The sequence below is a fragment of the Myotis myotis genome, unplaced genomic scaffold, assembly GCF_014108235.1.
Source record: "Myotis myotis isolate mMyoMyo1 unplaced genomic scaffold, mMyoMyo1.p scaffold_m19_p_2, whole genome shotgun sequence".
NCBI classification, from domain to species: domain Eukaryota; kingdom Metazoa; phylum Chordata; class Mammalia; order Chiroptera; family Vespertilionidae; genus Myotis; species Myotis myotis.
This window is the reverse complement of record NW_023416324.1, coordinates 191,556,381-191,628,469: the sequence shown is the minus strand read 5'-3', so window position 1 is coordinate 191,628,469 and position 72,089 is coordinate 191,556,381. Positions and strand designations below refer to the sequence as shown.

Below are 72,089 nucleotides of genomic sequence, written 5' to 3'. Positions count from 1 at the left end.
AACCAAACTGGTCAGAGCAAGAATGCATGTATTTTAAAGGAAAGGGAGTACAGTGAGAAAAGTGAAGTGTAGAGATTTAGAATTCATGAAAATAAGATTTCCAGGTTAAAAAAAGAGCAGGATTTATTATATGGTTTCAACATTATGAAGAAAAACACATTTCATGTACTTTATATTTTTTAACAATGGCATTATCTGGCTATGACAGTGGTCTGCAAACTGCAGCTTGGCAAACTGCTGCTCACGAGCCACATGTGGCTCTTTGGCCCCTTGTGTGTGGCTCTTCCACAAAATACCGACTTCTGAGCATGGGCCACGAAGTTTCAATCGCACTGTATGTGCGCTTCTGCACGTGATATTTTGTGAAAGAGCCACACTCGAGGGGCCAAAGAGCCTCATGTGGCTCGCAAGCCGCAGTTTGCCAACCACTGCGCTACGATATGAGGTAAAACACTGAATTAGTTTAAATATGTATATTCGCCAACTTTCACCTCTAATAAATGAAGATATGAACATTATTTCTGCCCTATCTTAGGAATTTTGAAAGCCTCAGAATCAAGGAATATTGATGAGTCATTGATATAACTGTTTTTTTACTACAAAATAATCTATGTATCATGCAAATATTATTCAGTATTGATTTGTTATAAAATTGATTTAATAGATATTAAAAACTTCCTGTGTGCCAGGCCTTGTAAAATTAAGTAGAAATTGGAAATTGACAGTGACTATAATTTAGTCACGTTAATTGTTGTTTTTCCTTCCTTTATCTTTCTATCTCTCTTTTTATTTTTGGAATAGAATTAGCCTTTAAAAAGTCTTTGACCTTCTTCAAAGAATTTCCTGTCCATTAGAGAGACCTGGACTCCGTGGCTGATACCTGGGACTGTGAAATATGCACTTGCCGAAGGTGGAAGAAATCCTGTTATGTAGTGTCTCTTGGCATTTAAAAATAAACACTGTCACGTCTGAACAAGTGGAAAAAATAGCTCCCCCTGCTGCACTTGCGGCTCTCCTCTCTGTTTGTTGTCCGGAAGCTCTGCCTGGGGTTGAAACGCTGAATGGTTCTCAGATACGTCTAAATGCATTCCTTGCTGTGAAGCAAGATGGAAACTCATGGTCTGAATTTCCTTGCAACATTATTAACTTTTTCAACTTTTTCTCCCAAAGGCCATGACAGAAAGGAAGACAAGAAATAAAGCAGCTCTTTTGGCATGCAGTATATTGTAGACTTTCATTTCCACCTCTTGCACTGTAACTCCTTATGAGTCTATGACAATACAATCTTTCAAGTTTTCCTTGATGTTTTATCCAAGTCTTACTTCACTCGGATTCTATTATAGTATTCTACTTCATGCTCCGTGTACCACTCTGTACAGCATTTTTATCTCCTCTCTGTTCCAAATTCTTGGAGGCTACTGAGTTATTATTTCATATAAAGTTTTGGAAGTTGGCTATCTGGAAAGCAAAAATGCAGAGATGGCATTTTCCAAGATCCTTACTGTGCATTTGAAAACAAATATAGTTTTTAAAACTAAAAATATTGATACTCTCAAAAGACAATTAGAAACCCTTTCACCACAAGAATTATCTATATATATAAAATGCTAATATGCTAAGTGTCCGCCCATTCGATTGGTCGCTATGATGCGCACTGAACACCAGGGGGAAGACGCTGAATGCATGAGCTGTCATGACACGCACTGGCCATTTACAGAGAAATGGCACTGCAGACCTGGCACCCACAGAGCAACGCTTGGCTTCCCCCAGGTGGGGCACAAGTTTCCCCCACCCCAGAGCAATAGCCCACCAAATCACAGCCAATGCTGCCAAGGCCGCATGGCACAAAATACAGCCCACAGCCCAGTGCAGCCTGGAAACAGTGCCTGCAGGTGACAGGTAATGATGTCACATAGCAACACCTGTTTCCTTTCCCTAGTGATCAGCCTCCTTGCAATTTCTTCATTCCAGGAACACAACTTGCTTTATAGTGAGGTGGAAACATTTTACACTTAAACCAAAAGTCTGTGAAGTATTTTCCTATGCCTCATCTCATTTGATCCTCAAAGAAGTCCTGGAGTAGGTAGATAGGAGACTCGGTAGAATCCTATTTTCTTTTCATTAGCTGGAAAATGGAGATTTAGAAAGTTTAGAAACTTGACCTGACTGAAAAGAAGTAAGAAACAGCGGACCTTGAAAATGACTTAAGCTTTTCTCACTGCACAGAATATAGTCAAACACTGTTACAGTTAAATATTTTACCTTTGTTCTCCTTGCATGATCTATAATAATAATCTGCTTTGTGTTGATATTTACTGCTGTGTTGCTGACAATTACCTGAAAGAGAAGTTGGAGTGCTTCACTGGCTGGAAAAAGTTTAGTTACATCAGAAAGCAGGTCTAATTAAGCATGTTTATCTATCTATATAAAGCTCTCACTGGTGTCAATCACACGCGTGTGTTTCAATCTGTTATTGTCGATCATGAATTTGGTTGACACTTCTATTATAGAGAAAAAGTGAATAGCTATCCTATATAATAAAGAGCTAATATGTTAATGGTTGTGACGCCCTCACGCCATAATGACCGATCAGCAGGAGGCTGCGTGCACTGCGAGGCAGAGCTGCTGCATTGCTATGGAGATGGGCTGGAAGCAGGGAGGCACCTGGACAAGGCAGGACCACCTTGTGGCAGGAAGGGCGGGGGTGAGAGCCCGTAGCACCGCCTCACCAGTCCTTCGCCACCCACCACTCGCACTCAGAGCACCCCGTCACCCACCTTCCAGGGGAAGGAGTGCAACGCGCATGCCGACAGAAAGCGGCGCTTGAAACTCTGTAGCAGGCGCGAGGCTTCTAAGCTCTTCTCCGATGCCATGATGGGGTGGAGCCGCTGCGTTGCTCTGGAGACGGGGTGGAAGTGGGGAGGTGCCCGGAGCAGGCGGGACCAGCTGAGGCGAGTCGCAGGACCGACGGCAGGGCTTGAAGCTACCAGAAAAGGCTGGAGGTGTGGGGGCTGGAGCCAGGCATTCTCAAGCTCTGGGTGGAGAGGTTAGGGTGTCAGGGCAGGGCAGTGGGGTGGCAGACTGGTGGGCGGGTGCGCAGGGTCACACAATTTCGTGTGCTGAGCCTCTAGTATTAAAATATGTCTTCTAATTAATTTCCTTTCAATGTGCATGAATTTGTAAACCGGGCCACTAGTATATATACTAAGATAAGTTAAAAATAACGGGCCAAGTGTTCAAATTGTTAAAAATCTCCAAGTAATCAGTTTTATATAATGATGAATAATTGATGTTATGAAAGATAAGGCTGAGGTTATTAAATATTTAAAGGCTATATAGAATGTCTACTCTAGTCTCATTTTCATGATCCCTAGTCCAAAGAACAGCAGGATATTTGGAATTAATTGTAAATCTTTAGAGTGTAAATATAAATTTTAATTGCTATATACTACTTTAGATTAAATGTTGGGTTTATGGGGATGTAAGAAATAGGAAAGAAGAAAGTTCTAGCAGGAAAAGTCTGAGGATAGAAGCAACACAGCTTCTTCACTGAGTCTACTTCTCCCTGTTCTCCTGAGAGACCCACATCTGCAAAAGCCAACTTCCATAGAGTGCTGCAGAGCTCCAGTTCAATTTCAGGCATGTGTCAATATAAGAAATATCTAAAGAATCAGTCAGTGACCTTATAATATCTGTAAAGTATCTAGGCTCTTAGTAAATGCAGATAATGTTGCTTACTGAGGAAGCTATTTGATATAAAATAAGAGGGACTGAAAACCAGATACAGGCCCCCAGGAGATGGAAATGGGTAATGTACCATTATCCATATGAATGCCAAAAATACAGAGTTGAAAACCCATAAATATCCTAAAAACACAAGGATAAGGATGCCCACCCAATATCCATCCATCAATTTTAAAAATTGTAATATATATTTTTAAAAATTGTAATATATATTTTTAAAAATTGTAATATATATTTCTATCTATATCCATATCTATATCTATCTATCTATCTATCTATCTATCTATCTATCTATCTATCTATCTATCATCATCATCTACCTATCTACCTATTCATCGACAGGCACTGTGCTAACTATGCACTAGGGATAAAGTAATAAGATGAAAATAGTCCCTCACCTTTGACTCTTATATTCTCATGGGAGACACTGACAATGTAGAGAGGTAAACTATGACTTTGTTATAAAACAAAAACATAGTACCTTACCTGACACCATAAGGAGATAATATTATTTTCACTTAATTGTTGAAGGTGAACCAGGGAACAGTTGCTAATGTTGCAAAATATCATGGACCAATTGCTGTTAGACATAGCGTCCCGCACATCACATCTGTCTCTAAGCCCCTTCTGCAGAGCTCTTCTGTCATCAAGCCAGGCTTCTTGGATGCTGGTGAGGTGATTGGCTGCACTGACTTACAACTGAAGAGAGAATTACTTCAGTGGTTAAATCCACAAAGAATCAACTTTGCTCATGGAGAAAGTTGTTGTTTTTTTCCCCTAGACTTAACATATGATTGTAGTCTTTTGAAGACTGATTTTCTTTCCTTATCCTACTTCCTATATCCTCTTCATTTCTTTTTATTATATCAGCAATACTCATTCCTATTATCACCAAGAATAAGTCGCCTACTAATAATCTTGTGCATTTAGAAAATATTCCAATCTTGCTGTTAAAATACCACAGAGACACTGTAGCCTTCTATGAAAAGTTAATTTCTAGGAATATTAAGGTCAACACAGCTGTTAAATTATTTACATAACCATCATCGCCCTGATAAATTCATCTAAGGTGCAAGTTGAAATAATATACTGCCTCTATTAATGACCTTTACCTCTATTTAAATTGGTAAGGTAATAGGTTTGAGGGATTCTGTATTGTAATGAGTATATAGGTTAACAATTTTAATATAATTATGTCAAATATCTATATTCCTCCATTAATATTTAGATGTTTAATGTTTCCATCATCACACACACTGTTTTTATCCTTCCCTTTAGTATGTGTAATTATCATTTTCTACAGAAGTGGAAAAAGGAAATTGTGATGGTTAAATTGGTTGTTTTTAAGTCACCTTCCATTACAGAGTGTGTATAGTAAAATCTCATGTGCTTAATCATCTCCAGGAGCAAGAACACTTTATGTTTTTCATTCATTAGCTTTCAGAATTTTGCTTTGATTAACCTTAAGGTACTTGAACACTGGCTTCATAGCTATCTCAAGTATCTTATAATTCCCCAGGACATAGAAATAGCATACATACTTTCAGATTATTTTAAACTGCAGCATACAAATTTTAAAAATCTCAATACTTTGGTGGCATAGTTGCTATTAAATCAGATTAAGATATTTCTAAAACCCACAAATAAATAGCTAGATTCTTAAGGTAAGGAAACCATTTGCAATATATGTTTTTAGGCTCTCAAGCCTGAAATATATTTGTTGTTTTAAAACTTTATTACTAAAATATGCATCTTGAAAAATGCTATCCTACTAATATGTTATCAGAATGATTCTGCTTTAATTAAATAATAACATTTCCTATTTGATCCCTTACCAACATATTCCTAGAACTGTGTGCCATGTGCTTCAGTTTGCATAGCGTTATTAGCCCTGGCTCTGCTTCTCTCTTTCACCTCATTAGCTAGGTGACTTGAGGCAAGTTCATTACCCTCCCTGGGTCTCAATTACTTCATCTGTATGAGGAAGGATTCAGGTTAGAAGTCCCCATGTGCTAACCCAATAAATACCTACTGATGTTCTATGATGAATAGCAACGTCTTGGTTAACAGTGGAACTCTCTCAGCACTCTGATTCTAAACAATTACTTTACTAAGGTTAATTTGAATAAAATGAACACTTTCTGACTATGTTATCCTCAGCTGTACTATTTTCAGTTTCATAATACCTCAGTAAGCTATAAATTCAGAAACTTAGCAAACTAGCATAGTTTTCTCCTTAAGTAAGGTAATATTTCAATATTCTAAATATTAAAACCTGTATATATTTCCTATTTTTTCCAATCTAAATCATTGCTGTGCTCATATAAAACTAATTTCCTCACAGAGTGATGGAAGTTCTGGAAGAGCCCATTCATTCATCCTCCTCTAATCTAGAGACTGAACAATTTAACAATACATTAAGGACCTAGGTTGGAATTCAAATACTCTGAGTACCTCATTGCTCATAAAGATGTATTTAAGACCTTCACTTGGTTCTATATATTCTAAGAAACCCTAAACACCAATCAGAAAGAATGTATGCACCCCTATGTTCATAGCAGCACAATTTACAATAGCTAAGATCTGGACATAACTCAAGTCCCCATCAGTAGATGAGTGGATAAAAAAGCTGTGGTACATTTGCACCATGAAATACCATGCAGCAGAAAAAAAGGATTTCTTACTCTTTGAGACAGCATGGAGGGACCTGGAGAATATTATGCAAAGTGAAATAAACCAGTCTGAGAAAGACCAGTATCATATGATCTCACTCATATGTAGAATCTACTAGTATATACAGATATTATATGTTATATGTTATATATTATATGTTATACTAGAGGCCCAGTGCATTAATTCATGCACAGATGAGGTTCCTCAGCCTGGCCGGTGATTGGGGAGATCAGGGCCATCTCTCCCAGTCCCGATCAGGGCCGGCCAGCCAGAGTTGTGGGAGGGACCGCGGGAGGTTGACTGTGGGAGCACACTGACCACAAGGGGCAGCTCCTGCTTTGAGCATCTGCCCCCTGGTGGTCATTGCATGTCATAGTGACTGGTCAAACAGTCACTTAGGCTTTCATATATATATGATATATCATGATATATCATATATGATATTATATTTTTTATATTTTATATTATATATATATCTTAACATTTTTCTTTTTAATAGAAACAAGGAAAACTCACAGAATACAACTATGTATTTGAATACCATTTTAGAAAAAATACCACTGATGAATGGAAAGCACAGATAGTCCCTCCCTAGCTTTAATGTATATAAGGTGTCCCCCCAAAATGTATACACACACTTTGAATAATTATAAAAGCAGTATTTATTAAAATACAATTCATTTTCAAAATTGAGAGATAACTGTTAAAGTGTGTATACATTTGGGGGGACACCCTGAATGTTACAGACAGTATTTCTATCACCATTGCCTAAGTGCTTTTGGTTGTTGTTTTAGTTAATTTTGTGTTTCTTTCATTTTGTTTTTTGTTTGTTTTTGTGGAATTATTGATTTATGTACTTAACAGATTAACTTTTCAGCAGCCACATACTATAATTCAATATATTGAGTCTCTTACTTTCTTTCTAATTACTTCTATCTCCCATTATTTCAAAAGGTGCCTATGCTTTTTCTTAATAGTTCCACAAATAATGTTTTTGTCTCTTGAACTAGACTTTCAACCCTTTTCATGAAAGACTCAATTATATTCCTTCATAACTTGATCTATATTGTTTGACTTTCTAAGGCTCACTCCCACCCTAGCTTCCTCTCACTCTGAAAATATACAGTAGTTCTATGGTCTATATCACACTAGGAAAAGAGTAAATAGACAGGGTCTTCTGCTCCATGTTAATATGACAAAATTATAAATACAGAAAAGAAAGGTCACTTTATCTCTCCTGTCTGAGATGGAAGGCATCCCTCCCCAGGTATCCTTTGGGGGAAAGAATTGTCTCATTTGATCTAAACTCTCTTCTACTTGTAAAATATTTATTGGAAAAATGAAAATCCTATATAATAAAAAGCTAATATGCTAATTAGACCTAACAACAGAACGACCATCCAGACGAAGCTGGAGCTATGAGGGCCAAGGCCCTTGCATGAATTTTGTGCATCAAGCCTCTAGTAGTATATAACAGAAAAAAGTGTCAATAGTGTTAAGTCTGCTCATCTCAAAATTAATTACTTTTATTAGCAAAAATCAACACGTATTTTGCCTTTAGAATATATTATTTCTACATCTTATATAGAATTCTACAATGACACAATAGTTATTGAGAATAATGTTAGCTTAAGATACACAGTATTCATTAATGATTTTAAAAAGTCTAAGCTTCATATGACTCCTACATGTATCTTTATTTTAAGAAATATATTATGGGTTGTTATGAAGCATTACTTAGAAAATGATAATTTTAGCCTGGCTGGCATGGCTCAGTGGTTGAATGTCAATCTATGAACAAGGAGGTCAGGGTTTGATGCCAGGTCAGGGCACATGCCTGTGTTGCAGGCTCGAGCCCCAGCATGGGATGTGCAGGAGGCAGTGGATCAATGAGTCTCTCTCATTGATGTATCTACCTCTCTCTCACTCTTCCTTTCTTTCTGAAACAAACAAACAAACAAATAAGTAAATGAATAAATAAATAAATAAATAAATAAATAAATAAATAATTTTACATTATTTTCCTTCTTGTCACATGTTCTGGCTAATAGAAGGTGGTAGAAATAACAGTGGGCCAGTTCTGTGTGTAGGCCTCAAGAACCTTGAGAGTATCCACTCACTTTCTTGGAACTTTGACATCACCATGTGAATAAACCCAGGCTAGCCTGAGAGATAATGACAGACCTAAGACCATCCACCTTGATAGCCCCAGCCAGATGCCAACTGACTGCAGGCAAGATCAATTGAGCCTGGCCCAGAGCTAAAGCACAGCCCAGCTAACTGTCAACTTATGAATCAAATAAATGCTTATTGTTTTAAATCACTAAGCTTTGAGATGGTATGCTCTATGACAATGACACCTTAATATTACAGCACATTCCAAGTACATGGTAGGAGCACAAGAGGGCCACTTTCTTTTTTTTCTTTTTTTAAATATATTTTATTGATTTTTTTACAGAGAGGAAGGGAGAGGGATAGAGAGTTAGAAACATCGATGAGAGAGAAACATCGATCAGCTGCTGCCTGCACAGCCCCTACTGGGGATGTGCCTGCAACCCAGGTACATGCCCTTGACTGGAATCGAACCTGGGACCTTTCAGTCCGCAGGCCGACGCTCTATCCATTGAGCCAAACCGGTCAGGGCAAGGGCCACTTTTCTTAATCCTATATAATAAAAGGCTAATATGCAAATTGTCCTCTCAACTGGAGTTCAATCAGGACTTCAAACAGGTGGGGGGGCGGCCTGCCAACTGCCCGTGGCCCCTCTCCCCAGCTGGCCCTGCTCCTGATTGTCCCCCCACCCCAATCTGGGGCGGGGCTGGCCAGCCAACCACCCGATGCCCCCTCTCCCCACCCCCTGCCGCTGGGCTGACCCAATCAGCCCCGGGTGGGCTGGCTGCAACCCACCTGTGCACGAATTTGTGCATTGGGCCTCTAGTAATTATATATCATTTAAGTCTCCTCCAAATGCTCTCATTCTGTCTCTGAACATGTCTCCCTATCTTATCCCTACTACATTACCTTATACTCAATTTATTTAATTTTTGTATTGTTAAAATTATTGATTTAAAGGTAAATTTTTAAAAACATGTAAATTAAGTGCTTGGAGAAGTAGGTGACAAAATAAGGAGTTTTTCTTCCCCAAATCTAAGTAGTTAGCCAGAAAATTAAGTAGAGCTCTGAAACTGGCTTTGCAAATTGAGAGCATTGGCCAAGGTGGGCTTCAACTTCCCATTTCAGAGCATTGCAGAAATTGGGACCCAGGAGGCTCATGGAGCACAGGGAGTCTAGGAAAGAGTCTCTCCTCAAACAATAGCATGCAAAGTCTATACTCTGGGTTAAAGGATGAATAAAAATAAACCTGCCCACCCCCAGGGCACCACTAATGAGCGGAAAGCACAGATGGTCCTTACCCAGGTTTATAGTCTGAAATCAACTAATCTGCTGGTCCCCAAACTCATAAAGATTAGAATTTAATTTAGAACTATGGCAGACAGTACTGGTCTTCTCAGTTTTGTTGTGCAAATGCTTTTCAGACAATAGAGCATAGTGTTTAATTGATTAGTAACGATTCTCAACTCAGCTTGCATGAATTTGAATCCTGGTTTTATTTTCCTTTTACCTATGTGATTTAGGCTAAATGATTTGATCTCCTTTTTGCTTTGTCTTCCTTATTTTAAAAATAAGAATTAAGTAAATTATTTTAAAAGTGCTTAGAACATTGCTGGACACATAATACATATTACTTAAGTGTTATTTCAAAGTATAAGGACATTTATGCTATAAATAATATATGCCATCATGAAATGAACAGTATTGTAATCAGGAAAAAGATTTGGATGACAAAAACTTTTGAAATTCTGGATCAATTAGCTTGGTAAATTAGATTTTTTAAATTGAGCATAAAAATCTATATGACAAATATAACATCTGTCAAATAAAGTATTTGAAGCATTTATCTGGTAATGTTTCAAGGTCTTAAATGTCACTATTGAGTAAAGTCTTTGTATCCTTTGTATTAAAGGATTTAGATCACAGTTGAGAACAATTTAATATCAGACATAATCCATTTAAACAGGTTTCTGCAAAGTTAAAAAATATATTAAAAATCCAGAGAAATTATTAAAAAGCAAATAGAATGTTATACCAAAGGGAAGGAAAGTATTTTTAAAATGTCGTTCTGTTAAAATCTTTTTGGAATCAGCAGTGAAACAAAGCAGCACATACATGCATAATGATGGTGCAGTTAGCAATTTAAATATTGAATGTACTAATACTAGGAAGTAATTAATGAGCTTAGACTAGAAGCAATAATAGAAGACTTTACAAAGTCGTGGAAATGGAAAATCCTAGTGATTTAGATTCTTTTGGAAGACCATATGTTTGCATTTTAATGTCTCTTGAACATTATACTAGAATGATTGTTGCATTTATACACAAGAAATGAGAATCTAAAGAACAGTGTGAATTAATTATAATATATTGTTACACAATAACATTTAAAGAAGCTTATTTCAAAATCAGCTTTAAGAATAATCCTTAAAGAGGATTTAATAACATTACAAATACATTATAATGATCAGCTCTTGATAACAGTTGAGAGAATATTTTAGGGACAGGCATCTCCACTTAAAGGAACAACTGAGTGTTGCTTTAAAAAATCCTGCAATTCATTAGGTCACTGCTTACAAATTAGTTAGACGTGTGGCAATATGTGGGAAGCAAAATTACATCACACTGATTAAATAAATCCCTCAGTTTGAATAACATTATTTTTTTTTCTAAAATAGAGGTGTTGGAAAAAGGGACAATTGCCTAAGCAGTTACAATGGTAGCAAAATACTACTAAGTTTCTTATAATATACTTGAGTTCTCTAAATGTTCTTCTTTTTTAAAATATAGTTTTATCTATTTCAGAGAGGAAGGGAGAGGGAGAGAGACATAGAAACATCAATGATGAAAGAGAATCATTGATTGGCTGCCTCCTGCCTGCCCTGCTGCACATCCCATACTGGAGATGAAGCTTGCAACCTGGGCATGGGCCTGACCGGAAATCTAACTGTGACCTCCTGGTTCATAGGTCGACACTCAACAACTGAGCTATACCTACTAGTCTCTAAATGTCCTTCTTTTAAGTGCAGTTTATATTATCAAACTGCAAATACATTTAGAAAATGTAAATTATAGATTGTTTCAACTTCTTGATTCTAAATTAATGGACATTGGGTTGTATTAAAACTGTCTGATATAGAAAATAATTTTGATTGCTTTATTTTAATAGCAAAAACTTAGAATTTATAACATGTTATTTGCAATTAAATAAAATTTAAAAAATTTTAAATACCTGTATACTATGATAGGTAAGTCACAGGAAACCTAGTATCATTATAAATACTGACATAAGTGGCATATCTTTTTTTGCTGGCAGTCTAGCCTTCAGTTAGGAAAAACAAATTATTCCATTAAAGAAATCAGGAAAATTTCATCCTAGCCCTGAGCATCTTTTTTATATTTCTAATAATAGTAGCAACATCATTGAAGGACATAGAGTGCATACACACATCAATCAGAACAACTGCTGCTTTCCTAACTTGAACTCTCCAAACGTCAACATTTTTTCAAATTCAATTATAAATAACATGAAGTTACTGAGCACGGTGGCGTTTGTTTTTACAAAGATTTTTGGGGTGAAGGGTGATAGGTGCATAACAACAATATCATTTTTCTTTTTAAAAGTTGATGTGGGGAAATTCAATGTGAACTAGTTAATAAAAAAATCCAAATAGAACAAAAAATGTACATTTATGTTAGCTAAACCCTTTGTTTCCTTCTTTGATGATATGCCATTTTCTCTTGTATAAAAGTAGATGTGGAGAAGCATTTTATACGGATATGTATGTAGGTATATTTATATGTATGAATATTTGTACCTATATTGTATATAGGTAGTTGTACACATACATCCTGTATAATAAAAGGCTAATATGCCAATCAACCAAACAGTGGAGTGACTGGTTGCTATGACATACACTGACCAGCAGGGGGAAGACGCTCAGCAGGAGCTTCCCCCTTGGTGGTCAGTGCGCTCCCAGAGCCTCTCCTGCCTCTGTGGCAGCACTAAGGGTTCAGGCTGGGCTCAGGGACTCCCCTGAGTGCACAGATTTTGTGCGCCGAGTCGCTAGTTTCATAATAAAAAAGACCAAAAAAAAAAAAATTAAAGATACAAGAAGTCTGGCCCCTTTAAAATATGGGAAAATTGAATATTGATGACAGTACCAACTTGGAAAACTACAAGGACTGCAGAACAGGAAAATTTTTCATTTTTTTACAGTAAAAATCTAATATTCTCCAAGGAAAAGATGCAGAGATAATGATAAATAATAGGGGCTGAGTGGATGTATTCCCTATGAATAACTTGGGCAGTCAGAAACTGACCTTGATGGTCAGCTGAGATCTGAAGCTTGGGGCCATTCCTAAGAGGAAAAGAGACATGACCACCTGTCCTTGGTGGAGGAACAGGGCAGAGAGATAGACATTCAGAGTGCTGTGGAAGTTTCTTGGATTGATAACTGAACCAAAATAATCTCAGTTTAATAGAGCTGGATAAAGCAGGAGGCATCACAGTGATAAGAAAAATTGCTCAAAGGAGACCATAGATGGTCACAGGCATCTTTTCAATAATCCTGAAGTTTTATCCAAGTGAAGTAGGCATATCTAGTATAGATTCACACACACACACATACAAATACACACACGCATGCACACACACATACAAACACACACACTTAGATGTTTAAGTAGGTGATATGTGAACAAAATAGGTTTAAGTAGTGTTGGGTATGTGGAAACTGTCTTATCTAATCTCTAGCTAATAATCTAAAAGTAAAAACCAGTGCTGAGATACTACCTACTGTGCATTAGGAGTGCTCCAGAGGAAATGACTTGTGTCTAGGAGCAACCATCAAATGTCAAGAATGATAAATTAAGAACGGAAAGCCATAGCATTTTCTTTTAAAGATCAAACAGATATTTTTTAAAACATATTTTTATTGATTTCAGAGAAGAAGAGAGAGGGAGAGAGAGAGAGAAAAACATCGATGATTAGAGACAGTCATCATTGGTCGGCTGCATCCTGCATGCCCCCCTCCTGGGGATCAAGCCCACAACCAAGCATGTGCCCTGACCAGGAGTCAAACTGTGACCTCATGGTTCATAGGTCACTGCTCAATCCTGAGCCACGCTGGTTGGGAGATCTAACAGATATTTAAGGAATATACTGTATATTAAGGTGTTTTGGTAGTGTGAAAAATGAATTATAAATGAATATAATTTTCCAAGTAAGTCAGGTTTAAATATTTTTTTTCTTGAAAATACTCATTATTATTTTATTTTCATTTTAAAAAAAATTATATTATATTTTCATTTTAAAAATAATTACATTAATAGTCTTTTTCTTTCTTTCCTTTTTTTTCCTTTTGCTTTTGACAATCACAGCAAGCCATTTATTAGACTCACACTTAACAGGTCGAAGATTTTGAAGCAGAGCATCAATTAGATTACATATTGGATTTATATGAGGAGTAATATAACATTGACTTATTTCATTGCTTTTTTAAAAATTAAATCTATTGGGGTGACACTGGTTAATAGGATCATATAGATTTGAAGTGCATATTAATATTCTTCTTTTAATCATATTTTACACATAAAATTCATTATATTATGATTTACATTTAGGATGGGCCTGAAATGAATATATATAACATATAATTATGTATTTTGACCAAAGAATTTTAAATCTACTTATGTGGTTATTTTCCATAATTTATTTAACTTGATTTATTTTGCAAACAAATGCTTATGTATGACTTTTAAGTTGCTCTAATAAGCAATTGATATGGGTAGTATTTTTTTTCTTTTATGAATAGTATTTTTTTTAAAAAATATAGATTTTATTGATTTTTTTACAGAGAGAAAGGGAGAGGGATAGAGAGTTAGAAACATCGATGAGAGAGAAACATCGATCAGCTGCCTCGTGCACATGCCCCACTGGGTATGTGCCTGCAACCAAGGTACATGCCCTTGACTGGAATTGAACCTGGGACCCTTGCATCCGCAGGCCGACGCTCTATCCACTGGGCCATACTGGTCAGGGAATAGTATTTTCTTAAGAGGTGCTTATAAAACACTGAGATCTGAAGCTTAATCAACAATGTATTGTAAACAGGTTACACTTACAGTCTTATTTTTCTCTTCTCTGGTGAAATCTGTGGTAGAGCAGAGAAGGGCATATGGCACAGTTGAGCCTTGTAGACTGGTATAGGCTGTCCTAGAACATGGGGCAGGGAGGACTGGTGTGATGACTCCCTTGAAGCAGCTCAGGGGAGGCTGCCAGACTTTAGCACAGTGGTCCTGGCTGCACATAAAATTCAACGGGAGAATATTAAAAAATACTAATGTTGTATTCCATCCCTTGAATTGCTGATTTAGTTTTTCTGATGATAAAAAATCTAATGAAATGAGTCTTGGTGAGTAGGTTGACAATTAGTGTTTTTTTAACTTCTCATGGACCATTCTAATGATCAACCAAGTTTGAGCACCAGAACTCTGGGAGAAGCCCTGCAGGTGGGCATGTCTGGCAAGAAAGGAATGCTAGAGTAGCAATGGTATAAAGCGACTGGCTATAAGCTCCTGGCTTCCCAGATCCTGTGTGCTGGGATCTAGATGTTCCAATGTGCTTTGGTGAGGAGAGTGGAAGTATTGATTGAACTTCTATTTCATAGAGGTCTTTTATAGAGACTGCTCCAGTAGGATCTTGATGATGAAGGGTAGTGATGTGGCAGGATGTTAGCAGTAGATGCCGTTAAACATCTAAAGGTATCAGGAAAAGGATCATGGTTTGGAGAACCTAGTCCAGTGCCCCCAACTCTACTTCTACTCGCTCCCACTGACAGGTAGAGCATGACACGTGTGGACCCTGCCATCCAGTGTATAGAATGCCTGGAGCACGTGGACTTAGACACTTTCTTTGGTGCCCAGTTAGCCTCCTGGGTGGGAACTTCTACTACAGAACTTAATGTGAGTATCTGTATTTGTACTTGAAGAATCCAATCCGGAAATAGAGACCATTAAAACCGGACAATGCTGAGATCCGCAAATTTAAATCTTACCCACTTAGAGCCCTTTTGTCCACGAGGGAGGGGGCTCAGAAGAGAGACTGGGAAGATATAGCTACACATTTACTGTAATATATGTATAATATAGTGCTGTACATCTATATTTCAGAAATAGAATTATCTTACACTTTTTTTTTTAATCTTGGCGTTTGAGATGATTTTAATTGATAAGACTAACTATAAAGCTTGCTGGATTTGAAAATCTGGCAAGTGGAAAATATTATTTTGGAGACAAAAAGCACATCTCAGCTTTGCCACTTGCTACTGATGGACTTCAATTATATCAACCCTGGTTTCTATATTTGTAAAATGTGAGTGACTCTTACCTTCCAATTTTTTAAGTTAAACATACTACTATTTATTTAAAATTTACTATTATGAATAGTATGTAGTAATACAAAAGTTTAAATTATATCATAGGAACTATTACTTCTTGCCAAAAAATGTAAAATTAAATATACCATATAGTAGTTGGCAAATTTTTTTGAATTTGCTTTATTTCAACTTAGTGAAATTATAAGCCTCAGCATTACTTATCTTACTGGCTATAGAAAAATCTGTAAGGCAATCTTTCATTTGGGTAATTTCTCCTCTCAGTTCCTATTCAATATCCATACATGCCCTCCTTCTCATAATATATTTTTTTAAGAAATATGAAAAAGTTCAAGTGTAACTGTAAAATAAATTTATAGCAATATGAGCTTTATCTCTTCTGTGGAGGGATATATTTAAACAGAGATAAAACTAAAGATGAGGCAGGCTTTGGCTATCAAAAATTGGCTTAATGCTTTTTTTATGTGATTTGTGAGTTGATCATTTCTGTTAGATTTTTTTAAAAAAATTGTTTTTATTGATTTTTAGCGAAAGAGAGTGATAGATAGAAACACCAATGAGAGATAAACATCATCGGTCCACTGCCTCCTGCCTGACCTCCTTCCTAGGGTCAAGCCTGCAAATGGGCATGTGCCCTGACCAGGAAGCATGTGCCCTGACCTGGAAGCATGTGCCCTGACCAGGAAGCATGTGCCCTGACCAGGAAGCATGTGCCCTGACCTGGAAGCATGTGCCCTGACCAGGAAGCATGTGCCCTGACCTGGAAGCATGTGCCCTGACCAGGAAGCATGTGCCCTGACCAGGAAGCATGTGCCCTGACCAGGAAGCATGTGCCCTGACCTGGAAGCATGTGCCCTGACCAGAAAGCATGTGCCCTGACCAGGAAGCATGTGCCCTGACCTGGAATTGAACCGCGATCTTCAGGTTCCTGGGACAACGCTCAACCACTGAGCCACAGGGACGGGGCTTTTGTTAGATATTTAATTATTATTATTGCTTTAGATCTTGATCAGTAGGTCTTAAAAGACCTTTACATTTTAAAGCAGAATAATTGCTTTCAATTTGTTTTGTTTTTTTAAATATATTTTATTGATTTTTTACAGAGAGGAAGTGAGGGATAGAGAGTTGGAAACATCGATGAGAGAGAAACATCGATCAGCTGCCTCCTGCACACCTCCCACTGGGGATGTGCCCGTAACCAAGGTACATGCCCTTGACTGGAATCGAACCTGGTACCCTTCAGTCCGCAGGCTGACGCTCTATCCACTGAGCCAAACCGGTCAGGGCTAATTGCTTTCAATTTGAGAGAGAGGGAATAAAAAAAGAGGAACTCTTCATAAAGGATTGGCATAGGCCAAGGACTTTATAAATGTATCAAATCTGTTATTCCAGAAACATTTTTTTTTTCATTTGGCCACAACTTTCCCACTGTTCCTTGATTGCAGTAATGATGGTGACCTCAGTACTGCTGTCCATTAATATCCATGCAGGTACAGAGAGGAGGAGGCTGGAGCTAACTGGATTGACCGAATTCTTGGCTCCGTTCCATTCTACGATGAGCAGAGTTATTTTACTTTCAGGCAGTCAGCCTTCCTTTCTTATTCCTTTTGTCATTTATCAAATTAAACTGTTTTTCCTCTAAAAGGCAAAAGGAATGTTCCATCAGTATTCACCTATCTGTTTTGCTGATTAGCAACATATTGTTCTTCTGTGGACAAGAAATAGATGCCAGGTATAGATTCAGAACTGGATATTTTCAACATTAATGCCAAAATATTTCAAAATTAAACTCTGTTCAGCATTCTCTTTGAAAGATTAACCCACCCTCCAAGATAAAGAAACTAATTCAGTCAATAATTGTTTTTCCAAAAAATACATATTTTGATCTGCATATTGAATTAAACTTAATACACCTACAAAATTCTGATCATGCATCTGTCATTTCAGACTTAAACTTGGCAGTAGAGCTTTTCCAGCAAGATACAGGATAATTTTTAGAGCATAAAACAAAGTTTAAATAAAAGTAAAATAAAGCAAAGATTATTTCCTCATGGTAGAATATTGGTTGTGAATATAAAAATCTCATTACTCTTAAAATTTCATCCTGACATAGTACTTGCAAATTTCTCATTGCTTGCACCAATGACCACAGTATTTGATATCTGTAGATGTATTACATTAGCCTATACATAAATACATAATTTTAACATTTCTTAATTTTGTTCATAGAAGTGGAATGAATTCCTTGTGTTTCATTAGGTATTTATTGCTTCAGAGGAAATATTAGGTAAAGGCTTAATAGATGTAGAAAACCATGAAAGGTTAATTCTCTACTTCTAAGTTATTTGTAGATGCATTCCCTACATTTATCAAAATAGCTTTTGTCACATAAGTTATTATATGAAAATAAAGAATATTAGAATTATAAGAGATTCCTGGATCTGACCCCATAAAATTTATTTTAATTGACAAGGAATGGTGGAGTGACATCACTGATATTACAAAATTTATCAGTGGCAGCCTTACATCTTTTGGGTTTACACATTTGTGCATATATTTATTCATTCAGTTAATATTTATTTTTGAAAGTTATTCGGAAATAGGATACCGATATCATCTAGGCCTTTGAAAGTCCCTGTGTAGCCATTCATAATCAGATCCCACACTGTTTAATCCAAGGATGATCAGTAATTTTAATGTTACCATCCCCTTGCTTTATTTATAGTTTACTGCATGTATAGTTATTAGTAAGACATATGTTGTTAATTTTGCACATTTTAGAACTTTATGTAAGCGGTATCATATATTTAGTATTCCTCTGACACACTATCACTCCATACTTATTTTTGAAATGCCATTACAATGCGTAGGGTGTAGTCCATTCATTTTTACTGCTGTACAGTATTCTGTTTATGGATACACCACTTCTCATTTTTCCATTCTCCTTTCCATATATTTCAGTTGTTTCCAGTTTCTTGTTATTATAAGTGCTTCCGTTATGGTCATTCTTGTACAGAGCTTGTGTTAACAGGAACAAGGGTTTCTATAGATTATTCACTTTTGGATTTGCTGGCTCAGGGACTGATCTTATTAAGTTTTACTAGGTTATGTGAAATTGTTTTCCAAAGTGCAGCTTCTCTCCTACCTGCACGAATGGGAGTTTTTGACACTTTATATCTGGACAAATAATTTCATTGTCTAACATTTTAATTTTTCCAGCCTGGTGGACTTGCAATGATATCATGCTATTATTTTAACTGGCATTGCTCTGATTTCTAATGATATCGATCATCTTATGTATGATGGCTATTTAATTTTTTTCTCTTCTATCGGACATCTATTTTACTTATTCTACTGCTTTATTTCTTATGGGGTTCTATGAGTTATTAATTGTAATACAAATTATTTGTTTAATAATATTTGTGGCATATACATTCTCATTGGTTTTGTCCTGATCAGAGAGATTTGTGAGGCCAACCACTTTTTTAATCTACTCATTTTATATAAGCTACCCAGCCAGGGCCTGGATATTTTTCTATTGTTCAAATATAAGATTTTTATTAATTGTGAACACATTTTCTCTTGTTTTGAGAGAAACTTTTCTAGTTTTGAGGGGAAAAAATCTGACCAACACTTTTTCTTTTATTTTGCAACTGAAACTTTTTTTTGAAAAGATGAAAATGCTGATTCTTATTGTTTTGTGATTTTAAAAAATAATTAAAGCCACATAGCTGCCAGAGCATAGTGATTTTCAGTCAGCATTAGGTTCGCAATAATTCAAACTTGTGACCTGAAGGTGACGAACTTGAGTCTCTCTTACCCAGTAGCAATCCCTGGAGTTTATTTATTTATTTATTATCTGATAGTCTTAAACTGAATTAGTGACAGTCTATCATTTTATGTCAAAAATCAATCTTTCTTTGTATCTAAAACTTTTATAGCAAGTAAAAATATTTTCCCATTGTCTTCTTTTGTAAATAAATCTTTATATCTGTTGGATATTTGGCTTATTTAGGGAATGTTATTCACCATGCTTTGTGAAAACAAAAAAATAAGCAATATAACAATTTAATTCTGTGAATCAGTTATACATTATAAAAGGCTTTGATTAGAACATAGTTATTTGAATGACCTAGACCTGTATACAAATATTGGCTCTCCACATATGACCTTGATGATCTTGAGAAATGATATCATTTCTTGGAGCCTTATTTTCTAATCAGTAAAAAGAGTTAATATGGAACATTACCACTGAGTGTTTTTGACTATTAAGCAGACACTGAAGATGAACTGGCAGCTCTGAGAGCAAGAACCACATTTGGTATCAGCCGAAGGTTATAGTTAATTTGCAGGCCAGAAATTAGGAACAGCCAAAATATCCATCAGTAAGGAAACACACATCAAAAGTCTCAAATATTCATGTTATGGACTACATGTACATAAAAAATACTCATATATTGCTGTACTAATGTAAAATATTACAGGTTTTGGTGTTGTTTTTTTTGAAAGCAATTTTACAACATCAGCTTAATTTAAAACTACTCTGTGCACATTTGGACATTTGATTAAAGATACATGTCATACTTTATGCTAAACTAGCAGTACTAACATTTCAGATTTTAAATATAATATGATTTCTAAATTTTAATTATGGGTATAAACTTTTAAATTATATTTCTGGTAGGCAAATGTTGAACAATTTGATTCCTAGAATTTATCCAATTCTGACATGTTCTGATTCTCTGTCAGTTTCTAGACCATAAATAACATCTAAACTGATTAAAAAGTCAGATTTAATGCCATGTGGTATCCTATATAAATATATATTAGGATTACTAAGAAAAAAATTGAGAAACTTTATAAAAATAATTAATTCAAAGTAAGTTTAGATTAAATAGAAATGAAAATTTCATAAATATGTCCACTGCTAATAAGGAATATATAATTAATGATTCAATATTAACACCTTTTAATAAAAATGCCAAATTACTAAAATTAGTTTGTATTAGTATTTCATTTCTCTTTGCTCTGCAATTAAAGCTAATTTCTATAATCAGACTGTCAACTTTACTTTAAACTTATCTTCGGGAATTGATACCTATTTTGGTTTCTGAAACATGCATTTTCTCTCTGTGGCTTAATAATTAAGCTAGGTCAGTTCCTAATTATCAGAATTCTTAGATTTCTAGATTTTCATATGAGTAGGAGTGAAATTCTGGTATATAATATTTTAAAATGTCAAATGTGTAAAGTTCATAATAAACCTATGTTAATAATAAACCAATCAACCAACATTAATTTGACAAATGTTGCTTTTTACTCTTTTATCAATACAGTGTGACATAATTTATGTAATTTTATTTACCTATGAGCTACTTTTGTCATACATTTATCTTTACTTAAAATTATGGAGAAACAGTTCTATTTTCTATAGACTAGGTATGCCGTAAGATTCCGTTTAGAAAAAAATTCCATATAAAATATTCCTATATAGTCTATGTATAAAATATAAGTGGATTGATATTTTAGATATTTTAGCTTATGTTGGTTTTTAACCCATGACTTCTGGGGTTTGAAGGTTTGTGTTTCATGAACTGCTCTTTTGAGACTCTTCCCCCAATAACCAAGTTTTAAGCCAAGAATTATTGTTAACGTTATTTTAAATGCAGTTCAAAATCATATGCAGAGGCTGCTAACATATCATTAGATCATATATGTTGAATGAAAAATATTTCAAAAATGGTTATAGCATGATCCAAAGTTCTTTCATTCTTCGTTTTATCTTCACTTTCTCCTAAAGGAAATAAAATGAAAAAAAAAATTGTGAACTCTAAGAATAAAAACAACATGCTTGAGTTTAATGGAAACATTACTTCATAGAACGATATAAAAACAAATTCAGCAAATTCATCATTTATTCCCTCTGTTTTTCTTATTTCTCATCATTAGCTGGGCATAAGGCCTGAAATAAAATACATCCTCATCAGTCTTTCGCTGACAGGCCACTTTTATCAATTGCATGCTGTACTGGTATGCAATAGATCAGTATGTGTGAACTTGACACTTTCATCATAAGATACGACTCCTGTTGAAATGGTGTCTACACGTGTCACAGAAACTATATACTAAAATTATAGCTGGAGCTCTGATTCTGAGAGTTCACCATAGAGATAATTGAATAAAGCTTTGTTCACCTTCAAACAGGAAATTCCATCAACATTTAGAGTGGAAGGCAATAAACAATAGCAGGAAACTCAGTTTACTTGGCATTCTGATAAGGATGATAAATTAATGCTCCTTTTTCTTTGAAGAATTAAAAGTGAAGTGATGAGGTAAGAATCCTGTAAGTACCAGCTCTTTTCCTAAACTGTACAGATAGTTTTAATGCTCCATTCTACCCAGCTTTATTTAATTCATCACCTATCTACCAGAGACTCTGAAAGATTCTGGCAAATAAGACTTTCCCCTGACTTCAGAGAGCACATAGTCAGTCCCGATAGATATTTAAATAGATTTTAACAGTTAATTATAATACATTTTTTACTGTTTACTGAGAGTTGAAACATTCTATGTGTTCTTGTGAGCACCTGGAAAAGAATGTTCGTTCCACGGTGTTAGGAAGTGATTAAGGAAGGCCTCTTGAGAGATATGAATGTCTGTAAACACAAGTGTGGAACTTGTACATTTCTGAAGTATATAAATTAGTCCGCATTTGTGACATCTCTTTCCTCCTCCCTCTCTGGTTCCAGGGAATTGGTTGTTCTGTCTATGAATTCTGCCACATTGATCTAAAGCTCCTGGAGGTCACATGTTTCTGGAAAGGGCTCTTGAGCATGTTCATGGAGTTTTAATCATGAGGTGGACTGGGACATCTGGACATGTTGTGCTGGAGCTGTTCTTTTAATCTTGTAAGATCTGATTGTTAAATATTTAGGATTATTAAATATTTAGCAAGCTGAGTTGGAGAGCTTGAAATTTACCATGATGGTAGTATGTACAGGAAAGTTGGTACATGTTAGAAATCAACCCCTCTATCCTTTCCCACAATTGATTTACCAATACATCACTACATATACCAAACGAGCCCAAAATTTGAGTCCTATGCAGATAATATTTTGTCATGATTTCAAGCCAATATTTTTAATTTTTTTCAACATTAATGTTATGGACAGTGAGTTATGAGTCCTACCTGCTGGAGTCGTGTTAACCTATTTTAACTGTTTAATATTCCAAGATAATATGTAATGTTAATTAAGATACCACCTTTATTTCATCTCTTCTATGCTTCTTCATCAGCATTACCAGATAAAATGCAATATAATGTTATTTATTGGTTATCTGAAATTAAAAGTTAACTGGGCATACTGAATTTTTATTTTCTAAACCTGGCTGCCCTACTCCTCTCTAAATTTTAGCCTCACCTCCAGATGCCAATAGAAGTTTGCAAAGTTTATAAGCTTTTCATATTTATAATTGAAGGAAGTGGCAACGAGGGGGAGATGATTTTTTTACATCTGCTGGTTCTTTGTGGAAAGTTGCAGAGGCTTACAGGTTCACCTCTAAAAATCATATTTATGAATGTGTTTCTGATATGCTTGAAGTTTGGAAAAGGAGAAAATAAAGTTTAAACTGGAAAACATAAACATCTTTCTTAGAAGATTTAATCTCTCCAAAAACAAATAATAAATAAGTGTGAAAAAGAAAATGCCCCCAATGTATACTAGTAAAAATGCTTTATTTAGTAAATTTCTAGGTCATAATGTGTAATTTAAATGTATAATTTAAAATGTATGCTATAGTTTCATGCAGGTATGTGGAATTCTGACATGTGATGTTTGGAGATTATTAAAAGTAACTTCTTATTTTCGAATCTTAATGGTTGGTTCCATGTAGTTGGTACCTTGCATTGTTAAATTTCAGGCTTAAGACTCCTTCTATCTCAGTATGAATTCTATCTTCATTTCTAATCTATTGTGTGCCATTTTGCAAATTACTTATTTTTCTGGGTGATAGTTTTGTCATCTCTAAAATAGGGGAATAAGCAAAGCACTTTACTCATAGAATTATTGTGAAAATTTAATGGTTATAGCAGTGGTCTCCAACCTTTCGGACCTCACGGACCACCGGTGGTCCACGAACTGCCAGTTGGCAACCACTGCTCCAAAGGTTTCCTTAAACGAGTGGTCGCCAACCTTTTGGACCACTGGTTGGTGGCCACTGGGTTATAGAACATTTAGAGTATGGACTGGCCTAAGATTTGTACTAAGTCTACATCAAATATTATTATTACCATCGTTTTACCTTGGTAAAGGAAGACTAGACACCAAACAATCAACAATGAAAAATGTGGAGCCCTAACTGGTTTGGCTCAGTGGATAGAGTGTCGGCCCGTGGACTCAAGGGCCCCAGGTTAGATTCCGGTCAAGGGCATATACCTTGGTTGTAGGCACATCCCCAGTAGGGAGTGTGCAGGAGGCAGCTGATCGATGTTTCTCTCTCATTGATGTTTCTAACTCTCTATCCCTCTCCCTTCCTCTCTGTAAAAAAATCAATAAAATATATTTAAAAAGAAAAAGAACAATGTGGAAGTGAGATATATATATATATATATGGCTAAACGACTGTCTAACCAACTGACTATCCGACCGATAGCTATGATGCACAATGACCACCAGGGGCAGACGCTCTGACTAGTAGCTATGATGCACATGTGTTGACCACCAGGGAACAGACGCTCAATGCAGGAGCTGCTGAGCTGCAGTGAACCACCCTCTCACAATATGGGACCCCTTGGGGGATGTCAGAGAGCTGGTTTCAGCCCGATCCCTGCAGGCCAGGCTGAGGGACCCCACCTGCTGGAGGGACCCTCACTCTACAGATGCCCTTCAAACCATGTGGCCACCTGGGGAGGGACCATGGGAGGTTGGCTCCAAGGCGTGTCCAGCCCATCTCTCCCCATCCTCCTCTGCCAGCCACCTTTTAATTAATTTCCTTTTAGTGCACATGAATTCGTGCACTGGGACACTAGTATAATTATAAATGTTTATTGTGTTCCAACACAGTATAGAATTTTCATGGATTATGCTGGTATTTATGCAGTGAGTCCATGAAATAAACTGGGAGAATCGGGTGCAAATGTTCCAGTCATCTGCCTCTGACAACCTCCATGGAGTGGATCTTTTGTATGGGGGAGAGATATATCGATAGAAAACCAAAAGCGTGCACTTTCATGTGGAAAACCTTATTCTTAATTGAGTCAATTTCTTAAATGCTACTATTAAGAATTTATGGAAATACCTTAATAGCTCAGCATATCCCTCTGACTTTAATAATGTATTCATAGAAGAAATGGCTGAGCAGTCCATAATATCAATGCTTTTGTCTATTAAAACTAACTATGGAATAATATCAATCAAATTACCAATCATAAATTGACTTACTTAAGAATAAAATGGAGGAATTTTAAGTGGCACTTAAAAATCACTATTACTTTAGAGGAATGGCCATTTAGAACATTAGCAAGCTGCTTTTGTATTCACAGACAATTTTCTGATTTTAGCTAGAATGCCTTTTGTAGTGGCTCCATTTCCTGAAGGATATATTATTTCTTCTATCAGTGCATGTACACCATATACCAGCACAAGCAAATGGGACTTTTTAACAGAACACTAGCACTATAGCTTCTTAAACAAATTTAAGAACCGCCATAACTTATTAACATAGACACAAAATAATAATTAGAGCGACATCATAACATGGCTGAATTTATATAAAGGATCAGCCTGCTCAAGATTATCTTCCCTTCCTTTGGCCATTGGCAGTATTTCCTAATGCATTGTGGGGAATGACACATGTAGTCTTATAATTTTAATTTAGAAAGTTTTTGAGTTGGGCCTATATACCTTGTTCATTAACAGATTGTTTTTTAAAAAAGAAAAGAACCAAAAAAGAAGTGGGGAGAAGTCTGCTTTATCCTACTCAAAAATCGAGTGGATGTGTCATTAAAATAAACTATATTACAGCTTTTAATGAAATATCTCGTCAATCTTTAATAAACACCTCTCAATTTCTATGCCAGTTTCCATTCACTATTTCCTTCTGTTCTCACAAGGTTGTCTGTGTGCCAGTGCCACAATGTCATAATCAAGAATAGCTTAACTATGTCTCATTTTATAGTAGTTCATGGTCTAAAACATATGCCTTTCCTTTGAAATTGGTTTGGCTGTTATTGACTCTTTGTAAGATCCTATAAATCTTAGAACTAGTAATTAAATCTATATGCATATTCAAAATACTTTGTTATTTTGATTAGAATTGCATTGAATTAATGAACATGAAATGGCTTTTTAGGACATTATAAATTACTGAGTTTTCTATACATGAAAATGTCATGATCAATATACTTATATGGTTTTATATTATGTCAAGACTTTGTCAACTTCCTTTTATTAATGGCTAATTATTTTCATAATATGCATGCTTCCATTAAATTATTTAACATCTTAACCTCAATATCTGTCTATATCTTCATGAAGCCTATTATGGGTTGAATTCTGCCTTCCATAAGAGGCATATTGGTGTCTTCACACTCAGTACCTGTGAATGTGACCTTATTTGGAAACTGGGTCTTGGGAAATGTAATCAAGTTAAGGTGGGTATGGATGAACCCTAAATACAATGACTGGTGTCTTTATAAGAGAAAGGAGAGGGAGCTAGACACAAAGACACGTACAGAGGGAAGATGGCCATTTGAAGATAGAGGCAGAAAATGGCAAGCCAAGAAGGGCCAAGGGTTTCTGGCAACTACCAGAAGCTAGGAAGAGGCAAAGCAGGATCCTTCACTAGAGCCTTTGAAGGGAGCATGGCCCTGTGACACCTTGGTTTCAGACATCTAGCCTCCAGAATTGTGAGACGATCGATGTACGTTGTTGAAAGCTACTCAGTGTGTGGTAGTTTGTTACAGCAGCTCTAGGAAATTGACACAGGGTCCTTGTGTTTTGCTGGTAGTCCTTGGATTTTTGTTATAAAAATGCTGTCATCGATAGCAATCAATTTCACTTTGGTATTATTAATTCATTTGATCAAGTAAGTACATATTTGTGCATAACAAAAAATGAAAGAGCACTGGTATTTATTGTGTGTCTAAGATCTTTACTAAGTGTTCTATGTGGATTACTTAATTTACTTTCACAGCAATGTTATGAGGCATTAACTATTATAAAGCTGTTCTTTTAAATAGATGAAGTGAACAGGACAGATATTTTGTTTTTCCTCTTAAGCTGATAGAATAGTGGAGCCATGATCAAATCTTGGTTCTGACTAACATTAAAGTAAGAGTTTTTAAACAGAGAACAATGTGCCTTTTCTTCAAAAAGGGATTCAAAGATCATTAGAAATTAAAGGGGGATTGTTGTTACCAGTGCTTAAAGGCTTAATGAACAATATTTTATTTAAATAAATATTTTCTTACAACTCCAATATGTGAAAGAGGGTCCAAAGACTCTGAGCTCTCTTTGCTTGTTCTAATCACTCCTGGCCTGACACCAGCTCTGATCCTCAAGGACCTATGAAAACTCAGGTGTCTGAAAAACACAGAATTAAAATTTACATCTTCATACTATGCAGCTGTAAAAAAGAAGGATCTCTTACCATTTGAGACAGCATGGAGAGACCTGGAGAGTATTATGCTAAGTGAAATAAGCCAGTCAGAGAAAGAAAATTATCACAAGATCTCACTTATGTGTGGAATCTAATGAACAAAATAAAGTGATGAACAAAATAGATCCAGAGATATAAAAGCATGGAACAGACTGACCAATTTCAGAGGGAATGTGGGGGTGGGTGGAGAGATTAACAAGGGAACTTATATGCGTACTAGAGGCCTGGTGCATGGATTCGTGCACCAGTGGGGTCCCTCAGCCTGGTCAGCATCCTCTTGCAATCTGGAACCCCTGGGGGATGCCAGAGAGCTAATTTCTGCTCGATCCCCACAAGCCAGGCTGAGGGTCCCCACCAGTGCACAAATCCGTGCACCGGGCCTCTAGTATGCATATAAGATCTTTGGTTAATGTCTTCCTACCTTCCCCCCTTCCCTCTGAGATTCATCAGTCTGTTCCCTGTTTCCATGCCTGTGTGTTGAGCATCTGCCCCCTGGTGGTCAGTGAGCGTCATAGCTACCAATTGGAAGGTTGAATGATCGAATGGTCGCTTAAGCTTTTATATATATACTAGTGTCTCCATGCATGAAATTCATGCACAGATAGGGTTCCCTCAGCCCAGCCTGCACCCTCTCCAATCGGGGACCCCTTGGGGGATGTCTGACTGCCGGTTTAGGGATTGGGCCTAAATCGACAGTCGGACATCCCTCTCGCAATCTGGGACTGCTGGCTCCTAACCGCTCACTTGCCTGCCTGCCTGATTGCCCCTAACCCCTCTACCTGCCTGCCTGATTGCCCCTAACTGCTCTCCTCTGATAGCCTGATCTCACCCCCAACTGCCCTCCTCTGCCAGACTGGTTGCCCCCAACTGCCCTCCCCTGACAGCCTGACCACCCCTAACTGCCTCTGCCTCGGTCTGCACCACCATGGCTTTGTCCAGAAGGAAGTCGGACATCTGGAAGATGACCAGTTGACCCGGTCTAATTAGCATATTACCCTTTTATTAGTATAGATAGATTATATAGGATAGGTTTGCTTAAATGGGGAGGGGACCTCTTTCAACAGGAGGAGATGCTCTTGGCAGATAAAAATATATAATCCCTATATCTGGACTGATAGCCAGCCATATGCATTATACTGCCAAACTGGTCATTAAAAAATTGAACTGTTTTCTTACACCTTACACCAAACAGCTGTTGTCCTGAAAACCCTTTCTCAGCTCCCACCTTAGGTTCTGCCTTCGCAGTTCACCCAGATTAGATTCTGATTGGTTGGTTTCTATGCCAGTCAGTGTCAAATGCTCCGCCTCCCAGGCAGCCATTGGCTCCTTGCAGTTCACCCAGATTTGGTTCTGATTGGTTGGTTTCTATGCCAGTCAGCATCTCTGGGCCTATCTCCAGGCCTGATTAGAGAGGCGAGGATGATCAGCAGCCCCCGTGGCTGCTGGTGAGGCCTGGAGAGAAAAAGAGGCAAGGGCTGATGAACAGCTGCCACAGAGGCTGCAGATCAGACCCTGCTTCTGTCTCTGGGCCTCTCTCTGGGTCTGATCCGCAGACCGCTCAGCAGTCAGTGCTGGACTGACTTCTGTGGCACTGACCCATCACTAACTGCCATGGGGGCTGCGCATCAGAACCTGCTTCTACCTTGCACTGACTGCAGGACTGACTTCTGGTTTTCTGTCATCCATTCAGTTGTTTTGGACATTATAGACCCTGGCTCTTTAGATAGATAGATAGATTAGATAGATAGATAGATAGATAGATAGATAGATAGATAGATAGATATAGATATAGATATAGATAGATAGATATAGATATAGGTATAGGTATAGATATAGATATAGATATGCATAGTCCATGGACACAGACAATAATGTGGTGAAGGCCTGGGAGGATGCAAGGTGGAGGGGGACAATAGGGGAAGCTGAGGGTGGACATCTGCAATACTCTCAACGATAAAGATAAATTTTAAAAAAGTAAAAAAAAGACATCTTCATTTTACTAATAAGGAAATGAGACTGATAGTGACAAAGTGACCTACCCAAAATCATTGTATCAGATCATGACAGAACTGAGGTCAGTGGAAGTCCTACTGAGAACGAGATCAGCTAAAACTTCTAAAGCATAATTAATATGGACCATCTGGGCTTCATATTTTTATTCTCATAGATAAAATAGGAAACCCAGACATTACCAAGCAAACTATCCCACAGCTGCAAGCAGTACCATGCACAGCTGTGAGCAAATGCATCTGAAATAATACAGATGTTCCCCATTATAAATATTGCTGAGACATTAAATAAAGTTGAATTATAAAGGTAATAATTGACAGTGATAGAAAATGCATGTCTTAGCTATGAATAAAATGCTGTCTTCCATGTATTATTATTAGACTTTGTAAAATACAGATTTTTTTTGAGCCTAAGAAGGAACTAATAAATTTGAACCAACTGCTGAAAATTTTATTTTACTATTTTTCCTTGTATCTGATCTTTTGAAAAATACATTGATATTGATGAACATGAATAAATGTCTCATTTTTTTTGGTCTAAACTCCTAAATATATGGAGTTTTACTGTCTGGGTTGTGTAACAGACTAGTTTCCTAAGGTGCTTCAAGGCTTTTGAGCATCAGTTGGTTACATTTTGTGAAATTTCACATGATTGAAGTATGTTAGCTGGAATGAGCTAACCTTACCCTATGCTGCAAATATGAAAATGTCAGAATGTTACTTGTCCTATTTTCTGGAAGTATGTTTTGGATGATAAATAGGCAGGAAAGGGTTAAAGATAGACTTTGAAGATTGTGGAAGAAAACAAAATAATCAGGATATGTATATATATATATATATATATAGAGAGAGAGAGAGAGAGAGTGTGTGTGTGTGTGTGTGTGTGTGTGTATTACCACCTTTAATGCTATCAGAATACCAAACAACCAGTCTGTATTATATATACATATACATGTAATATATGCAAAATATTATATTTGATATACATAAACACATATTACCTTTAATGCTATCATTATATGATAACAACCAGTGTGTAACTAGCAACCAGTGATTGTCTTAGTGTCTAACTCACTGGTACATACAATGAGCATTTTCAAAATTTGCCTATACCTCCCTGAATTCCTCTACATGCAGGAGTCAAATAACTCTCTCAAATATAACCGAGAGGAAGGCTATTACACCCGTGTGTACTGATAGGATGTGCCTCAGGCTGTTGATGAGCCTGAAACAGCTTGATGTCATCTTGTGGAAAGCAGCGCTATTGTAGCAACTAGAGAGTTATTTTGATATTTGCTGCAAATTTCACCCATATTACTCTCATGCTTCTTCTCAGATCATAATTAGACAGTAAGTGTACTAAAAACAGCTTTCTTCTTTTCTTCAAAATCTTAGTCTAAAGCTCCCAAGTTCATATCAACGTTTGAAATGTCCTGCTTTGAATTGGCATTGTCCTTTGTGTAGAAAACTTGAAGACACAACAGTGAAAAGATCCAAACAGCCAATATAGTAGGAACAGTTGTCCAACTAATGGTCATTAAGAAATGCAAATCGAACTTCCAATATGATAACACCCAGATGGTTAAAATAGAACAGGAAAAGTCACCTGTGATGAAGATGTGTAGTCAACACAATTTTCCTACATTCTTGTGGGTGCATAAATTATTTAAAAGACTTGGGAAAACAGCCAACATTTACTAAAGCCGAATTGCATACCTCATGATGTAGCAATTATATGCTATATGCCCAGGAGAAGTAGGTATATATGTTTAACAAAGGACATTGAGGTAGCATATTTATAGCGGTGCTATTTGTCATTGACTCAAAGTAGGAATTATCCCGGTTTCCAGTATGAGAACAGTGGATAAATTGTGGTATATGACACAATGGAACATTATTCAGCAATGGGAATCAATGACCTATAACCACACACAAAAATACAGATGAATCTTATAAAATACTCTTGAGCCAGAGAAGCCAAATGCAAAAAAAAACAAAAACAAAAAAAGCGCCAAATGCATAATTTAATTTTAAAAAAACTAAATAAAAATCAGGTAAAAGCTATTTAATTTTTTAGAGGTCAGGATAATGGGAACTTTGGGGAGATCGTAATGGCTGGAAGGGATCATTAAAGAAGCCTCAAGAGCCCTGATAATATTCTGTTTCTTAGTTTGAGTTCTGGTTACATAGGTGTATTATATTCGGGAAAAGTTATCAAGCTGACACAATGTTTTCACTTTCATTTTGTATTATAACCCAATAAAATGTTAAAAAAATATATATTGAAATACCTATAAGCAGACTTCTTTTGCTGCTCCTAACCCCAGCTCTTATATTCTGGTCTCACTTGTTGTCTATCCTCAGATTCTGCTGAATGTTTTTCACTTGAACAGGGGCTTGTTCCAGAATGTCAAGCATGTTGCCCAGAGCTCTCCCCATACCCATGACATTTCTTTCTTTAGTTTTTTTTAACCTGGAGCTGCACATCACTCTAATGGCCTCCCCTCGCTAGAGATGAACAGCTATCACCACGGACATAAAAACCCTCCAGTTGTGACATTTTCTGCTGGTCCTTTGTGGATATATGTACACTGAGGTCTGGACAGGGCATGCATGGGTTTTAACTGTCCCCTCAAGAGGTGATGATTTGTCCTATAAATTTCTCCCAGCAGGAGACTAGTCCCTATTTCTCCATGAGTTTATCTTAGTCCTATCTAGCCTACTTCTAGGACATTCCTCCTGTTCCCTCCTCCATGCATTCAAGTACCCCATTAACATCTTAAACCCCTATAAGAAAATCTTCCCTAGAATAGCTAGCTATTTATTAGTCTAAAAAGTTGTCTTATTAAATTAGGTTTGGACTTCAAATTGTAAGATAGATATAACTGGTTCCTAGGTTGTTATTTATAATTTGTGTGTTGCTATAACATTTAAAATGTAATGTTTTATATAAAGCATTTTGAGGCAATATCAAATGGTAAGAGTTTCTTTGATAGTATGAAACATTAATCTGTATGTGAATAAAGTTTCAAAATCATTGGTGCATTGCTCTAAGTTATCTTTTACAGTTCACCATATTTCCCACTTAACAGGCACAATCAGCTTTCCATATTCGTGGGTTTCGCATCTGCAGATTCAACCAACTATGGATGAAAAATATTTGAAAAACAGGCTATTACCCTGTTGCTGATGTGCAGTGTAGTTATACAGACAATGGTTGTGTCGGTACTGAATGTGTACAGACTTTGTTTTCTTGTTATTATTCCCTAAATAACATGTATAACAACTCTTTGCATTGTATTAGGTATTATAAGTAATCTAGCAATGATATAAAATATACACAAGAATGTGGTTGTGTATATGCAAATACTATACCATCTATAATAATAAAAGCATAATATTCTAATTAGACCAGACAGCCAAATGACCTTCCGGATGTCCTTCCGGATGAAGCTGCCGTGGTGGGGGCCGAGGCAGAGGCAGTTAGGGGTGCTCAAGCAGGTATGCAAGCAGTTAGGGGTGATCAGGCAGGCAGGCGAGTGATTAGAGGCGATAAGGCAGGCAGGCAGAGTGATTAGCTGAGATCAGGCAGGCAGGCAAGTGGTTAGGAGCCAGCGGTCCTGAATTACAAGAGGGATGTCCAACTGCCAGATTGGGTCTAAACCGGCAGTCGGACATCCCCCGAAGGATCCCAGATTGCGAGAGAGTGCAGGCCAGGCTGAGGGCACCTCACCCCCCATGCACGAATTCTGTGCACCAGGCCTCTAGTTTTTATATAAGGGACTTGAGCATCCATGGACCTTATTATCCACATGGGTTCTGAAAATTAATCCCATGAGGATACAAAGAGAAGACTGTACTGAATAGATGAGATGGATAGGTATGAGAATTGCTTTATTTTTTTCTGGCTACTTATTTCAAATAGTCTTTATTAGATGTTAATTTCCATCCTACCATTGACATCTTAAGAAGACCCCATAACATGTTTACTTTTAAAACAATTTCATTTTCAGGAATTATAACTTAAGAGAATACTAAAAAGAAGTTTTATTCTCACATTTATTTTCAACCATTTCCTTCTCAAAGTCACTAATCATCCAAGAGATGCAAATCAAAACAACAATGAGGTACCACCTCACACCTGTCAGAATGGCTATCATCAACAAATCAACAAATGACAAGTGCTGGAGAGAATGTGGAGAAAAAGGAACCCTCATGCACTGCTGGTGGGAATGCAGACTGGTGCAGCCACTGTGGAAAACAGTATAGAGTTTCCTCAAAAAGTTAAAAATGAAACTCCCACTTGATCCAGTAATCCCACTTCTAGGAATATATCCCGAGAAACCAGAAACACCAATCAGAAAGGATATATGGACCCCTATGTTCATCGCAGCACAATTTACTGTAGCTAAGATTTGGAAACAGCCTAAGTACCCATCACTAGATGAGTGGATTAAAAAAACTGGTACATCTACACAATGGAATATTATGCTGCTATAAAAAAGAAGGCACTTTTACCATTTGCAATGGCATAGATGGAACTGGAGAGCATTATGCTAAGCAGAATAAGCCAGTCGGAGAAAGATAAATATCACATGATCTCACTCATATGTGGCATATAATGATCAACATAAACTGATGAACAAAAAAGGATCCAGAGACAAGGTAGCACTGAACAGACCATCTGACCTCAGAGAGAAGGTGAGGGGGGGGGGCGTGTAGAGATCAACCAAAGGACTTATATGCATGCACATTAGCATAACCAATTGACACAGACACTGTGGTGATGGGGGCCTACCCTTGAGGGCGGGAGTGGTGGCGGGGATGGTCAATCAGGGAAAAGGGGGGCATATGTAATACTTTAGACCAGTGGTCGGCAAACTGCAGCTCGCAAGCCACATGCGGCTCTTTGGCCCCTTGAGTGTGGCCACGAAGTTTCAGTCACACTGTACGTGCGCGCCCACACGTGGTATTTTGTGGAAGAGCCACATTCAAGGGGCCCCAGTTTGTCGACCACTGCTTTAGAGAATAAAAAAAAGAATAAGGACAGTTATTTCTTTATCTATCTGGCACCTGGTGAAGTCCCTTTTCCCAAAGCAGGTGTTCTAATGCTTGCTCCTTTGCTTCGGATTATTCGTGCATTTTTTCAAAGACCCTTGAATTCCACTGCCCCCTAACAAGGTGATATGCTTTCTGGGTGATTTTACATTACAATAATTGACATCATCTATTATTCTGTTGTGGAACCCCATATAGATTCTTTCTTCTGGGACACCTTTTGCAATAAGAGGCATTTCTTTTGGGCATGAATCTTTTAAAATACGTCAATTCTTGCTACCTTTGTGGTATCTCCTTAGCCTTAGGGAGCTGAGGTCCTCTTGCCAATCACAGGAGTGCAGCTTGCCCCTATTGTTGTCCTCTGTGTGTGTGTGTGTGGGGGGGGGAACGGGGGATGGGACCGGGGGAGGAGGGCTGCTCAAGGCAGCCTCCTGCCCTCAAACTATTATAGATTAAAGTTGTTGCAGGTGGCTACGCCCCCCTCCCCAATGTGTCACATTGTAAAGCTCTCTCTGAAGTGTGCTCTTGACTCTGCTCTGGTGGCTGCCCTGGACAAGCTCAAGAGTTTGTCCAAGAGTCAGCATGATTTCAGGTCATAAAATATGAGCTTCCTTCTAGCAAAAATCTACAACCTCTGGAAGTGGTCGCTTCATGCCTTCCTGACTTGTCTTAAGCTGGGGTAGGAGAGGATGGAATCCTCATTCCCTTCACTGTGGGGGTGAAGAGAAAATGTTGCCACATTCTCTACCCTTACCAATTCCTTTATAACAGCTCCCCCCACCCAGTCAATAAATTCTTACCATGCTTGGTGTGAGTTGGAGAGTGGTGTTAGTTACTTAACCTGTTTACCGTATTCTTAGTTCTGCATTCTTTTTGTAGTTTTGCTATATTTTACGTTTTGTGCATATGTACTTCACTCACTTTAGCTTTTTGAAAGTTGATGAAACTCTAAAAAAAAAGTCCCAATTGACATGTTTTTACATATCTAATATTCTAATACATATTTAGACATATATTCCCACAAGTCTATAAACGACATTTATGATTCCATAGACGAATGCACTCTAATAGGGTCATAATCCAAACTACAGATGTAATTTAAAATTTTTTACTGCAGTTACTAAAAATTTTAAAAGAAACAGGTAAAATTAATAATACATGATATCTAAGCCTACATATTCAACATCTAATCATTTCAATATGTGATCAGCATAGAAATATCCATGAGACATACATGTTAAGAATATTATTTGATTAAATTTATTGGGATAACAATGGTTAATAAAATTATACAGTTTTCAGATATACAATTCTCCAATACATCATCTATTTATTGTATTGTGTGTTTAAACACACACCCCCCAAGTCAAGTCTCTTTCCATCACCATTGATAAATTCTTCTCTCTCTCCTCACCCCTGTCTTTGAAGCATGATTGGTATTTTCCACTTACAGCACCTCTCATTTCTAAAAAGTGATATTTCAAGTGCACAGTAGCCACATGCACTAGTGACTACCATGTTGGACAGAGCAGCCAGAGACTATTATCTTCTTAAGGAGAACATCTAGGTCTTAGTCACCTCCTTATACATGTGGCACAGGTAATGAAATTGCTAAATGTAGAATGAATAAATAAATATGTGAATTAATTTACAGCTGTCTATAAGAAAATCTAAACTATTTTTCATTATGAGGAAACTTACAAGAACCTTTCTTCCAATTGTCCTGATCACTTTCTAAGGTATATAAACGTCCAATCACTATGTTGTACATCTGAAACCAATATCATACTGTATATCAACTGTGACTGATGAATACAGTTTAAAAAAGAATCCTATGGTTTCACCAATATGAAAAATAGAGAAATATTTATTTATTAAAATAGTTAAAATTAAGAGGAAGAAATAATATTGGATGGGAAATTATTGGATAAAATAACAAGGAGTTTGCGGTTCCTTAAAATATGATTTTGAAGGAAGTCCCTTAAAAATATTTTTAAGAAAACCAAGTAGAGTACCCCAGTAGTTCCTTTAATATAGTTAAGCATGTTGGTGGTGGTCCTGGTCCCCCAGATCCTGAGGCCACTAAGGCACCGTCCTCCACCTGTTGTCAGCTTATGCTCTAGGTCAGGTTATTTGGAGGAAGAAAACACAATATTTTGTGTTAGTCATTTGGTCCACAGCCAACAATGAGAAGCACACCAGTAACATCTACAAAAGGTGCCTTTGGTAAGAAGAAGTCACAATGTGCTCTTCCCTCATTTCATTTGCTGTTCATTAGTGCAATCATTTCAGGACAGGAAACAATTTTGAATTTTTCTGTTTCACTTAGTAGAATTTCTGAGTTACATAGAAATATGGTCAAGTTTTACTTCCAGGCAAATCTAGGCAGACATAATATTGACATGTTCTATTGGGGTATATATGTTTTTACTGCATTCAAGTGAAATTTGAACATATTCTATTGATATAAATCTGATAATTTTATAATAATATGTTATGACCATAATGGCTATAAGAACTATATTAAGGGAGTCCATTTTATTTTGTTTTATTCGGAATCAGAGAAAGTATATTTGTACAGAGAACATGAGATTTGGAGATTGGTTTTCCCAAATTCAGATCCTACTTGTATTATGCTGGGCAAGCTGCTCAAGGGCTCTGGCATCCATTACATTAAAATAGCAAATGCCTATTAGCAGATAGCAATAATTGGCTATTTCACCACTTCATTTTTTCCACAATGTCAGTCACAAATATGATGTTCATGTACTAACCCATGTCCTATTGTTTAAAAATATAAATTGTAGAATATCTTTGACAAAGATACAGAGATGGATAGGCACATGATTAGATGAAATAGAGGTTAGCTCTTATCTGAGGTATAGTAGAGATTGGGAAGTTTCCATGTGGAAGTGGCAGTTGAGCTGGTCTTTGAAGAATGTGTACAATGTGATAATTAGAAGGGAGAAGAAACAAAGAAATGAAGCCATTAGTATGTTCTTACTGAAATTATTTGGACGCCAAATTTAAAAACTTGAACATTTAACTGAACCTATTCATTTCTCCTTTTGGTCCTCATTATTCCTAACTCCTTCGTTAGTGATTTGTCAGTATCAATCTTGAAATAATAAACTGATGAAACAACTATTAGTCTGTTATTTTGTCTGGAAGATTGTTTTTGAGATGACAGCTGGAGATGATAAAGTATTTGTTTGTTTATATTTACTTGATAAGGTCTTCATTATGTTATCCTAATATTTTTCTACCCTGTACACTTTGAATTTTTTAGACAATTAAGCAATGCATCTGAGCTGAATAGATGTTTGATGTTTAAGCAATTGTATAGAAAACTAATTATCAAGTAGACATTAAGACTGGAATAAAGACATGAGCAAAAAGCAAGTATATTTCTTCTAATTAATGGTATAAACCAGTGGTCGGCAAACCGCAGCTCACGAGCCACATGCGGCTCTTTGGCCCCTTGAGTGTGGCTCTTCCACAAAATACTGACTTCTGTGCACGGGCCACGAAGTTTCAATCACACAGTACATGTGCACCCACACGTGGTATTTTGTGGAAGAGCCACACTCAAGGGGCCAAAGAGCCGCATGTGGCTCACGAGCCGTGGTTTGCCGACCACGGGTATAAACTGTGATTCTAGGCTTAAGGAAGTCTGATTCTAAATATATGGAATCTAAAGGGAAGAAAGTAATTTTAGGATGGGATTTCATTACCAGGGTTTGGATTATATTGTTGGACTATATTTGATATTTATAACATTTCAGCTCAATTCTATTTGCTTTTTTAAAAGTCATTTTTATAAGATTCAGGATGAAGGGTTTCAGTTATATTAGTACTTTTTTAGGCAGTCAAATAAATCATTGGTTAAATGAAAATAATGTAGTTATTTCCCTGAATATTTACATATCATGTAATATACTATTAAACATCACAATGTCATATTTTTAGGACTGTGTTTTTGCTCTTCATTTCTGTTTCATAAATTAAGAATTGCCATCCTATTAGAAAAGAAATATGGGGCTATCAATGAAATCTTTAAACTCCTAGCCTACTTTACGGTTTTATCACATAATGCATGTTTATTTAAGCTGAAGAAAATAGAATGTTTGGGGTTAGAATATATAATTTAGCAGAAAGTATACAATGATGGAAGATTGTACTTATTTCATGAAAAATTGCACATAGTCCTATTCATCTCCTACATCCCCTCCGCCGTAAAGCAGTCATTTATAGTTCTGTAAAATACTTTAGATTGCAAGTTGCTCAGACCTGAAAATATTGTTGGAGGAAACAATCCTAAAGCCCCAGGCTTGCGCAGGATTAAGGTTCTTCAGAATGAAACAGGGTATGTAATATTTTTTTGCGTTTGGAATTTTCCTGAATTACATTGGTGTTAGGTAAAATAATAGAGTGCTTTTCTTTTTAAAATTTTAGTACTTCAAAGATAGGCTGAAAAACTTCAAACACCAAATGAAAGTTACATAATAAAGAATGGCACTTATTTATTTTTGTAGCCCTCGGTTAAACCACCCGTTTTAAGACATCGGCACTGGTTATTTTCTAGCTAAAATATCCAAAAAGACAACTTTTGAACCGCTGTATTACTGTCATTCTTTATCCCAGGTTGCATAATTTGTTACAACAGTTGCCATGCATTTCACACTACTTGATTTGGAGCTAAAGACTGGGGCAAATCACAGCTCTTAAATGTTTTAAGTCAATCCTGAGCATAACAGTCTTTTCTGTATGCTTTAATATTCTCCATATAGCATTCATGTCAGGAAGTTGCTAGAAGAAAAATTAGACCAAAAAAATCTTCTCATTCCTGCAGGACTCAAAAAACTACAATTTGTCTTCTGTGTCAGTTATTTCCTACTTGTCTCTTTATCTGAAGTATGTCCTCTGAGCATGCTTGGCATATGAATTCTCTTGAAAAACACACCTTACTCTGGTATTTTATGCAAAACCTTCCAATAATTCCTTGCTGTTTAACTCACCATGTTTAAATGCTTGGCATGGAAGCCCTTTTTCAGTTTATGCAACAAACACACCTTCATCTTTTAAAAATTATATTTTCTAATTACATTTGACATGCAATATTATATTACTTTCAGGCATACAAGACATTGATTAGACAGTTATATGCCTTACAAAGGGATCGCCCTGATAAGTCTAGTATCCATCTGACAGCACACATAGTTATTGCAATATTATTGACTATATTTCCTATGTTGTACTTTATATCCCAGTGACTATTTTTATAGCTGACAATTTTTACTTCTTAATTCCTTTCACCTTTGTTCACCAATCACCTCGACCCCTCTTTCATCTAGCAACCATCAATTTGTTCTCTGTATCTATGAATTTGTTTCTATTTTTTGTTGTTGTTCATTCATTATGTTTTCAGATTCCACATAGAGTGAAATCAAATGGGTATTTGCATTTCTCTGACTTATTTTACTTAGCACAATACCCTCTAGGTCAGTGGTTCTCAACCTTCTGACCCTTTAAATACAGTTCCTCCTGTTGTGACCCAACCATAAAATTATTTTCATTGCCACTTAATAACTGTAATGTTGCTACTGTTATGAATCGTAATGTAAATATCTGATATGCAGGATTGTCTTAGGCGACCCCTGCGAAAGGGTCGTTCGACCGCCAAAGGGGTCGCGACCCACAGGTTGAGAACTGCTGCTCTAGTTCCATCCATATTGTCACAAATGGCATGATTTCATTCTTTTTTATGGCTTTTAATAATAATAATATAGTAATATATAATATATAATAATAATATAATATTCCCTTTTATATATGTACCACTTCATCTTTACACTTCTTTATCCATTTGTCAATCGATGGACACTTAGGTTGCTTCCACATCTTGTTTATTATAAATAACTAGGGGCCTGGTGCACAAAATTTGTGCACTCAGAGGGGGCGGTCCCTCAGCTCAGCCTGAATCCTCTTGCAGTCCAGGAGCCCTCAGGGAATGTCCCAAAGACAGCTTAGGCCCACTCCCTATGGAGAGCGGGCCTAAACTGTCAGTCGGACATCCTTAGCGCTCCTGCAGAGGCGGGAGAGGCTCCCGCCACCACCACTGCACTCGCCAGCCATGAGCCCAGCTTCTGGCTGAGCAGCACTCCCCCTATGGGAGTGCACTGACCACCAGGGGCAGCTCCTGCATCGAGCATGGTGACTGGTCATTCCACCATTTAGTTAATTTGCATATTAGCCTTTTATGTCTGCGGGATCAGGCCGAAATCGGCTCTCCGACATCCGCTAAGGGGTCCTGGATTGCGAGAAGGTGCAGGCCAGGCCGAGGCACTCCACTGGTGCATGATCAGGGCCAGGGAGGGACACGGGAGGTTGGCAGTTTGGGAAGGATCACAGGAAGGCTCCAGGGCATTTCCAATCCGTCTCGCTCGGTCCCGATCAGCCGGACCCAGCAACAAGCTAACCTACCAGTTGGAGCATCTGCTCCCTGGTGGTCAGTGCATGTCATAGCGACTGGTAGACCAGTCAACTGTCTGCCCCCTGGTGGTCAGTGCAAGCCATAGAGAGCGGTTGAGCGGCCTTAGCATATCATTACCATATTACGCTTTGATTGGTTAAACAGATGACTGGACACTTAGCATATTAGGCTTTTATTATATAGGATGCTGTAATGAACATACGGATGGCCAACAGACATGAAAAGATGCTCAACATCTGTGATCATCTGGGAAATATCAATGCAAAAACCACAATGATATGTCATATCTCACAGGTCAGAATGGCTATTTTCAATCAATCCACAAACAAGCATTAGCAAGGAGAAAGGGAAATCCTTATGCACTGTTAGTGGAATTGTCAATTGGTGCAGCTTATATATAAACTAGAGGCCCGGTGCACAGAAATTTGTGCACTGGCGGGGGGGAGGGAGGTGTCCCTCAGCCCGGCCTGTGCCCTCTCGAAGTCTGGGATCCCTCGGGAGATAACAACCTGATGGCTTAGGCCCACTCCCAGTTGGCAGAGGGAAGGCCCAATCCCTAGGTGCAGCCCCTGGTTGGGCAAAGAGCAGGGCCGATTGGGGAACTGGGGTGCCGCCCCCTGTCATGTACAGAGCAGGGCGGATCAGGAGGTTGCGATGCCACCGCCAGTCACGCTCAGGGTAGGGCTGATTGGGGGGTTTGGGTGCTGCCCCCTGTCACACTCAAGGCAGGGTCGATGGGGAGGTTGGGGCGCCACCCCCTGTCACACACAGAGCAGGGCTGATCAGGGAGTTGAGGTGCTGCCCCCTGTCACGAACAGAGCAGGGCTGATCAGGGGGTTGGGGAGCTCCCCCCTATCAGGCATAGAACAGGGCAGATCAGGGGGTTTGGGCGCCTTCCCCTGTAACGAACAGAGCAGGGCAGATAGGGAGGTTGTGGCCCTGCCCCCTGTGACACACAGAACTGCAGGGTGATCAGGGAGTTTGGGCGCTGCCCCCTGTCACGCTGCTCCAGGGGCCAGGAGGCCTCACTGCTCCACTGATCCTGGTGCTGGGAGGCATATTACCCTTTTACTATATAGGATAGATGCCTGGTGCACGGGTGGGGGCTGGCTGGTTTGCCCTGAAGGGTGTCCTGGATCAGAGTGGGGGTCCCCACTGGGGTGACTGGCCAGTCTGGGTGAGGGGCTGAGGGCTGTTTTCAGGCTGGCGGGTGACTGAAGCTCCTCCCAACCTCTCCTTTTTTCCTTTTTTCTTTTTTTATTCTTGGACTTATTTACCTTCTATGACTGTCACTGGAGCTGAGAGCCAGCTTTAGCTGTGAGACCTCGCCTGCTGAAAGCAGGTTTCTGGCTTTGTTTACCTTCTGTATTTGAAACTTTGTTGCAACTCCAGCTCTGAGATCCCGGCTGACTGAAAACAGGTTTCTGGGGTTTTGTTTAGCTTCTATATTTGTAACAATGTTTCTTAGAGTTGCAGCTCAGAGCCCAGCAGTGGCAGGCGGGGAAGTTGGCTTCCTCTGTCACTGGAGCAAGCAAGCCTCCTGTTCCTGTCAGTAGCCTGGCTGCCGGCCGCCATCTTGGTTGGCAGTTAATTTGCATATTGTTCTGATTAGCCAATGGGAAGGGTAGCGAAGTTACAGCTAATTACCATGGTTCTCTTTTATTATATAGGATAATGTGGAGTTTCCTCAAAAATTAAACCTAAAACTACTATATGACCCAGAAATATCACTTCTGGGTATTTAACCAAAAGAATCCAAAACACTAATTTGAAAAGATATATACGCCCCTATCTTCTTTATCAGACACATCTGATAAATAACTATTATTCACAATATACAAAGACTTTTTAAAACTCAACAATAAAAAACAAGTAGGCTGACTAAAAATTGGGCAAAAGCCCTGAGAAAGACACCTAACCAAAGAAAATATACACATGACAAATTAGTCTACATAAAGATGGTTAATGTTATCTGTCATTAGGAGATTGAAAATTAAAACAATGAGGTGATACTACATACCTTTTAGAATAGCCAACATCTAAAACACTGCCATCGCCAAATGCTGGCAAGAAAGTGGAGCAACAGGAGCCCTCATTTATTGCTAATCTGAGTTAAAAATTTACTTTTACCCTGTGTGACAACAAGGATGGACCTGGAGGGCATTATGTTAAGAGAAATAAGCCAGTCAGAGAAAGGCAAGTACCATATGATTTCAACAATGTGTGGAATCTAATGAACAAAAATGAAGTAACAAGCACAATAGAGACAGACTCTAGGGAGCAGACTGACAGCTGTCATGGTTAGGGGGTGGACTGGTTTGGGGGGGGGTAGTAGAAGGATTGATCAAAAAGAAAAGAAAAAGGAAATAACTCATGGGTACAGAAAACAGTGTGGTGATTGTCAGGGGGAAGGGAATGGGGGCAGTGGAGGAAGGCATGGGGAGGGTAAAAGGTGATGGATGGACACTTGACTTGGGGTGGTGAACACACAATACAGTATACAGATGTTGTGTTGTAGAATTGTGCACCTGAAACTGTTATAATTTTGTTAACCAGTGTCACTCCAATAATGTAATAAAATGAAAAGATTGACACTTTGGAGGACAGTTTGGCCATTTCTTATAAATGTAAACATACTCTTACCATATGATACAGCCATCACGCTCCTTGGGTTTTATGCAAATAAAATGAAAGCTTATGCCCATGCCCCAAACTGCACATATATGTTTATAGCAGCTTTATTTAGAATTGACAAAACTTGGAAGCAACCAAAATGCCCTTCAGTGAGCAAATGGATAAACAAACTACTGGTACATCCAGACAATGGGATATGAGACAGTATTCAAAAATATGAACTATCAAACCCTGAAAAGACATGGCGGAGCCTTCAGTGCATGCTGCTATGTGAATGAAGCCAACCTAAAAAGCTACAGACTGTAATGATTCCAAGTGTATGACATCCTGAAAAAGATAAAACTATGGAGATGCTGAAATGATCAGTGCTTGCCCAGGGTTAGGGAGAGAAAGGAATGAATAAGAACACAGAACATTTTTAAGTCAGTGAAACTATTCTGTTTGGTATTATAGTGGTCCATACATGTGATTACAATGTTGGGGAAATGCATAGATTATCATCAAGGGTAAAGCTTAATGCAAACTCTGGGCTTTGAGTGAGAGTGCCATGTCAATGTAGTTTTATTTTTTTATCTTTATTTCCTTAAAATAGATTTTGTTTTGTTCTGTTTTTTTTTTTTTTTTTTTTTTTTTTTTTTTTTTTTTTTTTTTTTTTTTTAATTCTTTATTGTTTAAAGCAGGGGTGGGCAAACTTTTTGACTCGAGGGCCACAATGCGTTCTTAAACTGGACCGGAGGGCAGGAACAAAAGCATGGATGGAGTGTTTGTGTGAACTAATATAAATTCAAAGTAAACATCATTACATAAAAGGGTACGGTTTTTTTTTTCCCATAGTTTTATTCATTTCAAACGGGCCGGATCCGGCCCACGGGCCATGGTTTGCCCATGGCTGGTTTAAAGTATTACATATAGTATCACATATGCCTTCTTTTTCCCCCCATTGACCTCTCCCTGGCCACCGCCACACCTCAAGCATGCCCTCACCATCCTAGGGTCGGTGTCTGCATGCATACAAGTACTTTGGTTGATCTCTCATCACTCCCCTCTCCTGCTTTCTCTCTGAAGTTTGACAGTCTGTCTCTGAAGTTTTCTTCTCTGTCTCTGGATCTATTTTTGTTCATCAGTTTATATTGTTCATTATATTACACAAATGAGTGAGATCATGTGATACTCATCTTTCTCCGACTGGCTTATTTTGCTTAGCATAATGCTCTCCATGTCTATCCATGCTGTTGCAAATGGTAAGAGTTCTTTCTTTTTTACAGCAGAGTAGCATTCCATTGTGTAGATGTATCTGAGTTTTTTAATCTGCTCATCTGCTGATGAGCACTTAGGCTGTTTCCAAATAATCCCATGTACCATTGCAACAAAAAACTTAAGATACCTAGGAATAAACTTAACTACTAGTAAGAAGGTAAAAAACTTGTACTCGGAAAACTACAGGACATTGAAAAAAAGAGATAGAGGAAGACATAAACAAATGGGAGAATATACCGTGTTCGTGGATTGGCAGAATCAACATTATTAAAATGTCCATACTACCCAAAGCAATATATAGATTTAATGCAATCCCCATTAAAATACCAATGGTATATTTCATAGACCTAGAGAAATCTCTCCAAAAATTCATATGGAACAACAACAACAAAAAGACCCCAATTAGCCACAGCAATCTTGAGCAAGAAGAACAAAGTTGGAGGAATCACAATACCAGATATCAAGCTATATTTCAAAGCCATGGTTCTCAAAACTGCCTGGTATTGGCACAAGAACAGACATATAGACCAATGGAACTGAACATAGAACCCAGAAATTGACCCAAGCCAGTATGCTCAATTTTTCTGTGAAGCTAAAACTGCTCCAAAAAATAAAGTTTAATAATTGAAAGAAAGAAGAAAAGAGAAACAAACTAACAAACCAAAAACCCAAGCACTTCCAGACAGTCTGAACTTGTGTGGCATTATTGCTTAGATCTTGATATTTCTAGGAGTTGGACTTGTATCACAGCTTGGCCTTGGTGTTGTGCTAGTGAGCACAATTAGACAGACCGCCAACATCAGCCTAAGCCTCTATGTGACCATAGTTTAACACAAAATCAAGACTACTCTGTAATCATGTCTGAATGCAGACAAAACATGAACATTATCCATACAATAAAAGTGGCTAAATATTTTACTTTCCTACTTAATATAAATGACTGTTGCTACCTTCCAATTACATGTTTAGTTTCACTTTATTATTTGTCTTTCTGATAAAAAATTATTATAGTAATCATAGAATTAACCTGCTATCTAATAGAATCCAATCCAGCATAATGTTTTTCTTCCTCAAATAAAGCCTTTCCAAAAACACCGAACACAAGTTTAAACGCTGTAAGTTCTTTCTAGCAGCCTCTTACTGTGGCATCCCATGGTTCACCATGGTGAACTCTTTATAAATTAAATACATCAATAAGTTCAACTTTGTTCAACTATATTTGTGTACCTGGCAGTAGTCTTTGAATGAAGGACCTTGACACTTATTCCTTTAATAGTACATGTCTGATTTTCTTAGCCTTCGTATCTCTCCATAACACCTTCTCTGATCACCCCTAACTACTCTGCCTGCAGGCCTTCTTGCCCCCAACTGTCCCCCCTTGCTAGCCTGATTGCCCCTAACTGCCCTCCTCTCCTGGCCTGATCGCCCCTAACTGACTCTGCCTTGGCCCCACCACCATGGCTTTGTCTGGAAGGCTGTCCAGAAGGTCTCCTGGTCTAAGTAGCATATTAACCCCTTTATTAGTATCGATAGAAGCCTCTTGCATGGGTGGGGGCCGGCTGGTCTGCCCTGAAGGGGGTTCCGGATCAGGGTGGGGGTCCCCTTGGGGGGTGGGGCTGGCCTGGGCGAGGGGTCTGGGGCAGTTTGCAAGCCAGCCATGCCCCCATTGGGGTTGGGGTTCTCAGTGAGGGGCTTCCCACTGGGGGCAAGGGGCTGGGGTGGTTTTCAGGCCTGCCATGCCCCCATTGGGGTTGGGGTCCCCGCTGGGGGGTGTGGCCAACGTGGGTGAGGGGCGGCTGATGGCGGTTTGCAGACTGGCCATGCCCCCATCGACGTGTGGGTCCCTCGGGGGGCATGTCTGGCTTGGGCGAGGTGCTGAGGGCCGTTTGCAGGCTGAGCATGCCCCCAATAGGGTGTGGGTCCCTGATGGGGGGGTGTGGACAGCCTGGGCGAGGGGCTGAGGGCCATTTGGGGTCAGTTTGAAGCTGGCCAAGCCCCTGGATTTGTCCGGAAGGTCTCCAGAAGGTCTCCCGGTCTAATTAGCACATTACTCTTTTATAGTATAGATAATTCTAGGATACAAATCATTTGGTAAAAATGTATCAATATTCCTAAATACATATTTTATTCCAAGCTAATGCATTTTTCTGTTTTCTTTTTATTGTTTCTATTATTTATTTGCCTGGTGTCTGTTTGTAAATATTTCCGTAGCCATCTTTTTTTCAAGTTGGTTATGCTTCATTTGGCAGTGCTATCTAAACATTTCATTTGTTCCTAATTAGCATGAATAAATTGTCATTAACACCCATCCCCCCTCATCTACTATCTACATACTCACATACAAAGAATGTAAGCATTAATTCAAACACATATTCACACTGTATTTTCTTGTGAATTACTTTTATTTAAAAAAGGGGTCATTCATCACTTTTTTTTTGCAAGTTGGCTTTCTTTTCATTAATGCATAACAAACTTTCTTCCATCCATCTATCCATCCATCTATTAATGATTGGTCAATTGCTTTAATTTTTTAATTCAATGATTTTAAAGTGTTTTATTTAACCACTGATTAATAGGTCAGTAGAAGGACATTTTTCTTTTACTGTTAGAAATGCTGTGCTTTACATATTTCTTACAGTATTTATGGATATTTTTATTTCTATTGGTTACTTTCTTTAAAGCGAAACTGTTTGATCAAAGAGTATGCACATTCATAATTCTAAAAGATATTGGAAGGTTAAATTCCAACAACAGTAGAGATTCATAAATGAATAATCTATCACTAATGTTTGGCATTTCTTAATCTTTAAATCTCCTGGGTGAAAAATTGATATATCACGGTATGGTAACTCCATATTTCCCTTGTTACTAGGCATTTCAGCTTGTTTTCAAATGTTTATTGATTCTTTGCAGATATTTATATTGGATTGTTTCTACTTTTAAAATCAGCTAGTATAAACTTTCTGCATATTAATGTCAACTCTATATTTCCTGTACACATTTCCCTGTTTCCCCAGGCTATTATTAATTTTTTAGCTTTTGTAATTCATAGCTATATCTACCTTGATTATTTAATAGTTTCTGGGTTTCTTGATTAGATATAGCTCTAAATTATATACTAAAATGATTTATCATTCTTATTTAGTTTAAAATTTTAATTTACTAGTCTATAATAATTGTACGTGATATTAGGAGGATTTTATTCACTGCTTTTTCTCAGATCTCTAGTACGAGCATTATTTGCTAAACACATTATTGTTTTCTTAATGCATTGAAATGCTAAGTTTATTTGGTTACTGGTTGCCACTTATATGTTAACATTTCTTTTTTGAATATTTACTAATCTATTACTATTTTTATTACTGTAGTGATTCCATCCCATTTTTCTTTCTTTTCTTTCTATAATTTGTTTTTGTCTCTTTAAGTTTTTTTCCACAATTTTTACCATTCTTGGATGTTTAAATACATAAAAATTATTCTATTTTTGGCTAGAAGATAATAAAGTGAGGTCCACTTCTGTGAGTTCAATCATTCATGGCCTTTTGTGGAAAGAATTTCTCATTATAACTGCAGTAGGGCACACTTTCAACATGTGAGACAGATGCTGAAAAGGAAAAAATAAATCTATATATATAAAAGCCTAAGTGACCATTACGACCATTCAACCAAATGACTGGTTGACTGGTCACTATGATGCATACTGACCACCAGGGGGCAGATGCTCAATGCAGGAGTAAATTGGTCAGAGCACTCCAACAGCCAATCTCCTGTGACTGGCCAACTCCCATAGTCCCTTCCCCTCGCTGGCCAGCTCCTATGGGCCCTAATAGGCCCTGATCACCAGCCAGGCCAAGGGACCCCACCTGTACACGAATTTGTGCACAGGGCCTCTAGTGTTTGTACAAGAGGGAAAAGAAAAAGGAAGTGTGTCAGGTATAGTGTTAATGTTCTCCATGTATTCTCTTTTATAAACTCACTTCAAAAGAAAGTATTATTTTTACTTTATGAATAAAAAGTAGAGTTTTTGATACTTTAGTATAAGCTATACAGCATGGTTGCTTCTATATTATCACACTGTCTTTGTCATTATACTCATATAGGTAAGACAAGTGGGCCTAGGTGTGTTGCTCAGGAGAATTATTGACCATTATTAAATAAATAAATAAAAATCCCTGCTGGTACTTCTCCTGGAATATGCTACATTGAGCTGCATGTGTGAGAAACAGCTAGATTGCAAGATAACCCTAGCAATTCCAAGCATCTACCTTTTGGGACTTTAGCTGTGAATTGTTTTTAAATTGTACCTTTCCCCAATAATGAATTTCATATATGACACATGGCTTTACCTACATCCTAAGTTATACTTTCCTTGCTAATGGACAGGGAAAAAAGCATCTGATTCTATTTTTGTCATATAGTAAGCAAAATAGAAAAAATTTATTCTTTAGATAGTCTTAGTTGTTCTTGTGATGCCATCACACTGAAGGTCTGAACATAAATAATCTAACCATTTGATAGATATGCTTTCAGTATATTAACAAAAGTAAATTAGTATTTACTGGTGATGGCATTCTATAATGGTTCAGTATCCTCATTCAATTTATTAGAGAAAAGTTTGAGAAAGAATATTAAAGGTAATGTATGTCTAAAGCTAAGTATAGTCACATCTAAGAATTATAGATATATAAGGGTGGCCAGAAGTAGGTTCACAGTTGTGAGTATGCAAAACACAGTTCATTCTTGTATTATTATTTATTAATTATGGTATTGTTTTCCATACAAACAATTATAAGCATACTTTTGCCCACCCCTGTGTATATATCACTGATAATTAAAAAAACAAAATTTTTAAAATTATTGTTTGGTACCCAACCTCTACCTTTACTTTTGTTGATGTAAATGTACACATCTGAGCCTATTCCTGAATTGTATGAAGATAATGCTAATATAGTTTTTACAGCTGTGGAATATCTTAAAGCCAGTATGATTAACTACTTATGAACTCTAGTTTTTGCTTTAAATATACCTTCTGTTTTAATTTCAGGTTTACTCATTTTGGAAGATTTAGATGCATAGAGATTGAGTAAATTACCCTGCCTTTTCATCTTCAAAATGTAATAATACTTCTTATTGAAATAATTGGAAGGGTACTATGAGGTTATGGACTCTCAGAGTATAGTAGTCACTTATTTTTATAACAGTTGTAATTTTATTTATTATAAATATACTTTGCTATAACTAGGGCTGTCATAAAGGTACAAATATTGTGTCTGTTTTTATCATTATGGTCTTACTGTCTTACAGATTCCAGCAAGAGCATAGCTAGGCAGCTTTGTGCCTTTTTGAAGATTGCTTTGGTCAGCTGGGGTTGATTTTTCTTTTGCTTCATCTTGGGAATGGTCAGTTTCTCCTCTGCCTTGACTTTGCTCCCTGAGTGTTTACTCTCTTCAGCTTTCCTGGAGTTTTTTGTTTGTTTGTTTGTTTTTGTTTTGTTTTGTTGTTGTTCTTTTGGTCTTTTCCTGCCCATGACTCTTATTTTGCTGATCCTGCTGGGGGCAGCTTTCTGAGGTTTGCTGTTAGAATGCTTGGCTGTATTTGCAGGAATCCTGTCATTGACTGCAATTTGCTAGTTCTCCCATGAACATGCAATCTGGGCTCTCAGGCTTGATTTTGGCCATGGGAGCACCACTGATCGGCTCAGAGACTTTATGTTTCTTCTTCCTGGCTTGATCAAAGGGAGCTTTTATGACCCCCAACTTTTTCTGCACCGCGTTCAACTTGATGGCTCTGGAATCTTTTGTTGTGATCACCTTGAAGCCTTTGGATCACCTAAGACCTGTGGAAGGTGAATATCCTCACCAGTGTAGCAATGTATGAAATGCTATCACCTGTTTCAGTCCCATTTTCAAGTGTCCTTGGTTCTTAAGATTCAGGCTATTCTTCCCCAGACCAACATATTCACAATCAGGCTGCTCCTCTTAGCCAAGGGGATCAGTGAGGGCCAGGACCTGGTAGGATTTCTCAAGGGAGCAGTGGAGGATTTTTGTTTTCTGTAGGAAACTGGGAGGAATCCAGAGGCTTTGAAAGCTTGATGTTAATATCATCCAAATTCTTCTTTTTATTTTTAATATATTTTATTGATTTTTTACAGAGAGGAAGGGAGAGGGTTAGAGAGTTAGAAACATCAATGAGAGAGAAACATCGATCAGCTGCCTCCTGCACACCTCCTACTAGGGATGTGCCCACAACCAAGGTGCATGCCCTTGACCAGAATCGAACCTGGGACCTTTCAGTCCGCAGGCCGACGCTCCATCCACTGAGCCAAACCAGTTAGGGCAATCATCCAAATTCTTATTCTCTTTCTGTTCTTGGCTTGGTGCTGGAGGTAGTGTCAGGAGATTATTTGGACTATGGACTGGAGCTGCTACTGACATGTTCCTAAGCTCTGATGCTGGGTTACTCTCAAGTATCTGAATATTGCTGCTACTGCAGGACATGGGGAATTCTGGATTTGGTGGTAGAAAAATGTTTGATTTGGAGGTTGCCATCCAAAAGAAGTCTCCATCACCAGGGAAGTCTCTATCACTGCAAAAGGAGTCAAGGGAAAGTCAGTCAGTCCCTGGTAAGTAAGACTCTCCCCCTAACACCAATGCAGCAATCATGCACTTTCTAACAATAGGAAAGCCATTCCTACTAGCTCTTCTTAAGGACATTGAACAGATAGGAGTCAACTATTCTAGTTCTTACTGGTGATAATTTGATGCCATTGTTTCATGGTATTCTTTGAATTTCACAGGGTTTTGATAAGTCAAAGTGTAAAAGTGATTTTTAAAAATAAATAAAAATATGTAAACATGGCTTCATGCAGTGTCTAACACATGATCTCTATTACTTATTAAATATATCTCTTCATTATAAAATGTTGCATAGCCCACAGTATATTAAAATTTGGCCTTTGAGATCTTAGGCAGTAATTACACTATGAGGGCATTATTTTGTCTTAAGATTTCAACTGGTTTAAAAGAAATGATGAAAAAGAAAATGTAGTCACCAAAAAACTGGTTTACTAGGTTTTAGTCTGTCTCCAAATGAATTTCTTTCAAATCTACTTGAATGAAAGTTATAAAAAATGGGTTTTCTAACAAGATACTGAGAGACCTATGGAGATGTTAGAAGTCTACCCAATAATAAATGGGATCAGTTGAATGTCATAAGCTCTTTTTGTTGATGTGGCTATTTTAAATGATTACAAACAGTGATAATTAATTACATTTCCTGAAACTATAAACACAATGTCTATACTGAGAGCTAAAACAAATCTGATATTTTACAGCAAAATGCCAAGTGGCATTTGTTGTTTTTAAGTGTTCCCTGGAATAAGGTACTTGAACAGGATAAAGATAAAAGGGCAATGTCAAAAAGATGATTTATTTCCCAATTGTTCATTCCTTTCCAATATGCAAACAACATTGCTACACACTTAAAGAATTCACTATATTGATGAGGGAAAAGAAATCTGTAGTTCATCACCAATTGTTTCCTTTTTTTTTTTTTCAATACCAACTATCTTTTCATTTAAGAATTCAGGTAAATTTTATTTTTTTGAATATCTAGGTCATTCTGTGTCTCTCTGGAGCTTAGCATTATGCTTGGTACATAGTATGTAAATAATAAGTATTCATGGGAGAACTGTGCTTCCACTTTGTAAATGAATGTCAAAAAAGTAGTCTAACACAGTGGTCAGAAAACTCATTAGTCAACAGAGCCAAATATCAACAGTACAACAATTGAAATTTGAGAGCCAAATTTTTTAAACTTAAACTATATAGGTAGGTACATTTTTATTAACTTAATTAGAGTACTCCTAAGCTGGCCTTTGCTAAAAACGTCCCCTCATCTTCCTCTCCCCCTCTTCTTCCTCTCTTCCTCATCTTCCTGGTGAGGGGCTGATTACTGTTTGCAGGCTGGCCACAGCCCCTTCAGTGTGGGGGTCCCCACTGGGGAGCATGGCCATCCTGGGTTAGGAGCTGAGGGCTGTTTGCAGGCTGGCCACAGCCCCTTCAGGGTGGGGGGTCCTGCTGGGGTGCCTGGCCAATCTAGGTGAGGAGCTGAGAGCCATTTTCAGGCTGGCTAAGCCCCCCAGGGGGCACCCTCACCCCAAGGTGCTGTGGCCAGCCTGGGTGAGGGGCTGATGGCTGTTTGCAGGCTGGCCACAACCCCCAACCACCCAAGCTCCCATTGGAGGCTGGCTGGAATCAGGTATCTGGGATTTATTTAGCTTCTATAATTGAAACTTTGTTGCCATGAGCAGAGGCCACAGCCGGCTCAGAACAGGCGGGAAGCTTGGCTTCCTCCATCACCCACAAGCCTCCTGCTTGCTCCAGCTCCATGGCTGCCAGCCGGCATCTTGGTTGGGTTAATTTGCATATAGACGCTCTGATTGGCTGGTGGGCATGGAAAAGGAATGGTCAAGTAGCATCTTTGTCTTTTATTAGTGTAGATTAGGGTACTCCTAAGCTGGCCTTTGCTAAAAACGTCCCCTCTACTTCCTCTTGCCCTCATCTTCCTCTCGCCCTCATCTTCCTCTCCCCTTCATCCTCCTCTCCCCCTCATCCTCCTCGCCAAAAGGTTCTTCCTCGCCTTCTTTCCTCCCCCTGAATAGCATCTGTATTGTCACATGAAATGCACGTACATAACGGTTGACTTGGAAACGACCTATTAGGTCACATGGGTCTGGCCCCTGGGGGCTAAAGTGGCACCAATGCCCATGGGCCATGGGCGCTCCATAGGCTGTGGCACTGGCGGTGCTGGAAGAGGTCCACTTACACCTCAGTCCTTCAGCTCCGGGCAGCGTCTCCCACACGAGCTCAAGGAAATGGCAGTTTCTTAGGGGTTCACAACTCTCGCACGAGAAAAGGGCTCTGTGGTCACATCAGCTTAGGAAACATGGTACACAAGGTCCACAGGAAGTGTTTCTGCAGGACTTGTCAGAGCCTTTACCACACGCACACCCTTGTGAACGTCCACCACAGGGCAGAGAATGAAACATTTCCCATGTGGATTTGACCACAAAACCCTTTTGCTTCCCAGGCTAGTGTCCAGCGGAGCGCCCTTCGGAGAATGCGGCCCTAAGCTATTGATGACCATGAATGGCACCTGTGTCGGGTGGTGGGTTGGGGGTATTTTTCCGGGTATTGTATGGTGTGGCCCGGTGGGCACAGCCACGAACTCAACAGTCATGATGATGAAAGGACAAGAAAAGACGCGGTCCCGCTCCTGCCATCCTGGTTCTCACCTGTGCCCTGCAGAACAGACGCGGAGCAGGGCTGTCCCCACGCGGGGCCTGGCAAAGGGGCAGGTCGCCAGCTCCAGCCAGGAGCTGGGCTGCACAGTCCCGGTGGCCTGGCCTTGTCCCCCGGCCGCCCGGCCAGCTCACCAGGCGGAGATGAACACCGGGCAGGTGTTGGAGGACATCCAGACCATCTCTACCAGGCGGAACTGGAGGTAGCCAAGCACGAAGCCCGAGACGATGTCCGTGATGTGGTGCCGCCCAATCATCAGGCGGGACAGTCCCACGCAGAAGGCCCAGAGCACCAGCAGAATGCGCAGGGGCACGGCCAGCACCAGGTGGCTGAGGAAGAACTTGGACACCATGGCCGCGGGGCTGGCGTGCCCGGTGGGGAAGGCGTACATGTCCATGGTGAGGTAGTCCAGGAGGCTGGGGCTCGTCTCGAAAGGGCCGCGCTGCTTGATGAGCTTCTGCATGCCGGCCACTGACATGATGTCCAGGAGCAGGGCCAGAAGTGGGATCATGAGCACCTCCTGGCCGGCCAGCGTGCTGCTCTTCATCAGCCATAGGATGGTGGCCCGTGATGCCAATGAGCTTGATCATGGAGTGGGCACTGGCCCAGGACGTGGCCTGACCAGCGCACACCCCCAGCCGCTTGGACAAGGCTCCTCCTCTCGCTCTCTTCCTCCTCCTCTCCAAAAAGCTCCTCTCTCTCCCCTCTTTCTCTCTGGAACGGACCCTCAGACCCTTCAGTCCGCAGGCTGACGCTCAATCCATTACGCCAAACCAGACACGGCTCTTTGAGGGAAGATAAAATGGCCTCAAAAAGAATTGTTTGTCAATTGAGGGGTCATTTTAAAGCAAATAGATGAACCTGGTGAAAGGGAGAAAGAGAGTGAGGAGGGAGTGTGGGAAACAGAGGCTTTGGAATGACCCTTTAATACAGTTCCTCATGTTGTGGTGACCCCCAATTTCATTGTTACAAATTGAACATAATTAAAGCATAGTGATTAATCACAAAAACAATATGTAATTATATATGTGTTTTCCGATGGTCTTAGGCAACCCCTGTGAAAGGGTTGCGACCCACTGGTTGAGAACCGCTGCAAGAAGGAAAGGAGAAAGGTAGAGGGTTTTGAATCCGTACCAAGAGGGAAAAAGAACTCTTTTGGACACAGAGCAGTCCAAGTAAGACCCCAGAGGCTTCAAATAGTGTGCAAGTTGGGGGAGTATGATGTGTTCCAACCATAAAGTGAAAGAAAGGATGGAAGGAGATGAGGTTGGAGAAAGAGGTTCCAGGCTGTCCTCACCTGGAAGTCATTACAAAGCCTCTCTTTCCCACACTCCCTCTTCACTCTCTTTATCCCTTTCACCAGGTTCACCTATTTGCTTTAAAATAACCCCTCAATTGAAAATTGAAAACAATTCAGGCCTTACTCAGGATTTTCACCTTTTTCCTAAGAACAATAGTAAACCATTTGGCAGTCTTAATTGAGTGGTCAGAGCAGGTTTTCTTTTTAAGTTTATTCTCATTGCTGCGTTGAGAATGGTCTAAGGAGGAATGGACAAGAAAGATTTGGACAGAGCAGTCAGGTGGTGATAGGTAAGAGAGATCATGGTGAACTGAAGTGGTGGTAGCAATAAGATAGAAGGAGTATTGGACAGGTGTGGAAAGTATTTCTAAGGTAGAATTGATAGGTCTTGTTGATGGGTTGAATGATCTTTTACCCTCTCTGCATCCACCCCTTTGGGCATTTAACTTTGAAGTGTCCTCTGCCTCTGCCTCTGTCTCTGGACTTGACCATGTGCCTGGCTTTGGGTAAGAGAATGAAGCAGAAGTGTAAGTATGGTGCTTCTAAGTCTACAACTCGAGAGGGCTTGCTCTTTCTTGTGTTTCTGTCATCTCCATGAGGACATTCCTGAGGTAGCTACTGGCATGGAACAGATACGTGGCAGAGACTTGAAGTGCCCAGTCAGTCCAGTTGAGACTCGTCTAGATCAGTGGTCAGCAAACTCATTAGTCAACAGAGCCAAATAGCAACAGTACAACGATTGAAATTTTTTTCGAGAGCCAAATTTTTTAAACTTAAACTATATAGGTAGGTACATTGTTATTAACTTAATTAGGGTACTCCTAAGGCTTAGGAAGAGCCACACTCAAGAGGCCAAAGAGCCACATGTGGCTCGCGAGCCACAATTTGCTGACCACGGCTCTAACAGGTCACTGATATGCAAATCTCGCTCAAGAAACTCTCAAAGTTTAATAAATATTGCATGAAATCCAATGCTTTTGTTTGATCGAAAGTAGTAGTAAGTAGTGTTCCCACAGCAATTATATAAAACTAAGACCAACTAAAACCAATCTCTGATTTCGACATAGCACAAATCTTATTTAGTAAGAGGAAAAAAATATCAGATTCTGATTCCTCTGGATCTCTCAGCCTAAATGATCCTGATGGTTTCATAAAGAAATTAAAACATCCGGCAGCTTGTTCAGATCACTCTGAGAGCTGATGGCAGAACCCAAATTAATATCTGTGCTTCTCTGCTTCCAGCTCAATGCTCTTTTAGTGCATAGCAGAGACACTCTGAATAAGAAACCTGACCCTACTCTTTGTCAAACCATTTAATTTGTCAGTTGTCCTGCTTTTAATAAATCCATACTTACCAAGGATATATAGGAAATGCATGAACATTTCCTAAGTTTTTAAATATAATATAATGTATTCTTCTGACAGAAAATGTTTCCCTATTCATATGAACGTACTGAAACCATCAAATGTTTATATTTCACAATACAATCACACCTTTATCTTGATTTATGAATTATCTAATTTACATTAAAATAATGAATGTCTAATCTATTAGTGTAGTGGGGATATCGAATAAATTTATAAAGATAAATGTTTGATTCTTATTTTCATTTTAATATGTACCATTTTTCACAACTGTAATTCTTCTGTATTTTTTACTCAATTATTAATTATTGAACTTTGGGTTTCTTAGAGCATATTATAAGTGATAGATGCATTTAAAGCAAGGATGAGACATGTTTTAAGAAAATAAATTAAATTTGTAATTCCAAAGTTGGCTCATTTTAATTTTCTTCTAAAAGTTTTTATTATATGGAATTATGACTGTTTATTTGTTTATTATATGGAATCATGACTATCTGCTATTTGTTTTCCTCCCACTGGAACATAGAATGTAAAAATAACTAATTTATTAATGTTCCTTAAAACTCAAGCTTGTATAAATATTCTAAGCATATGTTGGTTCCATCATCATATATTCATTTTGTTCAGAATGTGTATCTTTTGAACTAAAAAGCTAGCCAAATAATGATGAAGTATTTGGAGAATAATAAATGAAAATACAACCAGAGACAGTTTTTTTGTTCCTGTTGTCTCACCAGTTTTTCAATAATAATTTGGGGAAACCATGGGATATAGCTGATATTTTTTACTTTTAAGTCTGAGACACCTAATGATTTACAGTGATTACTATCTTCCCACAATATTGACATCACTATTTTTTAAGTATATTTGTTACTGATTTCAGAGAGGAAGGAAGAGGGATAGAAACATCAGTAATGAGAAAGAATCATTGATTGGCTGCCTCATGCACACCCAATACTGGGGATCAAGCCCACAACCCCGGGCATATTCCCTGACTGGGAATCGAACCCTGACTGCCTGGTTTATAGGTCGGTGCTCAACCAGTGAGCCATGCTGGCCCAGCAACATCTCTATTTTCAAGAAATGGTGTCAACTCAGGCAGTGTCTAGTCTCACAGATCTCTTAGCCCTCCTTTTGTTTCCATCTCTCTTCATAATTTCATAATCTTACGATAATTCTTTCCTATTCCTTACTGTAGACAAGAATTAAAGATAGGAATAGCTATCAGAGACTATCAGTGTATTTATAAATTCATACAAAAATAATAATTTATTTTGCTTACATGTGTATTTAACTATTTAAGTTTATCCTCAAGTATTTGAAAACTATTTGTGCTTCTCAGGTTTCAGAAAGTAGTAACTGGTTTCATTGTCAGGTGTGCTCTTCATTTGGTAGCCCATGAAAATTTCTTCCATAAATAATACTAAAAAGCAGTCTGGAAGGTACAGTTTGGACATGACTATAGTAAATGTGATGATATAGATAAAAAATTGTAAATTGATGCAGTACAGGGCCAAGAAGTATAATCCTGAGGATTTGACTCCTTGTTTCCTTTCGGATCTTTCTTTAGTTAGTGCCTTTGCCTTAACTCTGATATTTGTCCCAAGGAAAATCAGGTTATAACTAGCCATTCCCATATAACTAGGTGGATGAAGTCAGTCCTTAAGGTGTGAGTACTGTCATGCATTATCTCAAAGGCCAAATATTAACATATTGTGGACTGTGAAGCATGTTATGATTTACTTGTCTCATTGTGTCTTTCTTATCCAAAACCTATGATGTCCACATTCCTGAATATCATGCTGACCTATATCTTGAACTCTAAGATGCATGCACATTTTACTTAGAGTTGGATTGTTATAACAAATGGCTTGATCTTTTCACCTACATAAAATATTTTTACTATTGCCTTCACAGTTGTACTGCTCCTTTTTTCTACAGTATATTTGGGTAGAATATGATGTACTGTAAGATATCATCTCTCTGGTGTTATGTTTTTCATTCATTGAAAGTTTTTCTGTTTTTCTTGGTTATTTTAAGAAAGGACAAATATGTTCCAAGAATAATGAAGTGACTTGTGATTTTTAGCTCCACGGCTACAAGGTCAAAACCTGTTCGGCACTTTGAAGGATGTGAGTGTTTCGGGGGGTGGGGGAGGCTATCCTAAGAGCTCTTGGCCCATAGCCACTCTGGCCAGCCTGTCTTTACAGTGGTACCTCTCATGCGTTGTTACCACCGCCCACAGGTTCTCATCTTTGGGGGGCCATCAGACTATTTCAGTAAAAAGAGGAGGTTTCCCTTATGCTTCTTAGGAACCACCCTCGGATTATTTATTTATTTGATAATTAGAAACACTGTTTTGTTTTTGTGTCAGTTGTTAGAATGCCTTTTCATGAAAACTAAATTTTCTCTATTTTTCCTCCCAGTTTTCAGTCAAATCCTTTCCATCAAAGCCACAGTTTTGCAAATGTATGCTATCTGCTGAGACAAGCTAAAAAACATTCTTAACCTTCTGATCACTAATTACTTAGATTCCTGTCATCCCTGCCACTGAAATATATGCTACACACACACACACACACATATACACACTTATGACACATTTAGTTCCTCTCAGCTATTTTTTTTGCTAAAAAATCTTATAAATTATTTAATTCAATCACATCTCTGTCATATATATATATATATATATATATATATATATATCCTATCTAATAAAAGAGAAACATGGTAATTAGCTGTAAATCCGCTACCCTTTCCATTGGCTAATCAGGGCGATATGCAAATTAACTGCCAGCCAAGATGGCGTTCGGCAGCCAGGCAGCTTGAAGCGAACATGAGGCTTGCTTGCTTCAGTGACGGAGGACTCCAACGTTCCCCGCCTGCCACTGCCGGCCTCTGAGCTTGCAGTTTGAAACATTGTTACAAATATAGAAGCTAAACAAAACCCCAGAAACCTGCTTTTAGCCAGCCAGGATCTCAGAGTTGGAGTTGAAACAGTGTTTCGATTATAGAACCCAAACAAACCAGATACCTGCTTTCAGCAGCGGAGGCCTAAGGGCTGGAGCCAAGCCTCATAGCTAAAGCTGGCCCAGAATAAAAAAAAAAAAAAGAAAAAAGGAGCGGTTGGGAGCTTCAGTCACCCACCAGCCTGAAAACAGCCCTCAGCCCCTCACCCAGACTGTCCAGGCACTCCAGTGGGGACCCCCACCCTGAAGGGTGTGTGACCAGCTGCAAACAGCCATAATCCCCTCATCCAGGCTGGCCAGGCACCCCAGTGGAGACCCACACCCTGATCCAGGACACCCTTCAGGGCAAACCAGCCGGCCCCCACCTGTGCACCAGGCCTCTATCCTATATAGTAAAAGGGTAATATGCCTCCCAGCACCGGGATCAGTGGAGCCGAGGGCCTCCCGGCACTGGGATCAGCATGATGGGGCAGGGCCCAAACCCCCTAATCGCCCTGTGGCTCTGTGTGTGACAGGGGGCGGGACCACAACCTCCCTATCCACCCTGCTCTGTTCGTGATAGGGGAAGGTGCCCCAACCCCCTGATCAGCCCTGCTCTGTGCCTGATGCGGGGAGCTCGCCAACCCCCTGATCGCCCTTTGGCTCTATGTGTGACAGGCTGCCTTGCCCCAACCTCCTAATTGACCCTGCTCTGTGTGTGACAGGGTGCGGCGCCCTAACCCCCTGATCGGCCCTGCTCTGTGCATGACAGGGGGTGGCGCCACAACCTCCCCATAGACCCTGCCTTGAGTGTGACAGGGGGCGGTGCCCCAACCCCCCAATTGGCCCTACCCTGAGTGTGACTGAGGGTGGCATCGCAACCTCCCGATCCACCCTGCTCTGTGCATGACAGGGGGCAGCGCCCCAACTCCTCTATCAGCCCTGCTCTGAGTCCAACCAGGGGCTGCACCTAGGGATTGGGCCTGCCCTCTGCCACCTGGGAGAAGGCCTAAGCCAGCAGGTCGTTATCTCCCGAGGGTCCCAGACTGCGAGAGGTCACAGTCTGGGCTGAGGGACCCCCTCTCCCCGCTGAGTGCACAAATTTTTGTGTACTGGGCCTCTAGTATATATATAAAATGCAACTATATAATATACTTGTATATTAAGTTATGCAAGTATAATTTAAAGATACCTTAAAAAATTGCCAAGGTCACACAATCAGTAAGTGTTAGAGCTCAGATCTAAACTCACATCTTTCTGTCACTAAGACTAAGGCCCAGGCAGTTTTTGTGGCACTGCAGACATTGTGCTCTAGAACAGCGGTCACCAACCTTTAGGACCTCACTGACCACCAGTGGTCCGCAGACTACCGGTTGGCGATGGCTGTTCTAGAAGATGTCGGTAGGTTGGTGGCCGTTTGATTCCCCAGAACTGAACCTTCAGAGGTGTCTTACAATTCACAAAGCACTGTCATCGATCTGGTTCCATCTGAGCCTCTCAACCACAGTACAGGCTGTGAATTATCTCTCAGATACAAACAAGGGAGAAACTGAGGGTCAGAGGGCTATGGACTAAGAGAGAGAAATTCCAGGTTCAGTTAGAGGATTTGAAGTGATATCCAAAATGTCTTTGCATTTTATGTAGAGGTAATAACAGCTGAGGGATTCACCTTTGAGAAACTCATGCTATTGAAGCATATAATAGGGAACAGATGACAGGATGCGAGTCTCTAGGTGTGGCTGTCTTCTTTGTGTTGGATTTATTTGGGACCTTCAACCTCTGGGGAGAGGGCTCAAATACGAACAACCAATGACACACTTACTGAATGAATTTGTTCTGCCTTCCTCCTTTATTACTTCTGTTTTTCAGTGCATCCTTCATAAAAATCTCTCCTACCATGCATGTGCCAAAGGCCTCCTTGCTTCCACTGAGCTGGTAGCATGCTCTTTTAGCCTACCTTGTGATTTGATCTGTTGCTCTGTCCCAAACACACTTTATATATTTAGTGTAATCAACATTAATTAGAAGGCCATTCCATAATAGAACTTCATATTAGAAAGAAATTTCTGGGGGGAAAATGCCTTATTTGAAACAGCAATGATAATCATAATCATTATATAACTAACATTTTTCAGCCTCTTGTGCTATATAGCACTTCAACATTATCTTCTTTAATCCTCATAACATCTCCATGAGTTAGAGATGATTTCTGTCTTTCTCTTTTTGGTACATGAATTCTCCAATGCTTAAAAAGATTAGGGCTTCCCAGAGCCACATAGAGAGTGGTAGAGAGATTATTAACAGTGATTTGTTGGACATCAGAGTTTGTGTTTGAACCACTACACTGTAGGGGGCTGGTAGGCACTATGTGATGAGATTATACTTCATCTGTCCCATGTGGGCCCATTTCAACTTGGGGGTGGGGAGTAATTCTGATTTACAGTAATTCTGTGGAACTCTTATGTGGGTTTCTAGTCTTTCTCTTTAAAGTGCAATCATTTTTTATAATGTCAGCTGATTACTCATGAGCTTCATTTGGTGCTGGGTACATGTGTTTAAGGTGTGCACACAGCACAGAAACAATGATACCATCCAGTATTAGCACACTAGGTGCAGGCAGGACTGCAGCAATGCAGGTCCTCAAAGGTGGGGGCCGTGTCACTAATGGAAATTCTCAATAACCCTGCATCTCATAAGGAGAAAACAGTCATCCTATAAAGGCAACCAGGCCTGCCCCATGATCTTCCACGAGCATAAATATAACGTGTTCTCAACTGTTTATTTCCCAACGTGCTCCAGCCTGTGTAGTCATCCAAGCCACCACCCAAAACACGGAAACTAGATGAAGTTAAGTGGCCACAAAGCCTCCATGGAAGGCTTGAACTGCCAGTTGTTGGAAGCACTGATGAGCTTTGCCAGGCTGCTGCCTGCAGAGTAAAACAGTAAATGGACAAAGCCGGCTGCCTGCCCTGCCAGGTCTGAGACATTAGCTAAGCATCTCTATTGGAGAAAGCGATGTGTCTCTGTACGTGGAGAGGTGCCTCCTCCCTTCCTCCATATCATCCCCTAACAAGACATTCAGAATCAATAGTCTCTACTGCAAAGCCCTTTCATGTCGGAGGTCTTTGGGAACTGACTGTTACATGACAACAAGTAGGAGAAGCTCTTTCCTCATCGCTTGTTTCTGAAGCACTCTTTGGGTTCTCCTTGCCCTAGGTTGTTCCAGACATCAGCCCATTGGCAGTGGCAGCCAGTTTTGGATGCACTGCTCTGAGCCTCAGAGAAACACAGGTCTCAGGCCGTCGTCGCGCTGGCGTTATCTGAATCCCGGGCCACTGGGTTAGTCACTGCTTTATCACACTTTGTTGTTATTTTATTTCAGTGCACCCATCGGCCTGTCAAATCTTGTTTTCCTGGTTCCGACAATCACTGAGCCATGGCCAGAAGACAGATATGTATGGGGATTCTGTGTTTGCGGAGGAAAAAAGAAATCAGCCCTAATAGACTAGCTGTTCCTCACCCTTGAGGTCTAGCGGTGCCACATGCCGAATGGCTTCTGTCAAAGCAGCCATTCTTCCGGTTTAGGCAGCTCACAAAGGTTCCGGGTGCAGTACATTCTTTTTAAAATTTGTTGATATAGCCTGGCATCAAATGAAAACCTAAGCTCAACTTCTGTGACCCTTGGAACAAGCCTGTATTGCAAATATCCACGTGACGTGGAGCCAGGATTTGGCTTGATGACCTGCTGACACTTCTCAGAAGTGAAGTGTCCATCAGGCTTCCAATTGCTGGGCCTGAGTAAATAGTGCCAAATAAAGGAGGCCTGTCACTTGATTCTTTGGCCATTTATCTCTAACACGTCTGTATTTTTGTAAATGTATTCATTCCTCTGGTCATGTTCACCTTTTCCTTCTTCAGTATGTCAATCTGAAAGAATTCAAACAATATTCCAAGTAAACCAATAAAGCGACTAAGTATACTTTACAGCAGAAAAAAAGAAAATAAAGGACCATATCATTTCTAATGTTGACTGTAACATGAACTAAAAATAATAAGTTGCCAAAAGTTTGGAAGCAAGATTGAAAACTCAAATTGTAGGTTTTTAGCAGGTCCGTTTCAGCGTCCAGAGTTATGTTCCAAATGCATTTTGGAAGTTAGATGTAACTATTTTTGAATCCTATTTGTTTGCCTAAAGAAGAGGGCATTAAGCTTGAGATCAACAGCAACTTTGTGAATTCCTTGAATACTTTTTTAAAAAAAATCTTAATTGATTTCAGGGAGGAAGAGAGAAAGAGAAAGAAACATCAATGAGAATCATTGATTAGCTGCCTCTTGCATGCCCTCTACTGGGGATCAAGCCTGCAGCTGGGCACATGCCCTGACCTGGAATTGAACTGCGACCTCCTGATTCATAGATGAACGCTCAACCACTGAGCCAAGCCGGCCGGGCTCCCTGAGTATCTTAAGTAAGGCAATATACTTCATCTACATAGGATGCTATTCATTCAATATATGGCCATGTCTGTGGTAGAAGAGTCCCTCTTTAGCATTTCACATGCACAAAATGGTCTTTCATCATAACTCTCCTAAGTGTCTAAAAAAAAGCTTTATCTTAGAAAGTCAAAAGTCCAAATTGAAATAAAACAAAAGTAGAAGATGGGATTTTTACCCTCTTTGAACTTACAGTTCATTAAAAATAACAAGACTAGGTGTGCAATACTCATAATGAATCATGGCTTATTTTAAGGTGTATGCATGTGAATATATGTATTCACCCACACCTCCGTGTTTTGGGGCACATGTTCGTGCCTCCTGTTGCTTACAGCTCAAAGTTTTCTAAGGTCTATTATCTGTTTCTTAAACATTATGAAATAGTGCTGTACAGGGTACTATTTCAGGAGACCCAATGTTCTTTCCTGATCCTGCTACTTAATAATTTTGTGATCTTGACCATATTACTAACTTTCTTAAGCAAGTTAATTTCATTCATTTTCATCGAAAAGAATAATTGTCCCCTCTTTTCCATCTCTCTCCAATATCATTTCAGAAATGATGTAATTTTTCTTACTGTTTCAATTGATACTGTTAAATATGTTTATATTCCTATTACTTGGTTGGGAAACTATAAGAGACATTCTTTGCCTTCCAACATAAGTGAGGCTATCGGCCAACTTCGCCTACTTGGCATCTTCTTTGTCCCTTGCATTCTCATTTGTTTCTGGTTGCATCATGTCTACATTGTCATTGCACACTATGAACGCATTCCGAGCTGCCATACTGCACTGGACTCAGTTTATGCGCCACACTGGAGCTGTGAACTCGTTTGCTTTCTGGCTACCGTATCCCTAGCAAGAGCTTCCTCTGCTAACAGGCAGGCAGTTAGATTGTTGTTGCTGTCACAGGCTCTAATGACCAAAGGTTTGCTTTGGTAGTTGCTCCCAGGTCTTTCGGGTCACATCTAGGAAACAAAATAAGACAAAATCTCAATGGTGTGTAGTCTGATGCCTGCTTCACTGGCTCCCCATTTACCTCTGGGGCTTTACTGATGCTGCGGGGGCATGAGGAATGGCAGCAGGGTGTGCTTGTCAGCCGTGTATACCAGGCCAGGCCCATGAGCCTGCAGGCAGCATTGGGCAGATAGGGCGTTCACTGGCCTGTGCAGGGCCCAGGATGCCACCATTTCTGTGCTGGGAATTGGTTTAAACAGCCACTGCTGGGGAGCCCAGTGGTGCAATGCAGAAGCATGGGAGGGTTGAGGCCCGATGGGGCAAGCTTTGACTAATAGGGTCAGTTCTTCTCTCCTTAGGACAGATGGCTCAAGGATCCAACGAGGCCTCTAGGAAGTGTTCTTCAGGAAAAGCAGCTTTATCCAGTTCAGTGAAATGTTCTGCCGCTTGGGTTCTCTCATCTCCTCTGTCCCGTTTCCGTTTTCTCTCGCTTCTGCATTCCTGAAACTGCACCCTCAGATAACATGTTTGCATATTTCTTTTACTTTAGGATCAGTTTCATTTTGTTTTGAGGGCCCAGCCTATGACATATTAATTCCCATATTTTAAGTCTTAATTTTTGTTTTTGTTTTTTTCTGTTTTCTAGCTCATTTTTCAAATCCTTTTGTCTTATCATTTTGACCCTGAATTCTTCATTTTCTGCTCCATAATCTTCTTTTTTTTTAATTTATTTATTTATTTATTTAGTTTTTTAAATATATTTTTTATTGATTAAGATATTACATATGTGTCCTTGTCCCCACGTTACCCTCTACCCCCCACCTCTCCCCCCCCGCTCATGCCCTCACCCCCCTGTTGTCCATGTCCATTGATTAGGCCTATATGCTTGCATATAAGTCCTTTGGTTGATCTTTCCCCCTTACCCCCACCCTCCCCTACCTTCCCTCCAAGTCCCGACAGTCCAATCAATGCCTCTCCGTCTCTGGATCAGTCCTTGTTCATCAGCTTATGTTGTTCATTATATTCCACAAATGAGTGAGATCATGTGGTATTTATCCGCTCTCCAGTTCCATCCATGCTGTGGCAAATGGTAAGAGTTCCTTTTTCTTCTTCCTCTTCTTAAAGAATACCTTTCAGCATTTCATATAATGCTGGTTTGGTGGTGATGAACTCCTTTAGCTTTTTCTTATCCATGAAGCTCTTTATCTGACCTTCTATTCTGAATGATAGCTTTGCTGGATAAAGTAATCTTGGTTGCAGGTTCTTGCTATTCATCACTTTGAATATTTCTTGCCAGTCTCTTCTGGCCTGCATGGTTTCTGTTGAGAAATCAGCTGACAGTCGTATGGGTACTCCCTTGTAGGTAACTGACTGTCTTTCTCTTGCTGCTTTTAAGATTCTCTCTTTGTCTTTTGCTCTTGGCATTTTAATTATGATGTGTCTTGGTGTGGTCCTCCTTGGATTCCTTTTGTTTGGGGTTCTCTGCGCTTCCTGGACTTGTAAGTCCATTTCTTTCACCAGGTAGGGGAAGTTTTCTGTCATTATTTCTTCAAAAAGGTTTTCAATATCTTGCCCTCTCTCTCCTTCTGGTACCCCTATAATTCTGATGTTGGTACGCTTGAAGTTGTCCCAGAGGTTCCTTACACTATCTTCATATTTTTGGAATCTCTTTTCTTTTTTCTTTTTCGGTTGGGTATTTTTTGTTTCTTTGTATTTCAAATCTTTGACTTGATTCTTGGGATCCTCTTGTCTGCTGCTGGATCTCTGTAAATTATTCTTTATTTCAGCCAGTGTATGCTTAATTTCTAGTTGGTCCTTTTTCATGTCCTCCATGGTCTCACTATACTTATTGAGGGATTCATTAAATTTATCGGCGGTTTCCATAAAATTCTTGAAAAACCTTATAAACGTGGCCTTGAACTCTATATCCAATCGTTTGCTTTCCTCTATTTCTGCCATTTGTGACCTGTTTCTTTGTCTCCGCATTTTGGCAGCTTCCCTGTGTTGATAGAGTGGCCCTGCGCGCCAGGTGTCCTGTAGGGCCCAGTAGCTCAGCCTCCCCAGTTACCTGGGGTGGACACTCTTGGTGCACTCTTGGTGCCTTGGTTGGTGTAGAATCACTGGGAGGAATTGACCTCCAGGCCAATTGGCTGTGAGAATCAGCTGTGTCTAAAGTGGGAGAACTTCTGTGCTGAAGACACCCTTCTGGGGCAAGACTTGCTTCAGTGGGGCTTTGGTGCTCACTGAGTCTGCTCCCTGAGTGTGTCCCTTATGGATCTGAGGAGTTGCAGTCTGGATGGTCCCCCTCTGACCACTGGGTACAGTGGCTCCTGGATCTAAGGAGGTGCTAATTCAGCCTCTGCCTGAGGCCACACAGCAGGAGCCACGAAGAGGCTCAGCTGTGAAGCAATGCAAGCCGCTGCGGGGCCTTGGGCCTTCTCTTGGAAGTTCAGGGTCTGCCTGGTTCGGCTGCAGTTAGGTACATTCACATGCAAAAGCCTCTGCCGCAGCCTGGGTGGGGCGGGGTCTCAGGGAATCAAAGGGCAGATAAAGCAGCTATGGCCGATTCTCCGCCCAGAGTTGCGCGTCTCAGTGTCCCGGTAACGGCTGCAAGCACCTCTGAGGGAAAGCCGCCCTCAAGTTCGCCCGCTGCCGGACAGACCAGCTGCTCCCCGTATGAGACCTGGGTCCCCAGAGACTTCCCGGAAGCGGAGTTCAGAGCAGTTGGGAGCTTGTGATTCAAAAAGACAGCGGCGTCCTCAGGCGCCACCCCCTTTCCTCGCGCGCGCGATCCGCCGTACCTCTGCACTTCACCTCCGCAGCGCCTCTGGCTCTCAGCGTGCTTTTCTTTCCTTCTAGTTGTAGAATTTACACTCAGCCAGCCTTCCTGTTGTTCTGGACGATGTTTGCTCAGTCCTTTGCAGTAATTTTCAATTGTTGTGTGAGGCGACGATTTCCCGGTGTTTACCTATGCCGCTATCTTAGTTTTTTCCCCATAATCTTCTTTACAATTATGTTTTAGTTTCTTTATGGTAAAATGTTGATCATAATTATATTCTCCCCTGCAGAAATATATCTTTGTTGAGTAAATTTACTTCATTTTTTTTTACATATTTTCTAATTGTGTCAGTTTGTTTTTATTTCTGCTAAATGAAGGAGCTGGACTTTCTGGTGTGGCCATTTGCAGGAGGTTCTGGTGTGGGATAGGGAAGCCTCGCATTAACCTTCTAGGGCAGTGATGGCGAACCTTTTGAGCTCCGGGTGTCAGCATTTTGAAAAACCCTAACTTAACTCTGGTGCGTGTCACATATAGAAATTGTTTGATATTTGCAACCATAGTAAAACAAAGACTTATATTTTTGATATTTATTTTATATATTTAAATGCCATTTAACAAAGAAAAATCAACCAAAAAAATGAGTTCGCGTGTCACCTCTGACATGCGTGTCATAGGTTCACCATCACTGTTCTAGGGCCAGTGGTCGGCAAAACTGCGGCTCGGCAAACCGCGGCTCATGAGCCACATGCGGCTCGTTGGCCCCTTCAGTGTGGCTCTTCCACAAAATATCGACTTCTGCGCATGGGCCACGAAGTTTCAATCACACTGTATGTGCGCGCCCGCACGTGGTATTTTGTGGAAGAGCCACACTGAAGGGGCCAAAGAGCCGCATGTGGCTCGTGATCCGCGGTTTGCCGACCATGGTTCTAGGCTGTTTAACTGGGGTGTTCTTCCTTGTGGCACAGAGAAAGTCGGTTCCTGTAAAAATTGCTAGTCTGTGCCATTTTTCTGTGTAGCCTTGCCTCTCTTGCATATCTGAGACCAGATATAGAAGGACATCTGCCAAAAGCCATTGAACCTCCATTCCAAACTCTTGTGTGAAACAAGATGCAGGCTTTGCACTTCAAGATAAACTCTTCCTCTTCTGCATGGTTATTTATGTGAACAATTGTTTTCTTTTTAAATTTAGTCCTATCAGTCTCCTTAGACTCATTTTGCTTCTTCCCTAATTTCCTCCTGTCTATATTCAGCCTCTTCTGTCAGCTTTTCCATATCTTTTGGCAAGTGTAAATCATATCTAAAAATACATAGGTATTTATCATTTGCTTTATGGATTGGCTGGGTCATAGTAGGTATTTTCCAGTCTTACAGAAAGTGACCGGGTATATAATGGCAATTTTTGTTCAAGAATGCTAATACACATTTTAGTAACCATATTGTTTCAAAGAAAATAAATATTCAGATGACTGGGTAATAGATTAAACACAATAACATATTGTTAACAGGCATGTTTTCCACAAAAGGGGCATAATATATATTCATTTTTATTCATATACCATTTTTAAGAAGGTAATAAATAGTAACTGTACATTCACAGAGAATTACTGCAGAAATTAATTTAAAACATTCCATAGTTTATCTGACCCAATATGTTATTTTCTGGAACCGTTTTAATATTCTCTCAACATTTCTGTTTGAATAACTTCTGCAAAGCGGAATTTACTACCTTAGAAGGCCGTATATTCCATATTTGTGTAGCTGTCATGTTAAAAATTAATTAATTCAAGCTTTTGCAACTCTGTGCTAAATACTGTGCTAGCCATATTAATGAATAAAAAGGCAATTTATTTTTCAAAGGAGCAAACTAACTAAAATTCAACAAAATACTGCTATGATGGATGTATGAGAAACCAATAACATATCATTTCCCCAATTCTTTTAGTATATGACTAAATATGTGTATGTTTATTTATAAAATATGTACATATAATATCTCCATGTATATTAGGTATTAGTAAAGCTTAAACTGTATTGTTCTAGTAAAATAAATGTAGATTGAAATTTTCTGTAGATATATTTATCTACACTAATAAAAGAGAAACATGCAAATTGGTGTCACTCCACTATGCCCACCAGTCAATCAGGATGAGCATGCAAATTAACCCAACAAAGATGGCGGTTAATTTGCATATGCAGGTGTGGAGCAAAGACTGCAGGCTCCGGCCCCAGTGAAGACTGAAGACTGAAGACGACTGAAGACTGAAGATGACTAAAGACTGAAGAATGAAGACGACTGAAGACTGAAGAGGCTTGGCTTATCCGCTGCGGCCAGAGCGAAGGCCTGGGTCCCGGGTGCCAGAGAAAAACCGGTGCCAGCAGCAAGGGGAAGGAAGGCCTATTGCACGAATCTCTTCATGCAACGGGCCTCTAGTGTATATATATATCACATATATATAAATTACATATATATAAATATGTTTATAAACATATAATAAATATAAACATATATATAAATTTTATATATAAAATAACATGTATGCACACATGCATACACAGTATAGTGCCTTGTGCATATATGGTATATACTCAATGATTGTGGAAGAATTAAAGTGTTTTTTAAAAATCCAAGTTTATGACTGTTCCTTCATGCCTGTCTTCTCAGAGTTTAAAACAGTGTTTACATAAAGTAAATAAATATTTGTTGCCTGACTAAACTGAATGAAAAAGTGTCATGACAAAACAATAAAACTCTATATTATTTCTGTCTAGAGGATTAGCAGTCTTCACAGTAGAATGACTCTTTATGGATTAGTAGCTTTTGGAAAATTAAAAATTTATGGTGAGAAAAGCCGTTCAGGTAGAGGAGATCAGGGATTCCATTACACTAATGCACATCTATTCCTCAAAGTAATTGAAGCTTGAAAAAGTAAAGGTGATTAAATTTCTGTTTTTTATACATATACAATAGAGAATTGACTTGCATTTTTCACATACATGAAAAGAATTGATAAGAGATTTTACTTCTTATTAATGCTATAATCTTGTGGGGGAAAATCTGTAATATAATTTTTCTGGGCTTTTTTCTGTATTACCCTAAGATTTTTGATGAGAGTATTGAAATTACTGAAGTAAGCAGCTTCAACTGGACCTCTTGTATCCAGTAAATAAAACAAGTAATATCTTTACTTAAAAAAAATATCAGTTGCTCTGTGAGCATTTCTTTCTTTATTTTTAATAACTAGAGGCCTGGTGCACAAAATTCATTCCCTAGGCCTGGCCTGTGATCAGGGCCATCTTACCTGGCTGCCAGCAGCCAGCCCCACCCCTGCCGCCACTCACCCCCGGTTCCCCATTCATCATCAGGCTATTTAAGCCTGCTGGCTGGGGGGGGAGGGGGGGACTGAGAGATTGGCCGTTCCTTCTGGCTCACTGGCCCCACCATCCACTGTCGGTTATCCTCTGTGTGTGAGGCAACCAGTGAGGCAGGAGCATTGGCCTGGTGCCTCCTGCATCCGCTGCCACCCACCCTGTGTTCCCTGTTTTCCATCTGGTGATCAGAGCCTACTGGCCAGGGGAGGAACCAAGAGGTTGGCTGTCAGGCCCCGATCAGGCTGGGGGCAGCTCCTGCATTGAGCATCTGCCCCCTGGTGGTAAGTATGTGTCATAGCTACCGGTCGTTCCACCTTTCGATTGATTTGCACATTACCCTTTTATTATATAGGATGTAGTGTGTTTTCCTCAGAAAGTAGTAATCACATTAAAATTGGACCTTTATGCACTCAAAAATCTAAATATGTCCTCTTAAATGGGCTTTATGCTTCTAATTATGCAAAATATTTCCTTTCTTTTGTTTGGAATTTTCTTATGTTAGATTATTTTAATGAGAGATATTCAATAATACAAAAAAGTGTTG

At 39.1% G+C, this 72,089-nt stretch overlaps 1 pseudogene; it reads right to left on the bottom strand.

The window, feature by feature from the left end:
* Nucleotides 1-54,467: 54,467 nt before the first annotated feature.
* Nucleotides 54,468-65,226, bottom strand: LOC118675783 (annotated as a pseudogene).
* Nucleotides 65,227-72,089: the final 6,863 nt, after the last annotated feature.